Below are 68,385 nucleotides of genomic sequence, written 5' to 3'. Positions count from 1 at the left end.
ATAAACACTAATTAAAACTGAGTGACCTGGAGGCGTGTTTGCTTGAGACTTGTAAGCTGAGAAGGACCTCGCCCTCAGCATACGTCTCTTTATGTGGTTTTTCCAGGAGGAAGAGGATTTGATAATCTCTGAGGTAACCTCGCTGTGTGAATTCTGTGAACTCACCTTGTGATTTCAGTGAATTCACACAGTGATTTCAGTGATCTTACCCCTCCATCTCTGATTTTCTCCTAGCCGCTGTGTGTTTTTGCAGTGGTTTCTGGGAAGGACTCTGTGTCTCTGTACCCAGAGGGCCTGGACTGCACGCGGTCTTTCCTTCCTCCAGCCCATACTCACTCCATCTCTCTTTCCTTTTTAACTTTCTTCTTCCATTTCCCTCTGCACTTGCCTCCCTTCCTTAAACTCTCAACTTTCCCCAAACGCAACTTTTTCCATGCGCAAAATTCCCCAAACATAACTTTCCCCGAATGTAACATTCCCCAAACGTGACTTTCCCCAAACGCAACTTTCTCCGAATGTAACATTCCCCAAACGCGACTTTCCCCAAACGTAAGATTCATCAAACGCAGCTTTCCCCAAACGCAACATTCATCAAACGCAGTTTTCCCCCAACGTGACTTTCCCCAAATGCGACATTCCCCAAACGAGACTCTCCCCCTAACGCGACTTTCCCTGAAATATGACTTTACCCGAACGTAACATTCCCCAAATGCAACTTTCCCCAAACGCAGCTTTCCTGAAACGCGACATTCCCCGAACACGACCTTCCCCAAACACAACCTGCCCCAAACACAACCTGCCCCAAATGCAGTTTTCCCCAATACAACATTCCCCAAACGCGACTTTCCCCAAATGCGACTTTCCCCCAAATGCGACTTTCCCCCAAAACGACGTTCCCCAAACGCAACTTCCCCAAATGCGACATTCCCCAAATATATGCTCCTCCTGCCCCTCCGCTTCGCCCGCTGCTTTTGACTCTGTTCTTCTTTCCAGGACGAAGAAGAACTGCGAGAGCTTGAGGTAGATAGATCCTCTTGTTTACTTTTCTGTCCTTCCTGCTTCTCTATCCCCCCTTCTTTTTCCTCCGTCTCCACAGCCCTTCTCTCTCTCTCTCTGTTTCTCTGCCCCCTCCTCCAGTCATTGCGTTTTTTTTTTTTACGGCGGGTCAGACATTACGGCTCAGTGTTACCTGGTGCAGGTGATGTGGGCGTGGCCCCACGTGAACCCGTTCGAGTCCCGCCCCACTGGCACGGGGTGTCCTCGTTTCACTGCACCGGCTCTCTGCCGAGCGTCTCGGGGCTACGCCCAAAAGGGTACGCCGCGCACTGGGTGGCCAACCAAAACGCCTGATCAGGAATCAGTCCTCCAGCCGCAGCGGTCAACCCACACATGCTGGCGTGATGTCATTGGGGGGCGGGGCACAGATCTGTCAGCCGAGATGCGGGTTCAAACCTCAGAGGAAGGCACTGTTTGTGCCTGAACCACACTGATTGTTGCCCCTACAGTTGGGTGTTATGAAAATGAACATGGATGTGCAGGTATTGGATGGATCTTACTGGAACTGTTGTGCTTTGCACTTTGTTTTGCTCTGCATTATTCCAACTCCCCCACCCCCATTTCACCACCTGGTCTCCATGGTGATCTGTGCTCATTCTCTCCCCTGTCCCAGGAGCCAGAGGAGCCGCAGAGTGAGGTAGCTTCCTGTTTTAGTGTGGCCGCCATTGGCGACGTCCTGTGTCCATTTCAGCCTAACGCCCCCTCTTTTCTGGACCGCATGACTCGTACCCCCCCACCCCATCCCACCCATGTAGTTTTCTAGTGGTCTAGTGCATGACCCTTCACAAAAGTGCAAACCCCTTAACCCGCCCCTCCATCTCGTGCTGCATCGTAACCTGGTAGGCGTGCAGTCTGAAACGAGCGTTGTGTTCCTGTCGTTCCTTTTTTCGGACCGTTCGTTTGAACAAAAACACTGATATCCTCCCAACTCCTGTAGGAAGAAGAGGAGGCCCCAGTAACTGAGGTATACTGGTCTTGTAGCTCCCCATCCTGCCAACCGTAGCATGGTGTGATCGGTTGAGTGTACCTGGTTCCCTGGCGGGAACATGTGGTTTTTACCAATCAAAACCACATGAGCGGCGTGGTGTGGATTTGTGAATCTGTTCTTATTTTTTATTTTTTTTTACTGCCATCTGTTTTAGCCCCCTAGTAACTCCTACCTGTGGGGTGTTGTGATGTGGTTGTTATAAAACGAGCATAACAGGGTTTTTTCTTGTGTGTTTATATGGTGAATGGCGCAATGTGCTAACTTGTGTGTGGCGTAACCGTAAGAGGTCATTGTAAACACGAGCACAGGAGCCTCCTGGTTATCCGCGTTTGCAGGAAGTAACAAACGATTTTTGGGCCGATGTCTGACACCCGAGTGACGTTTTTTTGGTTGCTGGGATGGCATGTGTTGGCATACTTCTTTTCCCCTTCTGTCTGCCGTGGGAGTGTGGGCCCGTTTTGGGTTTCTTATCGTTTGGTGTCCCAGAGTGTCCTTACTTCCTGTTGTGCCATTACCCAAAATCCCTCTGTGTCAAACAAGCTAAGCTGAGGAACCTGGCCTGTAAGTGCCCCATGGGGTGACACCGTTAGGGAGCTCCTCTCTGTAGGTTGGTACAGAGCCCATTTTAGTAGTTCTAGTGCAGAAGGGCCCATTTGAAACTAAATATGATCAATTGGTGGGGCTAGGAGAGGGACCAGGCCCAGTGTTCCCTAGTGGTCTGTCCCTGCCGCGTTTGGATCATAGTGGCCCCTGACACTGCTGGGGTCTGTCCCCCCCCCAAATGACATGGGGGCCTTGTGTGCCCCAGTACAGAAGTTAGTCTGTTTAATGGAGAGGGCAGAGCCTCCATTTGACACCTTCCACACTGACTGCACCCCCGCCCACCCTGGTCCCCGTCCCCCCCACCCCCATTTCTGCCTTCTGGTGCAGCAGCTCTTTCTGTTTCTACCCATTTTAATCCCTACTCTATTTCTGCCCATTTCATCCCAACTCCACACTTTCCCTCACACTGATGCCTACGACTCTGATGCCAAAATCGCTCTCTCTCTCTCTCTCAATCTTTCTCTCTCTTTCTCTCTCTCAAACTCCTCCTAGGAGGAAGAAGAGGAGGGAGCAGATGCAGAGGTAGCCGCCAAATCACACCCACCTGTTGTTAGCCTGTGTACCTGAAGGTTGAATGTTTGGAAAGCGGCAGTTGGTGGGCACGGGATCCAAGTGGCCTTTAGCCTGCCGAATATTCTCCTTATTGGCTGCTCCTGCCGAAAGTCCCCCCCCCCCCCCCGTTCCTCCTTAAATCCCCACGAGCATGCTCTGCCTATCCCAGTGATCTGAATGAAACACATTTTTTCTCCAGTCTTGAATTTGGCTTAGGTGTTGTCATATGCTTTTAGTAGGTATTATCGTTTTTTTCCTTCGTGTGAATTTTGTGTAACCTTTGTGGAACAAACATTTTCAAAAGGAGCATTGCAAATTGGGAATGAACTTCACTTTTCAGCAGAGATGTCTTGATATTTACGAGTACCAAAACATCATCTCATCATCATCCTAATATGTCTCTTCCTCCACCTGTTTGATGAGATTGATATGGTGATAACTGGTTCTTTCATTTCCACAGGATGAAGAAGATGAGTAGTCTACCTGGCAGGATTTTTGCCTCTTCACACACTTTCAAGGTAATGGTGTTTTTTAACACTATATTGCACAACCACAAGGTGGTGCTACAGGATTATACAGCTATAGAGTATCATAGTGGTACTGAATTCAGTTTAATTAATAAGGAAAATTTTGTGTGTGGGCGTAAATATTAAAACCAGCCATAATTTCATTTGAACAGTGAATCAGCTGGTTGCGATTCCATGCATGTTTATTATATTTTGTATTAAAATAGTGCATTATATTTTAATTTTAAACATGTTTATTATCCGTACGAAGGATCTCACAGTATTTTACTCTGCGAGATTCAGACCTGCTTGGTTTGCAGAGACCTAAACGACTGATTGATATGCTGCACGGTTTGCTTTCAGTCAAACAAAGGTTGACGGGTGCTTGATTAAAATCCCCCATATTCCTCATTTTCACATTATTTCTGTCAAGGTGACCCTGGGAGTTCTATTGTTTTTTGCAATATGCTGTTTAATAATATAATTAAGGTTAATACAAAATATTATGAGTAATATTTAGTAAGCATTTAATTTGAAATCTGATATAGGGTTGGTTTTGGTCTTATTGGTTGATACCACCACTGTTCATTTAGCCCATCAATAGCTGTAGATATAAATTAGGGTTGTCATTGGAAATGATCATTTAAACTGCCTCATATTTTGAGTTATGTATAGAATTTCCGAGTCTTCTCTTGCGCGTTCCCTCGGATAACTGAAAGGGGATAAGAGCTGATTCAGAGCTGTCACTTCCTGAGTTGTGTCTGGGCCCTGCGTGGCTGACTGTGGTGTCGAACAAGCCTGTGAGTTAAGGGTGGGAGAGGGAGGGGAGCCTCTGGTCCCGCTCGGGTCTGGATCAGCGGCCAATCGGATCAGATCAGGCTGTTCTCCGTGGAAACGCAGCGAGTGGGCACTGGCGGTGCAGCGAGACTCCGAAAACAGATCGCTGGGGGGCCATCTTGTGTTCCTTTCTCTACCTGTGACCTCAGCGCGGTGCCAGGCTCAGTCATTGTGCTGTCTTTTGTTTTCCAGCTAGGCGAACCCCCTCCGCCCCCTCCTGCCCCTCCAATGAAGTGCTTCCGGACCCTTCCCCAAGACCTCGCCCATGGGCACTGCCCACTAGTAACCATCCACCATCTGGCTGAACAGTGTGCCCCCTGCCAAACGCATCGTCTCTCTGCACCTCTGCCTCCCTGCCACCAGGGGGCTCCCCTCAATTCAGCAATTATCTGACTTTTATTTTTTACTCTGTAGAGGAGTAGAGGATGTGTGTTTTTTTTCGTAACTGTTAATATAGAATCATAGGGAAGTGTTAACCACTGCTTAAAGTGTCTTTTCTAGAATTTTTAAAAACAATTTAAGACCTGAAGTGAAAACAGTTGAACAGATACATGCTTGAATATACATACACTTTGATGTGCATTTAATATGTCTTTCACAATGTACCGCAAAGATTTTGTAGATACTAGCCATTGCTTTAGAGACACCCAGAGCTTGATTTAAAATGACAAATTTAATTAACACAAACTAAATTTGTTCACGTAACGCAACTCACTGGAAACACACTGTTGGAAAGACGCTTTAAGGAGCCCATAACAGTTCGAAAACATGTGAATGTCAATGTGCCAGGTTTTGTACTGCGGTTTGAATTAGATTTAAATTGTTTGGTACCTTGTCTCTGATCCAACCTCATCCAGCTAGCCTGTTCTTCCAGGCTGGCTGTGAAATATATTGTATTTTTTGTGTGTGCTACTGTTCGGTGCGCTTCTGTGATTGTTACCCTGCACTTTTTCAAAATGGAAACATACGACATCCAATGTATGGTCATCTAAACACGTCAAAGTATACTGCATATATAAAAAAAATGTCAATTATTGACAGTTTCACATATGCTGATATTCACACGTGAATAGATTGTAAAATTATATATATAAAGAAAATATTTATGCATTCAATTGCGTGTCTGAAAACGACAATAATGGATATGTTTTGCCATATATCATATAATTTTGACATTTAAGAAAAAACCATACATTCTGAAATATCACATACTATCCTGTAATAATCCAAGAACTCTGATGACTGAAAAAAGAAAAAATGTGAAATGCCTAAAAAAGGATTTTTTTAATGGGACCTCTCAGGACTGCCTCCAAAAAAAAAAAAAAAAACTTCATTCTCATAAAACTGTGCTCTGGCCTATGTTCAACTCAACTTTGTGCTCTTCTGTAAAGGTTAACTTCCATTCTAACCGTGCACTTCTAGCACTGTAAAATGGGTCAGAATGAGTCTAAATAACTGCTCGTTTGCAAAAAAAAAAAAGAAAAAGAAGTAAAATCACTAATAAAGATTTGAGTGACATAGGAGGAGGCCTGTGTGTGGGGTGTCATGTGTCATGATCGATTTTCGAAGGATTTTGTGTTTATTTAAAGAACGAGGCCGTTGAATATCAGAAGGATGTGGCTATAATGGACACCGCTGTCCCAGGTCTTTGGGGATGGGGGGTGGGGGGAGGCGATCTGATACTTGATAAGTCAGAAGGCTCTTGTTTGGAAAACACTGATTGCCTAAGAAACGTTTCACCATCGATATCCGTCGAAACGAAAAAGACCGAAGGTACCCTCTGTGCTTTGGAAAACCCAACGCTGGTCTTTTCGCCCCTGGTCCAGGAATTTCAGGGGAGGATGAGGAAGGGTGGTTTCTGAGACTCCTGAAATAAGCGTGCAGAACCCGGTCGATCCGTTTCAGTGCGAACGCCCTGCGCGAACCCGGTCGATTCCGTTTCCGCGTGAACTCCCACTGGAGTGGAAATCTGCGGGGCCGGCCGAAAGGTCACAGGTCGCCGCTCCCTGGCCGGTCCGTCGCTCCCAGCGGCACCACACGGCTCCTGTGGCTGCCAGTCGCTGATGGCCCCGCCCCCCCCAAAGGCTTGTGACATCATATGGAAACCCATGCAAAGCAGGTGTGAAGTGCACCAGGGAAATCGCCCTCACTGATACTGCTCTCCGCTTGCGCATTGGGAAGTCAATTTGTTAACCTCGGCACAAGGAAGTGGACTTCAGCCGCGGTGTGAGCCGTAGCGGTCGGTGGAGAGAAGTTGGCCTGCTTGAGGTTGCCAGGACAGGAGCATCTCTGATGAACCTGCTGGTCCTGGACCCTGGGTGATTTTGATCCATCACGTCGTTGCTGAACGGCTGGCCGCCTCCACCTGGGAACAAGCTGTGGTTTTCGGAGACCAAATTCAGCAGCCATTTTGAGTAAGTGAGAGAAATGTATTACTCATTGCAGGATGGAGGGGAAATCCCGACCTTGTGTCTGGGCTGTTTCCCTGTTCCCCGTCCTCAGGATTACTGCTTGTCTGGTTTAAAATTGGCCATATATTAAAAAAAGATTATTGTTTGATCTCCAAGAAATTATTTGTGTAATTGTGTAACTGTTTTATCGCAGTTTTTTGGCAGGGTAAAAAAAGTGAGCTGTCTCAAAAGCTGTTCTATTACTTGGTGCTGAACAACGCACTTAATATTGCTGAATAACGGTTTGATTTTCTAATTTCTTTAAGTGGCTTAAATGAATAGGAAAATTTACAGGAACAAGTTGTAATGGACTAAGAATAAGAAGTGGTGCACTCTCTTAGCGCTCTCGTATAGAGAGCAGTGATTCACCCCGCGACAGGGTTACTGAAATCCAGCCCGAGGTTTTCTTTCTAGCTAATAGTTGATTGGTTGTCTTTGTCTCTGTTTTGCCAGAGATTGCCTATCAACTGGTAGAATTTGGGGGGGGGGGAGGCTGGAACCTATCCTAGCATACAGTGGGAAAGAGGCAGGAATACACCCTGGATGAGCTGCCAGTCCTATGCTGGGCGATGTAAATGCATTTTGACTTGATTTTGATTTGAACAAGGAAATCCAGCAGTAATACTAGTCTGAAGGGCCACCGTTCACTAGCACTGCCCGGGGAGTGGCCGGGATTGCATACGGAGCGAATCAGCACGGGCTGTGGCTGTGCGTCACATGACGCAATGCCTAACAGGCTACAGCGTGCCCCGGGGTGGGCAGGGCACAGCTTTCGGGATGATCCCTGCTCCAGCACACGTCCCATCAGAGGCCCATTCTGCTCAATCACATGGGCTCTCTGCCCAGCCCTCTGCTGCAGCAGCTGCAAGGCTGGCTGGGACCTCCAGTGATAAAACAGCAGCAGGGGGATGCATCCGCTAGTGTGTGCCATGCACAAGTGACATTAGGGATACTACAATACTAGCAGTTGCAAATGGGCATTCCAAATCTGGAGAAGAAGTGGAGAAAATAAATAGACTCAAGGTCACAGTGAGAAAAAATCCACTTTTGGCCCACATAACCAAATCCCCAAATCAGAGTCCTAGCCAGGCCATCCCAGTGCACTGCAGCTTGCTGTAGAACGGTCTCTGGATCATCTCAGGTAAAGGTCATGTGCAGTAAAACCTGCTCAGTGTGAGGGTTGCCCAAGCGTGGTCCTCTGACGTTCTGCCTCTCAGGCTATCAGACATCAGACTCACAGAAAGAGCGCATTTTATACATTGTTGTCAGCAACTGACCCAATCCTACCTACCTAGTCTGACCCAGTCCTACAATCTAATCCTATCTGAGCCAATCATACAATATCTAATCCTATCTGAGCCAATCCTACAATCTAATCCTATCTGAGCCAACCCTACAATCTAATTCTATCTGAGCCAATCATACAATATCTAATCTTATCTGAGCCAGTCTTACAATATCTAATTGTATCTGACCCAGTCCTACAATCTAATCCTATCTGAGCCAATCATACAATATCTAATCCTATCTGAGCCAATCCTACAATCTAATTTTATCTGACCCAATCCTACAATCTAATACTGTCTGACCCAATCCTACAATATCTAATCTTATCTGGGCTAATCCCACAGTATCTAATTTTATCTAAGCAATCCTACAATCTAATATTATCTGACCCAATCCTATAATCTAATTTTATCTGACTTGATCCTCTGATCCAATCCTACAATATCTAATCTTATTTGACCTAATCCTACAATCCTAATCCTATTTGACCCAATCCTACAATCTAATTTTTTCTGACCCAATCCTACAATCTAATCTCTCCTGAGCCAATCCTACAATCTAATCCTATTTGACCCAATCCTACAATCTAATTTTTTCTGACCCAATCCCACAATCTAATCTCTCCTGAGCCAATCCTACAATCTAATTTTATCTGACCCAATCCTACAATCTATTTTCTTCTGACCCAATCCCACAATCTAATTTTACCTGAGCCAATCCTACAATCTAATTTTACCTGAGCCAATCCTACAATCTAATTTTATCTGACCCAATCCTACAGTCTCACTTTATCTGACCCAATTCTACAATCTATTATGGCTTAATTTTTCCAAATGGTTTTTTACATGAATGCTGACTCACTGTTATGTTGGACTGCAATAGAACAGTTTCACCAAGTATACATGTGTCATCTGCAGCTGTAGCTCTCCACTTTATTAAAAATGTCTGATCAGATTAATGTCAGGTTGATGTGCCGGGCAGAAGCTGTGGGCTGTTTGCGAGGTAGGCGGGGCCCTGTGCACGCCTTTATCACAATGCACTATGTACACACAGGACACACACAACACACAACACACAGGGCACACACAACACACACAACACACATAACACACAGGGCACACACAACACGCAGGACACAAATAACACACAGGGCACACACCACACACACAACACGCAGGACACAAATAACACACAGGGCACACACCACACACACAACACGCAGGACACAAATAACACACAGGGCACACACCACACACACAACATGCAGGACACACATAACACACAGGGCACACACCACACACAACACGCAGGACACACATAACACACAGGACACACGCAAGACACACAGGCGACATGCATAATGCATCGGTTCCAAAACTTTCTGAGCCGAGTCAGCGAATAAACAAATACATTTTCTGACCCACCATGTATTAAACTGCAGCTGTAACATATGTTCAAATATGTCCTGAAATTATCTGCAATAGATCAATTTTAATATTTTAAAACTGCATGCACACGCTAACTAAGCACAGAGTGTGTAACAAGTGTAGTGTTCAGATTGACTGGTGTGAATGTCAGCACAAAGCATACTGTATAGTGTTCTTTTTACAAGTGCAATCTTACCTCCTATCTCAACCCTTCATACAACTCTCCAGTAGGCCCCTACCCTTAGATGAGCCATCGCACAACCCAAACCTGTACTAGCTTTGATTGTACTTCTCATACCTGCTCAAATCTTTTATCTTGGCATGAGGACGTCTGGCCCAACATGGTAATCTTCATCCTCAACTTCCTGGCTGTTTTACTGCTCGCATCCAGAGGTGAGTGTGCAACTGAGACAGGAGCCTTACTGTATTTTACATGGAAATGCACCCATATGTACATTTAACCACCGTGTGTATCATACTGTTTCTGTGTACTAGACCTGGGTCAAACACTATATGTGAAAAACTGTCAAATCCTGAAAATTTAAAAAGAAACCCCAATTTTCACATGGGTAGTTTGGCCTTAATGGATTCCAGCTGCACACGCATTGGTTCTCTTGCTGGGTCGGTCTCTAAAAGATCTGCAGTCACCTGTAACTTGCCCTGCAGTCTCCTATACCTTGCCCTGCAGTCACCTGTACCTTGCCCCGCAGTCGCCTGTAACTTGCCCTGCAGTCACCTGTAACTTACCCTGCAGTCACCTGTAACTTGCCCTGCAGTCTCCTGTACCTTGCCCTGCAGTCACCTGTAACTTGCCCTGTAGTCTCCTGTACCTTGCCTTGCAGTCGCCTGTAACTTGCCCTGCAGTCTCCTGTACCTTGCCCTGTAGTCTCCTGTACCTTGCCCTGCAGTCACCTGTACCTTGCCCTGCAGTCACCTGTAACTTGCCCTGGGTGCGAGTGTCTATCGCTCACCCTCTGGCTCCCCTCAGTCGCTGGTGGCCTTCTTCCAGAAGGATTCTGCCCATCCAATCGCTACTAGAGGTCACAGGTTTTTAAAAGATCTTGTACTTTTGTGTCATGCATTGTTTCCGAACTGCAATATTTACTACCCCCAGTGTGATATGTATTGATGGTATTGTGCAGTAATCTTTACTACTGCATATGTTATATTTCCTGGGTTGTGCAATAATTCTCGCTATACACATGTAAGGAAATTGTCTGCTAGCTTAACTTTAATTATCTCCAGTGTTATATTTATTTATTGGATAGCGCAATAACTGTATTCTTTAATGTAATATTGACTAACTGGGATTGTGGAATAACCTTAATGTATTGCCTATTTGTGGGATTGTGCAACAATTTTCACCACTTCAAGTGTTATGCATATTTATTGGGTCATACAATAATTGGTGTTATACTCAATTATGGAATGGTGTAATAGCTCACCTTTAACTTCATTAGGAAAGTTTTTTTTGTTGTTGAAAAATCTTGAGGATTTCACCCAGGTCTGGTGTATACTGTAATTCTTTAGTGAAATCTAAGGGAAATTTCCATTGTATGTGGACAAAGAAGTTAACCCGACTTATTCTATTGCTATGTCAACATAACTGCTTCAGCTAAAAAATCCCCCCAGCTCAGTCACTCTTTAAATAATAGATCTTTAATATGCCTACATTTCCCAGACTTGATCACTGTTCCCGTGGTCAGTTTTTCTGATAAATGAAATATGCTCTTTCTAATGAAATGCTCAAGATGGACAATTTTTCTCTCCAAGCTATAAAAATGTTTGGGCACATGAATAAAATGTAGTCTTCAAATAATAGTGTGGGTAATATTACATATTATTTTCTCCGCACAGAGAAGGTAACAGTATCTTTCCCCTGGGCCAAGCTCCCATCTACTCCTCCCTCGACCGTAAAATGGAACCCATTGATATTCCTCCCGCCACATTGGTGTGATTATGAAAATTAATTAGAGAGTTGGAATTAAAGAGAGAGGCGCAGAGGAAGGGTGGGGGGAGATTAAAACGTAACACATGCTGGTCCGCCTATTTATCACCTCCCCAGTTACTGATGCTCCAGTGTTACGCTTCCATCTTTTCTTAATCACAGCCTCTCTCCTTTGAAAGTAATTAAGGGCATAATGTGCAGCCTCGGCCTAGGCAGGGTTTTTAATTTATTAATTTTTTTTTTTTATCATCACAGCAGCAGTAGACAGTGCTTATTGCAGCAGCTCCCAAATTTGAACAGCTGCGTTTGTCTTCGCAATAAACCTTGATGTCCCTTTGAATTACGTTCTGTCCCCCGGGCCCCTCTGCTGCACAAATCTAGATGGCACTTGTACAACCTGTGTTTGTGTACTCTTCTAATCGCCTTGGTGTTTATGTAAATGGTGTAAATCTGCGGTGGGCGTTGAACTACAGCCCTGGCGCTGTTGACAACTAGAGATGGGTATAGTGCACTGAGATAAAGGTCAAGGTCCCCGGCCATGGGATTGGGGTTGCCAGATGCCCGTTCATTGGCCGGAATATCCAGTTTTCACATTTGGATGGCAGGTATGGGTAGCATTGCTTTGGAATAGAGCTTGTTTAAGCCATGTGTTAGCTAACATAGCCAATATTGTTTGTTGTAACTTGGCCTTGACCAGGCCAAGATTTAGCCAGTTTTAATTAATGACTTTGAGACAGTGCTTTGTATGCATCAGTAACTTGACATTTGTTGAGATTATTTTTACATGGTCTGGTTTGTGGACAGTATAATGGTATAACAGTTTGAGTAATTGATTGAATAATTATACTGTTAGTTTATAATCACCTCGCATCTGAACCACCCCAGCTCTGTGATCTGTGAGCAACCACCCTGCACGCCCCCCTCCCTCTGAGGTCCACAAAAGGCCCCCCCCCCTCCTTCACCCCCCCCTGCCGGTCCACCACCTCATTCACAGTTAACCTTATTTGCATTTAAATATGACTGTGATTGGATCCCACGGCTGCGGGTCTTTCTTTAGCTCAGCGCGCTATATCTCTGGTGCTGTATCTCTTGTTGCTGGCAGGGCAATCCAGTTCAATGCCCATTGCAGAATTACACCAGTACCAAGCCGCAGGGAATGACATCACCGCCTGTCCTGGATATTCACATGCTCACTGACACCTCTACACTCTAGAACATTACAGTGAGGTCACTAGATATCCACATGCTCACTGACACCTCTACACTCTAGAACATTACAGTGAGGTCACTAGATATCCACATGCTCACTGACACCTCTACACTCTAGAACATTACAGTGAGGTCACTAGATATTCACATGCTCACTGACACCTCTACACTCTAGAACATTACAGTGAGGTCACTACATATTCACATGCTCACTGACACCTCTGCACTCTAGAACATTACAGTGAGGTCACTAGATATCCACATGCTCACTGACACCTCTGCACTCCAGAATATTACAGTGAGGTCACTAGACATCCACATGCTCACTGACACTCAGCACTCTAGAACATTACAGTGAAGTTGCTGTTGTGAAGAGGCCTTGGTTTCTGGCCCCAGTCCAGCAAACAAAGTTTCCCAGAATTCCCTGGTTGGAAAACGGCAACGCTTTCTAGCCTCAGCCACATGCGGTGCTCCAAGAGGTCACTGTCTGTTTTTTACTGTGAGATAAATGCAAATTATTTGGCCAAAGATCATCAAAACATCAGAACCTGTCATATTACTTTGTATGTGTGTGTGTGTGTTTGTTTGTGTGTGTGTGTGTGTGTGTGTATGTGTATGTGTGTGTGCACGTGTACATTGTGTGACTGTGTATATGTGTTTGGGGAGTGTGTGTGTTTTTGTGTGTGTGTACATGCATGCTTGTGTGCGTATGTGTGTTTGTGTGTCGATGATTGGCAGTTGTTGGCAGTCCTTAAGGCCCTTGTTCTCTCTGGTGTCCAGCAGGGTTGGGCCAGGTCCAGCTCAGTCCTCCAAGCTTGGCCGTACTGCACGGCGCCCAAGCGAGGTTCAACTGCAGCACGGCCGCGCCCTGGGTGGTCATGAGCTGGTTCCTCAACGACAGGGTGGTGATAACCGTTTCGGCAAAACACGGCACCCTCTCCAACAGCGTCAGCTTTACCGTCACAAACCGCACGACCGCCCGCTCCACGGCGTGGGAGCTCGTGATCTGGAACGTGACGCGCAACCACACCGGTGACGTCACCTGTGACTTCCAGAACGTTGGGAGACGAACAGCAACTCTGTCTGTTCAAGGTTTGTGCACATTTCCTTTTTGCAGTCCTTCAATGTGTTTTTTGGATATATTTATGACTTAACGTGCAACATCATATAGTTACACCTGCCAGAGCAAAACAAATATTTCATAATTTGCAGGTGATGACCCTAACAAAACACAACAATGTCTAAAAATATGCTGTATATTTCACCCATTTTACCAAAATATGATAATAAAAAATGTCACACAATATATCCATTACATTTAGAGCTACAATATGGTACTGTATAAATTTATAAATGGTGAAGCTTATCATCCACCAATAATCCTGCCATGAAAATAGAAGTTGCACATTGCACGTTTAGACCCATATTGCCAACAATAAGCACTTCAAGACTTTGATGTTACTGGGGACTTTTTCCTCAACACATACAGTGCAGTGTGTAAGTATTTTGATAGTGACACAGTTTATGTGGTTTTGTTTGTACTCCTGCACACGGGATTTGAAATGAAACCATGAATGTGAATTTAAATGCAGATGGCTTCAGATCTAATCCAGACCGTGCTAGTGCTGACTGTAGCCACTGGCTATATAGGGTGATGTGCAATTGGCGATTGCATCACCGAGGACATCGGAGGAGTATGTCAGTTAAGCCTCCACGTTTCATTGACGTCCAGTGACTCTCGCTTGTTGATGGGGTGCCAGTGGACTGCATGCTAAAACTACATATGAAAGGTCTCCCTCCGACTCCACCCTGTGAGAGCGTTGCCATTGTCTGTGGTGTTATAAAAGAAGCAGCCAGTGACACCACGTGTTTCAGAGAACCGCTGATGTCTACAGTGGTGTTTGGTAGTAGTGTCTGCACATGTACATGGCTGTGGTTGCACATAATTGAATACTGCAAATTAGGGTGGGAATTAGACATGTGCAGCCCCAAGCTGGGCACCAAGTTTAAGTTCCGTCAAGACCGGGAGGTTAGGCGTTCAAATCTCAAGCTTGGTTTAGATTCATCCTTGAGCAATGTAAGTTACATAAACAGCCCCAGTATACGTCAACGAATAAAATGAATGTTGAAGCATGTAATTTGTCATTAAAATGAAAGGTCGAACAGAAGGCTGAAGTTGTGGGACCCCAGCTGGGGCTGTTTCTTTTAGTGCGCTGATACGCCCTGTGGTGTTTATCGAATCCTGGGTCTGACGGTGCAGATTATATCAGAGTCTCTCGGGTGCTGCGCATAATTAACTCATTTTTGCCAATTGGGTGCTTGCAGTCTGCCTGCACAGGCACTGCGGTAATTTGGCATGACTCAGGGGGTTGACTGTAGGCAGGAGAGGGGGCTGACTGTAGAGAGGAGAGGGGGATGACTGCAGAGAGTAGAGGGGGATGACTGTAGAGAGGAGAGGGGGATGACTGCAGAGAGTAGAGGGGGATGACTGTAGAGAGGAGAAGGGACTGACTGTAGAGAGGAGAGGGGGCTGACTGTAGAGAGGAGAGGGGGATGACTGTAGAGAGGAGAGGAGGCTGACTGTAGAGAGGAGAGGGGGATGACTGTAGAGAGGAGAGGGGGATGACTGCAGAGCGGAGAGGGGGATGACTTTAGAGAGGAGAGTGGGATGACTGTAGAGAGGAGAGGGGGATGACTGTAGAGAGGAGAGATAGCAGGACTGCCCCCCTCTCATTGTGCATGTGTGAAGTCCAATCGATCAGGTGGCTGCAGCCTACCTTATACGGCATGTGAAATATACGCCCAGCTCTGGGGGGACCACAGAGGGAAAAGAATCAATGCGCTTGCCTGCACTCTCCTGAACTGGATGCTGCAGTGATGAGGTGAGATTGTGAATGAGGAAGCGGGACTCTACTATCCAAATAAGGAAAGAAATGGGCATCAGGGTAGAATTTACAAAAACACACAAAACACCAAATGAGTTCATGTGTCTGAAGGGTAGTTGAGTAAGGCTGAACACGCATAGGTTTGTGATGTCCATGACGCCTTTGATCTGAACATTAAAATGCCGGCTTTCTTTAGTTCTTTCCTCCTTTATTTTATTATGCATCGCCCGGAGTAGCCTTATCTGAGAAATCCACGTGGAGATTTTGTGGATTCTGAGGTTCTGTGGCTCTGGGGAAAGATTGGGCAAAAGCTTACTAAGCAGAGGGAGATACCCATCTGAGCTTTCAGCAATATTTACTGTCCTACTGTTGCAAACGGTCTCTTTTTAAACAAATGAATCCTCTCAAATAGTTTTTGATGGACTAGAATCCAGTCCAGTTTTTAAAATATTTAAGCACATCAAATTACACTCGGAACATAATATTTTAAAATCAGTTTTCAACTTGTGGTTTTTCTCTTTTCCTTCAAATCTGGAATTCCCATTCATAACTGTAGACCTGCCTCACCGCTGCTGTGTCCTCCATGGCCTTAGAAGAGCACACACAGGCATGTGCTCTCCTGTGAAGAGTGTCCTGTCAGCCACCAGTCTCTTGCTCTCTGCAGTCACCAGCTAAGATGTGTAATTGGAGGACAATTCATGCGCAGCTGGAGCAGACAGACCAGCTAATCATCCAGAAGAGGACAGACTACAGGCAGCCAATGATCCAGAAGAGGACAGACTACAGGCAGCCAATGATCCAGAAGAGGACAGACTACAGGCAGCCAATGATCCAGAAGAGGACAGACCACAGGCAGCCAATCATCCAGAAGAGGTCATTTCTCCAGGGCCAATTATGTGGACCCCCCATGGAGCTGCTCACAGTCAGTAAGCAAAGCAAAAAACTGGCCACCACTAATTGGCCCAAATGAAAAAGGTTCAGTCAAAATATGTGGTAAAGTGGTGAGCCTTCAGCTTTAACAAGGATCTTAAAAAATAAACCCAATCATCCTTAACCATCTCTACTCTCATCTCCTAAAACTCAATTTAAAAACCTTCAGCTGTAACAAGAACCAACCTTAAGAAGAAACCAAATCATCCTGAACCATCTCTACTCTCATCTCCTAAAACTCAATACAAATAAATGTTTTGTCAACATTCTTTTAAAGTGACTTAATATTTCATAATAAATATATTCAAATGCATCTGTCCACTCGGACTGTACAGGCCTGTGTGGATTAGTTACGGTGTGATACTACCGAAAGAAGGAAAAAAGAAATTGAGAGAGATGAACAGAGGGGTCGTGGAAGAGGGGGAGACAGACTGAGGGAGAGAAGGGGAGAGGGGAGAAGAGAAAGAGGTCTTTTGCATCATTATACCTTTGTTTTGAATTTTTTGTGTCAGGATTTCTTAAATTTTTTTTCCTGCATTTGTTTTTATGACCTAAGCACCTGAATTATACTACTCAGGACTATGTGAAGAGCGCAAACTACTCTTAGAACTTTGCGATTCTACTGAAAGACATAATAAATGCGCTTATGACCATACGGCGTATGACCACACGCGAAGTCTTTCGACCTCCCGCCCCCCCGCCAAAAGTAGTTTTGCTTTATGCTTACTGGGCTAATTCCCCTCTGGCCTCTTCAAAAAATGACAGCTCAGCTGAAACCATGCGGAAGAGGGAGCGAAGCCATTGACCCATTGGCTTTAATGTATTTTACGGAGAGGGGGCCTTTTTATCGACGGTGCTACAAATTCCCCCTGACACGCATGCAGCGCCATTAGCAGAAGCGTGCGGCGGATAAAGCGCTCGGCCGTAGATGCAGAGGACCTCTCCGGGCTGACAGCCCCCCCCTTTAATTAACCGCGAAGCCCTGGCGCGTGCCGCTGACCGTCAGCATCTCTGACCATGATCTGTGGCACCTGGGTTCAAATTTATGGGGGCGGGGGGGAGGGGAGGGGAGGCGATGGCCACAAATTGCCGCGAAATGCCAACAGTCCAGTCTCACGCTTCCGTTTAATTATCAGATGTCGATCCGCAGAGACGGTGCCGTGCATGCAAATGTGTGCAAATGCATGCGCACCCATTGGTCTACGCTGCACGCACGATTACAAACCCCTCAGCATACTCCCACTGCAAGCGTGCGCCACTGAAAGACTTGCTTATATCAGTCTTGTGCCTTTTTCACCGCGACCTTAGTTTTCTGTGAAAGGGACGTCGACGAGAAGCCTGTCCACGCGTTTGAACCGTCAGCGATGGTGTTTGGCTACACCATCCCAGACGCTATGGTCCTACAGAGAGGAAAAGTTGCCTCCTGTACTGTACGTCCCTCTGGAAAAGAACAGCTGCTGAATAAATGCAAGGCAATGGATGAATTGCATTTAAAAAAGCGTTTCCCGCCACAACTACATTTGTTGGGGTATGGCGAGTTGGCAATAGAGAAGGTGCCAAAAAGCAGAGCTAGCACTGGTTTTGTTCTGCTGAGAGAACCCGCCCACCTATGGGTATTGGTTGCACAGCTTTGATGGATAGCAAGGCAAAAGACCGATGGTTCTAGCTGTGATCCTCTCTAACATGCCACCACAGAGCCTCCACAGAAAACCATTGTTTATGATGTGCTGCCCCACGTGCAAAAATTTAATCTTTTAGGGCCCCTTAAATTGTGTCTGCAGAGCACCAATTTTCCTGCCAAAGGTCCCAGTGAAAAAAAATAAAAATGACAGCAGTTATTAAGGTGAGATTCACTCCCTCAGAAAAGCCCTCTTGCAGCAGATCTAGACAATGCTGCAAAGATACAAAAAAGCCATCATTATTCTTATAACATAAATGGCAGTTAAACCTTATTATTGGGGATAATTGAGACTGGAGGATTGGGAGAACCATTGCTGGGGAGAAAGGGGTCACATCTTTCAAAATTAGACTGTCAGCTGTTCGCATATTTTTAGGTCAATTAATTCTTTGGCATAGTTCATCTACTGAACAGTCTTAGGTACTCAAGCAGCATTTTCAAGCTAATGAACTTAGTCCGTTTATGTAAAAATTATACAAGCATTACTCTGCAAGTCAACACCAATTGCATATTGGAAAATCCCACGCTGTTTTTAAAAACTGAATTCAAATGGTCATGCTGGCATGTGGTATCTGATATTTAGCTTTGGTTATTGCCTTTGAGAGACAGGCAATATAATTTGATCTGGCAAACTTGCTCATAGACAGCATTGTAATTGCGTAGCTTGCTCTGTTTGACCGTAGGAATGCTCTCTCTCTCTCTCTAGCCCTGTTTTGCCCTACTCAAACATCAAAGGAAACATCTTTGGGGCAATTAGAGTCACATTGAGGGTCTTGCCAGTGTGTATAAACCAGAGATACCCTGCAGTTTTCTCTCCCAAGAAAGTTTTATAACTGTATTACCTTCTGGAGGAAACACAGAACACCCAAACAATTGGGGAGCAGAGGCCCAGCATGGCTACAGAATGCCACAAAGATCAAGCTCTTTTTGATTTTAAGTTTGAATGCAATCTGTGACATTTATTGGAAATCATTGATTGAAAATCTTGATGTCTATATAGATAATGATTGTTGAAGCCTTACAGTTGAAATCTACATTCTTAGAAGCAGTTCCAATTTCAAGCAGAAATCAACACGATGCAATGTGGTTTTGTTGTATGGAAAATATTTTACCTTAAGGTGGAGATTATCAAGGAATTATTTGACTACAAATATCACCTCCATTGTTAGGAGCAGAAGTAAGGTACTCAATAGCAGAGCTGGATTAACGCCTACCATATTCATGTTTGGCCCGTGTTATAAAGAGACTAAAACCATGAATCTTTTAACAATGATATCATACTGTAAAGCACTACCTTGCCAACGAAATGGTGAAAAACCCAACGTCATACGTGGCCTAACCACCTTTATTTCCCTGCAGTGGCCGGGACCGTGGTCATCGATGGCGGAAACGTCACCGGGCGGAAGGGCGGGCGCGTGCGCTTTCGGTGCCAGGCCTCCGGCTGGTACCCCGCGCCGACGGTAACCTGGGCGTTAGCGGTGAACCAGGAAGTGAACAACTACACCACCAGCCATGCCGCCGCGCCCGACGGCCTGTTCCTGTCCACCAGCACCCTGGACGTCCTCGCCGTGGTGGACACGTGGGTGCAGTGCCAGGCCTCCGTGCCCGCCCTCCCCGCGCCCAAAACCCACCGCGTCTTCCTCACCGTCGGTGAGAGCGAGCCCGCCTCCGCTCCTCTTGCCAATCCACACGCCCCAGCGCACCCACTTCAGGAGGGTAGATTATGCAGGAAATCATTTCTGATACACATTTGTGCTGCCCACATGTCCTTAGAGAGCCAAGGCAGGTTCAGAAATGTAAAATTCCTCCCCAGTATTTTTGTTCCAATCACCTAGACTAATTAGTGCAATTCCTCAACCGGGAGGTTGTTAGTGAAATTGCTGTGTAAAATGTTGTGCGAGTCGCTCTGGATAAGAGCGTCGGCTAAAATGCCTGCACTGCAATGAAATCAGCGGCCTGAGTGCATGGGTGGAAGAAACGCACGGCAGGACTTCTGCTTTCTGACCCCCGGACTCTCCTCCTCTGCCCACAAGTGCGTGACGGCTGAAATGATTTAACAACCCCAGTTTGTTCGCTCGCAGGTCCTGGGGGAGACGACCAGACGGTGCTGATAGCGGTTGTGGTGTCCGTGCTGACCATCCCGCTGCTCGTGCTACTCATCATCGCCCTCATCTGCTGCTGCGTAAATGAAAGAAGTAAGCAGTTTTTTTTAAAAAAAACTTTAAAACACAAGGCCCTCTGCTATAGTTTACATGGGTAGGAAGAGAAGAATAAAGGTTTAACGGAGAATGTTTTGAGCTGTGGCGCGCAGCACGGAAAGCATCGAGGGCGAACATTAGCATATGTGGAACTTTAATCCCGTCAGCAGAAAAAAAAAAACATTTTCAAAAAGTGCTGGCGTTCGGTTTACAACGCCTCCCGCCAGTCTGGAAAGAGCAACGCGCTGTTGAGAGACAGTGGAATGATCAGTGTTAATTCAACTCTAACAGAGTCCATATGAGTCCAATACGGGCCGTGTACTCTGTAAGAGTTGATTCAACACTGGACATTTTACTGCGCAGGTCAGGGGACAGCTTCCTTCAGCTTCACTGGCAGAGTAAGCAGTGAATGACTGGACAGGCAGCAAACCACATGAATGATATTAATTATGATTAGGACAGTAATATACAGTGCCGAGGTTGGGTATTTTTTGATTACAGTTGCACAAACACCAAAAAAAAAACTAAACATGAATTTTTAAAAAAAGAGGAAATACTGCCATAAACATTAAACTATGTACCGTAGCACCTGGGACTGTGATTAGTTCCCTAAATAAATTTAGATGTGTTATCTAAATGTTTTGAAATGGGTAACGCATTCTCACGGCGAAAGTGAAAAACTCCATAATTAAAAAAGAGAAAAACCGGTGACTCCATCTTTCTTTGGCCTGGACTGAATGAATATTTAACCTCAGATAAGGTTGGCAGCTAAATTAAAATGTCAATTTTTGATTTTCAGTTTGGTAGATAGAGGGGAGGCTAGTTAAGCTAAGAACGACAGCGGTTCTGTCAGTAGAGGCAGAAAGGAAAGACCTTGTGAGGACCGAGGCGAACAGAAGACTGTCGGCTTGCCGCTCAACCGGCTGGAGCTTTACGGACCCCTTTCTCTGTCTGCAAGCCACCGACTCAGAGAGCACATGCCTGGCCGCCCTCCTAGCAGAGATGTTCTCTCTCTCGTTCTGAAGAGGGCTCTTGAAATGATTTTCCTGAGCCACAAAGCGGCCTGCTGGTGTGTGATAACAGAAGTACCCCTGAGTCATGTTTTTGGGTTCCCTAATCCCTGTGACTGGTGGAAATGGGGGGAGGGGGGGGGATTTTGAGTATTATTGTAATGCAGTTATTGTATTAATATGTACCCTAAGCAAAAAATAAGATAGGTGCTGATTGCTGTGATTTTTGATACCCTGACACGTAGGGGACAGGGTGTGTTTGAAACACAACAAACATAACATCCTGTCTCAGCGAGAGGATGTTTGCTGTCCTCCCACGGCTTTGCACCATCTGTACGATCGCTGTGTAAGGGTTTTCACCCCCCCCCTTCCCCTTCCCCCCCCCCCCCCCCCCCCCCCCCCCCCCCCCCCCCCCCCGCCCCAAAGAAAAATCGTGCAGTAAGGAAAGCAATGATGCTGCGCGATAAGATTCATTAACGCTCAGCACTGTCTCCCGTTCTGAGATTTAAAAGCCTCCTCCGGCTACAGTTACACTTCCCCGAACAAACAATCACCAATATGTGTGCTGTCGCTGCAGACAGTTTCAGAGATCCCACGGGCAAACGAACGGGGAGAGGCGGAGAGAACAGCTCTAAAGCTCCTGGGGTAGAGCGTGCTGCTCATTCTGTCTGTCCCACTGCTCATTAGAACGGGAACCTGTTTAGAATATTTTAAAAATTCACACAGAAAGAGAGTGGTCTCTGACTCTAAACTCCTGTTTATTAAATAGTTTTTGATTTGATTTTGATGTTATGATGTCACAGTATCATAATTCTATTGCCCTGGTAACACAAGAAACAGAATGCCACTGTCATAAAAGATTCTATCAACAGCACACATATTCAGGGTTTCTTCTAGGCAAACGTTCTGGACATAGGACATTCACTATACTCTTGTGCTTAGCTGTGGTTTGAGCAATCTCTGCTACTGTAGAGAAGAATCACATAGCCCGGCATTTCTGCAGAAAACTTCACCGTTTTGCCATTTTGGAATTTTGCTTGTGTGTACCATGAGCTTAAACTCATTTTTAATAGTGTGCAAGAATGTTAATGAAGCTATTTGTTCCTTCTTTAATTGTGAAGGCTTTTCTTTGACATTTGTATGCAGACGATTAAGAGGTAAAACTCAAATCATTAAGTTTATTGTATGAAACCCAATATTGTTCTGGTTGTGCTGTGATTGACACGCAGTGTTTGATTGATTCATTGTTACGTCACAGCCTAGAATACCAGGGTGAACCCCATTGTGATGTCATCAATGTGAGACCTGCCCTCATTTCATTCAGCCTTCATATGGATTTTCAGTGTGTGCTCTCTACTTGAGTACTCTTGCATGTTTTTTTAAAACGGAGTGAAGTACTACATAGCATATGTTTGCAATACAGCAAAATGCTTGGACTGTAGCAGTTGGTATTTTACTTTGACAGACAGAGGCGGAGCCACTAGTGTGCACAGTCTGCTCGGAATGTGTAATATGGAACTATTTCCTCTATAATGTTTATTTTCTTGGATCACAGCTGCTGTGGTTCGGTGCTCTCTGCTTTGGTCTTCTACGGTTGCAGAACAGATTTCTTACAGGCAGACGCTGGTGAGGCTGTAGGTTTCCGTAGCTGATGAAGTGTTAACCTGTTTGATTTGGGGTTAATTACTGTAACGCATGGGATATTCCTGGCCATGTGACTTGTGGCTTTACGGTGGCTTTAAGTTTTTATTCTGTCTTTTTTAGTGATGTCTAATTGTACTTGTAAACTCATTCCTTCTTAAATATCAGTTTAGGAGGGTGTGAACTACTTCATTCGTCCTCGAAGGCACCTGCGACTACATAATCATGGCATGCATTTTTGTTCTAATCTAATGAACATGTTGCTCATATCTGTAAAAATCCGATTGAAAATAGAGCACAGTCACTTCTATCAATGTCCGGGTGAATTGCAACCCTAAATGCTGTTAGCCAGGTTTCCCTGGTTTGTGGAACTCCTTCATTCTTGCCAGCTGTTACTGTCTACAGAATTCTACTATTGACCATCTCCGCAGTGGATTACAATTGTGACTTTAAAAAAAAAATCAAGATGCGTGTACCCTGGCAGATGACGTGATGCAGGCAGAGTCAAAGGACAACTTCCAAAAATGTGCAGTCATTGGCAATCAGTGCTGTGTTGTCTTTTTGAGCAAGTGCTGAAAATGTGTAAAATGCCTTGCATAAGTCTGGGACAGTTAGGATATGGCATTAAAATTGCAACCCACGCTTAAGAATGAATGTTCCACTGACGAAAAAAGAAATAATGCATTGAAAGGAACTTTATTAAATAAAAGAGCACATTCACAGACATTTACCATATTGTATAATTTAGCAATTTGTATTATTATTATTAGCAGTAGTTGTAGCAGTAGTAATCTTTATGTAATCTTTTTTTGCTTTGAGAATTTGACCATCCAATTTGAAGTGTTTATAAGTGTTTAAGAGTTTTTAATTTATGCTACTACTAACCCTACTAACACTACTACCACTACTGCTACTACTACTGCGACTGCTGCTACTACTACAGTAGTATTAGTTGTATTAGTAGCAGTAGGAGTAGTAGCAGCAGCTGTAGTAATAGTAGTAGCAGTAGTAGGAGTAGCAGTAGTAGCAGCAGTAGTAGCAGTAGCAGTAGTAGCAGTAGCTGAAGTAATAGTAGTAGCAGTAGTAGCAGCAGTAGTAGGAGTAGCAGTAGTAGCAGCAGTGGTAGTAGTAGCAGTAGTAGGAGTAGCAGCAGTAGTAGGAGTAGCAGTGGTAGCAGCAGTAGTAGGAGTAGCAGCAGTAGTAGGAGTAGCAGTGGTAGCAGCAGTAGTAGTAGTAGCAGTAGTAGGAGTAGCAGTAGTAGCAGCAGTGGCAGTAGTAGTAGCAGTAGTGGTAGTAGTGTTAGTAGGGTTAGTAGTAGCATAAATTAAAAACTCTTAAACACTTATAAACACTTCAAATTGGATGGTCAAATTCTCAAAGCAAAAAAAGATTACATAAACAGTATAGTTGTGTGGAAACATGGTAATGGCTGTTTTGCTTCTCTATGGCAGAGCTCTTGGGGGGTGGGGGAGGAGCCCTGTCACTGTGGCGTCACCACATTGTGCTTGAGCCAGCCGAACCAGCTCTTGAGGCAGCCGCGTGTTTTGGCGGGGCCATCTGGAGTCAGAGGTGCCACTCTATTATTTTTCCTCCAGAAGCTCAGCTTCCTCTTCCTCTTTGGGCTGTGGTCTGCTGGAGCCGGTAGGGGGTTACATATAGGATCATTACTGCTTTTCTGTAAAATGTGCGTTTCCTATAAACCAGTCCCTATATTTCCTCTCATTCTAAAAAAGTAAGCATCTGCATACTTCTACAGTTACAATTGGGCTAAAGAAAAATGTGTGTACCTTATTTGACAATTATGTGTAACATTGGAGAGGCTGAGGGGGAGGGACACTTACCTTGGTCACTGTCCTTCTTGCTCTCTGTCTTCTTCATTGTCTTCATCTACATTTTGAGCACAAACACGCACGTGAACACATTTGAACCACAGGTGTTCCAGTCATGACTCTTTCCAGTCTTGATTGTGAATTGTACAGTCTTCTGGTCAGATCCATGGTATATCTTTCCCTGTTTCATTGTATATTCAACTGAGTTGTGTTCAGCCTTCTCATCCCTGATCTCTTAGTATAAGTTATTATAGCCAGCTGTGTTCTCACCTCTGGGATGAAGTCTCCAAATGGCTGGACAGGGTTTCCCATGGTGCCCTTCTCCCCCTGATCCAGCTCTGCAGTCTTAGCCTCTTCCCGCTCAGCCTCCTCCTGCTGTCTCCTTTCCCTGTCATTTCAAATATTAAATCATTTTGAATCACACAACACAAGTAATTTCATAGTGGGTCCATGGATCGGCCCATCTATGCACACGTATATGTCTACGTAGCCTTGTCGGAGGGGGTACAGCTCTTACCTCTCCTCTCGAACCTTGCGCACCCTCTCTGCCCGCTCTCTCCTGAACTTCTCCTCCTGTACCCTCTGCTTGGCCGTGTCCTTCTGCACGCGCCCATTGATGTTGTCATAGGCTGTGCCCACAGACTCCAGGAGCCACTCCAGTCCATCCTCAATGGCCTTCTTGCCAACGGTCATCACAGCAGAATACGGCACCTGAAATGTTGATTTTGCCTCGTGAAGCTTTGATGCTGTCTCCTCCAGCCACATGATGCACACATTGTGCCCAATACTACAGCGCTGTCAAACACTGCATCAGAACAGCACTGCAAGGTTGTCATCTCCTTTCCATCAGACTCCTAACAATACTCACTACTTTACAGCGGCATTTGTTCTGCTTCACAAGTGTCTCCAGGGACAGGTGATCTACAATATCTGCCTCCCGCAGGGCTTCTTCTCTGTCCTGTTTGTTTGCCAGGCTAACACAAAAGGGACATTTTGTATATTTTCAAAATGTCGCCCATAAACATAATCCATTAGAATAAATTATCCATAGCAATATTCTCATCCTAAATTGAGATGATCTTTTCATGATTAAATATGATTTAATTGATTTTTGGGCTATGACTGAACAGCCCTGGAATTTGTGTCTTCATGTTCTTCATTCTCTGGTTGACTCACTAATTGGCTCAGAGGCGCTTGCAATAATTATATTTTACACTTATTTCACACTATTTAACTTGTTTGCGCTCTCTGTACAGTACCACCCTTTCCCTCTTTAGGACAGGTGGTGTCATATTCGGCGCAGCTAATTGTACTCACAGGAGAAGCGGCTTCCCCTTGATGAGGGGGTGGCTCAGAACCTTGGCCAGCGTGTCCTCGGTTTCCTTCATGCGCTGGCCGTCGCTGGAGTCCACCACAAACATCAAGCCGTGACACTCGGCGAAGTAGTGCTTCCACATGTCACGCATGTGCTCCCCCCCGCCCAGGTCAAAGATGGACACGTCATACTGCCCCTGTTTCAGGCTCACGGGGCAAAATCCCACGGTAGGCCATACGTCTTCTGGGTTTTCTAAAGGAAGATCAAAATAGAACAACAAATCAATCCTATCTTAATGTTTCAAGCGGGGGGAAAAATCCATTCATTGTGAAGGTTTTTCTGTGTATCACAATAATTCTGCTCTGGTACAAAAAATAATTTAATTAAGTCATTTAAATTTCCAATCCAGCATAATATTTTCACTAAAACTTACATATTTTGAACAACACTTTAAATAAAGAACAGCATAGGCTACATCTATGTACTTGAATCCACTAGGACTGTGGCAATATTACAGTCTAGTTTAGAGTACAAATGAGGTTTAGAATATTACATGCCTTGAATATTTCAAAATACTTTGAGTCTGCTGAGAATCAAAGCAGTATTCAGTGTTTCACAGCATAAGCATTATATTAAAACTTGTGGTTGGGTCCCTAAACTAATAGATGTTTTATATTTTAAGCATGTTAATATAAACAAGCAAGTAATGTGGCATACTTAAATAAAACCTTACCTCCTTGAATGCTTCTGATTGTTGAAGTTTTCCCCGCATTATCAAGCCCCAAAATGGCCAAAGTGACTTTCCTAGAAGTTGAAAAGATAACAAGTTATAGTGCTATTTATGAATTGCAACTTATGTGGTGAGGTACCCAACAAAGTTTCTTTCATAGAAATACTCATTCTGGTGGTTAGTTTGGCCAAGTTCAATATGTTATCTTTATTTATTATGTATTGATTTCTTCATCAGGGACAATGCACAGCTTGTCCCATAGCTATAATAATAAATCATACATACAGGAGTATCCAATCTTGTCACACAATTAGCCACCACTCTTGTTGATATGCTATATTGCACACATTAGCTATCTTTCAGTTATTCCCCTTACTTTGGCCCTCCTTTATTTGATTGTTTTTACATGTCATCTGAGTAGATTCCTGTGAAATGATAGCTGGACTGGTAGTTATGACTTAACCATCTTGTTTCTGAAGCCTGCTTCTGGGACAATAATGATCTAATTGCAAAATAGTAAAAAAAAATTAATCTCACCTTTCAGGCCTTCTACGTTTCCTTAAAAATTTCCAACAGTTCTCCATCAGGATGAAAAAAAAAATCAATTACACAATTGAAATGACACAATTAAAAGCAGAAAATAGAATAGCTCAATACAGATGATCTCCAGCACAAACACTGGTGGATAATGGGACATCCCACACTTAAATAGTTTTTGATTTGATTTTGATGTTATGATGTCACAGTATCATAATTCTATTGCCCTGGTAACATAAGAAACAGAATGCCACTGTCATAAAAGATTCTATCAACAGCACACATATTCAGGGTTTCTTCTAGGCAAACGTTCTGGACATAGGACATTCACTATACTCTTGTGCTTAGCTGTGGTTTGAGCAATCTCTGCTACTGTAGAGAAGAATCACACAGCCCGGCATTTCTGCAGAAAGCTTCACCGTTTTGTCATTTTGGAATTTTGCTTGTGTGTACCATGAGCTTAAACTCATTTTTAAGAGTGTGCAAGAATGTTAATGAAGCTATTTGTTCCTTCTTTAATTGTGAAGGCTTTTCTTTGACGTTTGTATGCAGTCGATTAAGAGGTAAAACTCAAATCATTATGTTTATTGTATGAAACCCAATATTGTTCTGGTTGTGCTGTGATTGACACGCAGTGTTTGATTGATTCATTGTTACGTCACAGCCTAGAATACCAGGGTGAACCCCATTGTGATGTCATCAATGTGAGACCTGCCCTCATTTCATTCAGCCTTCATATGTATTTTCAGTGTGTGCTCTCTACTTGAGTACTCTTGCATGTTTTTTTTTAAAACGGAGTGAAGTACTACATAGCATATGTTTGCAATACAGCAAAATGCTTGGACTGTAGCAGTTGGTATTTTACTTTGACAGACAGAGGCGGAGCCACTAGTGTGCACAGTCTGCTCAGAATGTGTAATATGGAACTATTTCCTCTATAATGTTTATTTTCTTGGATCACAGCAGCTGTGGTTCGGTGCTCTCTGCTTTGGTCTTCTACGGTTGCAGAACAGATTTCTTACAGGCAGACGCTGGTGAGGCTGCAGGTTTCCGTGGCTGTTATCCTGTTTGATTTGGGGCTAATTACTGTAACACATGGGATATTCCTGGCCATGTGACTTGTGGCTTTACGGTGGCTTTAAGTTTTTATTCTGTCTTTTTTAGTGATGTCTAATTGTACTTGTAAACTCATTCCTTCTTAAATATCAGTTTAGGAGGGTGTGAACTACTTCATTCGTCCTCGAAGGCACCTGCGACTACATAATCATGGCATGCATTTTTGTTCTAATCTAATGAACATGTTGCTCATATCTGTAAAAATCCGATTGAAAATAGAGCACAGTCACTTCTATCAATGTCCGGGTGAATTGCAACCCTAAATGCTGTTAGCCAGGTTTCCCTGGTTTGTAGAACTCCTTCATTCTTGCCAGCTGTTACTGTCTACAGAATTCTACTATTGACCATCTCCGCAGTGGATTACAATTGTGACTTTTAAAAAAAAATCAAGATGCGTGTACCCTGGCAGATGACGTGATGCAGGCAGAGTCAAAGGACAACTTCCAAAAACGTGCAGTCATTGGCAATCAGTGCTGTGTTGTCTTTTTGAGCAAGTGCTGAAAATGTGTAAAATGCCTTGCATAAGTCTGGGACAGTTAGGATATGGCATTAAAATTGCAACCCACGCTTAAGAATGAATGTTCCACTGACGAAAAAAGAAATAATGCATTGAAAGGAACTTTATTAAATAAAAGAGCACATTCACAGACATTTACCATATTGTATAATTTAGCAATTTGTATTATTATTATTAGCAGTAGTTGTAGCAGTAGTAATCTTTATGTAATCTTTTTTTGCTTTGAGAATTTGACCATCCAATTTGAAGTGTTTATAAGTGTTTAAGAGTTTTTAATTTATGCTACTACTAACCCTACTAACACTACTACCACTACTGCTACTACTACTGCCACTGCTGCTACTACTACAGTAGTATTAGTTGTATTAGTAGCAGTAGGAGTAGTAGCAGCAGCTGTAGTAATAGTAGTAGCAGTAGTAGGAGTAGCAGTAGTAGCAGCAGTAGTAGCAGTAGCAGTAGTAGCAGTAGCTGAAGTAGTAGGAGTAGCAGTAGTAGCAGCAGTGGTAGTAGTAGCAGTAGTAGGAGTAGCAGCAGTAGTAGGAGTAGCAGTGGTAGCAGCAGTAGTAGTAGTAGCAGTAGTAGGAGTAGCAGCAGTAGTAGGAGTAGCAGTGGTAGCAGCAGTAGTAGTAGTAGCAGTAGTAGGAGTAGCAGTAGTAGCAGCAGTGGCAGTAGTAGTAGCAGTAGTGGTAGTAGTGTTAGTAGGGTTAGTAGTAGCATAAATTAAAAACTCTTAAACACTTATAAACACTTCAAATTGGATGGTCAAATTCTCAAAGCAAAAAAAGATTACATAAACAGTATAGTTGTGTGGAAACATGGTAATGGCTGTTTTGCTTCTCTATGGCAGAGCTCTTGGGGGGTGGGGGAGGAGCCCTGTCACTGTGGCGTCACCACATTGTGCTTGAGCCAGCCGAACCAGCTCTTGAGGCAGCCGCGTGTTTTGGCGGGGCCATCTGGAGTCAGAGGTGCCACTCTATTATTTTTCCTCCAGAAGCTCAGCTTCCTCTTCCTCTTTGGGCTGTGGTCTGCTGGAGCCGGTAGGGGGTTACATATAGGATCATTACTGCTTTTCTGTAAAATGTGCGTTTCCTATAAACCAGTCCCTATATTTCCTCTCATTCTAAAAAAGTAAGCATCTGCATACTTCTACAGTTACAATTGGGCTAAAGAAAAATGTGTGTACCTTATTTGACAATTATGTGTAACATTGGAGAGGCTGAGGGGGAGGGACACTTACCTTGGTCACTGTCCTTCTTGCTCTCTGTCTTCTTCATTGTCTTCATCTACATTTTGAGCACAAACACGCACGTGAACACATTTGAACCACAGGTGTTCCAGTCATGACTCTTTCCAGTCTTGATTGTGAATTGTACAGTCTTCTGGTCAGATCCATGGTATATCTTTCCCTGTTTCATTGTATATTCAACTGAGTTGTGTTCAGCCTTCTCATCCCTGATCTCTTAGTATAAGTTATTATAGCCAGCTGTGTTCTCACCTCTGGGATGAAGTCTCCAAATGGCTGGACAGGGTTTCCCATGGTGCCCTTCTCCCCCTGATCCAGCTCTGCAGTCTTAGCCTCTTCCCGCTCAGCCTCCTCCTGCTGTCTCCTTTCCCTGTCATTTCAAATATTAAATCATTTTGAATCACACAACACAAGTAATTTCATAGTGGGTCCATGGATCGGCCCATCTATGCACACGTATATGTCTACGTAGCCTTGTCGGAGGGGGTACAGCTCTTACCTCTCCTCTCGAACCTTGCGCACCCTCTCTGCCCGCTCTCTCCTGAACTTCTCCTCCTGTACCCTCTGCTTGGCCGTGTCCTTCTGCACGCGCCCATTGATGTTGTCATAGGCTGTGCCCACAGACTCCAGGAGCCACTCCAGTCCATCCTCAATGGCCTTCTTGCCAACGGTCATCACAGCAGAATACGGCACCTGAAATGTTGATTTTGCCTCGTGAAGCTTTGATGCTGTCTCCTCCAGCCACATGATGCACACATTGTGCCCAATACTACAGCGCTGTCAAACACTGCATCAGAACAGCACTGCAAGGTTGTCATCTCCTTTCCATCAGACTCCTAACAATACTCACTACTTTACAGCGGCATTTGTTCTGCTTCACAAGTGTCTCCAGGGACAGGTGATCTACAATATCTGCCTCCCGCAGGGCTTCTTCTCTGTCCTGTTTGTTTGCCAGGCTAACACAAAAGGGACATTTTGTATATTTTCAAAATGTCGCCCATAAACATAATCCATTAGAATAAATTATCCATAGCAATATTCTCATCCTAAATTGAGATGATCTTTTCATGATTAAATATGATTTAATTGATTTTTGGGCTATGACTGAACAGCCCTGGAATTTGTGTCTTCATGTTCTTCATTCTCTGGTTGACTCACTAATTGGCTCAGAGGCGCTTGCAATAATTATATTTTACACTTATTTCACACTATTTAACTTGTTTGCGCTCTCTGTACAGTACCACCCTTTCCCTCTTTAGGACAGGTGGTGTCATATTCGGCGCAGCTAATTGTACTCACAGGAGAAGCGGCTTCCCCTTGATGAGGGGGTGGCTCAGAACCTTGGCCAGCGTGTCCTCGGTTTCCTTCATGCGCTGGCCGTCGCTGGAGTCCACCACAAACATCAAGCCGTGACACTCGGCGAAGTAGTGCTTCCACATGTCACGCATGTGCTCCCCCCCGCCCAGGTCAAAGATGGACACGTCATACTGCCCCTGTTTCAGGCTCACGGGGCAAAATCCCACGGTAGGCCATACGTCTTCTGGGTTTTCTAAAGGAAGATCAAAATAGAACAACAAATCAATCCTATCTTAATGTTTCAAGCGGGGGGAAAAATCCATTCATTGTGAAGGTTTTTCTGTGTATCACAATAATTCTGCTCTGGTACAAAAAATAATTTAATTAAGTCATTTAAATTTCCAATCCAGCATAATATTTTCACTAAAACTTACATATTTTGAACAACACTTTAAATAAAGAACAGCATAGGCTACATCTATGTACTTGAATCCACTAGGACTGTGGCAATATTACAGTCTAGTTTAGAGTACAAATGAGGTTTAGAATATTACATGCCTTGAATATTTCAAAATACTTTGAGTCTGCTGAGAATCAAAGCAGTATTCAGTGTTTCACAGCATAAGCATTATATTAAAACTTGTGGTTGGGTCCCTAAACTAATAGATGTTTTATATTTTAAGCATGTTAATATAAACAAGCAAGTAATGTGGCATACTTAAATAAAACCTTACCTCCTTGAATGCTTCTGATTGTTGAAGTTTTCCCCGCATTATCAAGCCCCAAAATGGCCAAAGTGACTTTCCTAGAAGTTGAAAAGATAACAAGTTATAGTGCTATTTATGAATTGCAACTTATGTGGTGAGGTACCCAACAAAGTTTCTTTCATAGAAATACTCATTCTGGTGGTTAGTTTGGCCAAGTTCAATATGTTATCTTTATTTATTATGTATTGATTTCTTCATCAGGGACAATGCACAGCTTGTCCCATAGCTATAATAATAAATCATACATACAGGAGTATCCAATCTTGTCACACAATTAGCCACCACTCTTGTTGATATGCTATATTGCACACATTAGCTATCTTTCAGTTATTCCCCTTACTTTGGCCCTCCTTTATTTGATTGTTTTTACATGTCATCTGAGTAGATTCCTGTGAAATGATAGCTGGACTGGTAGTTATGACTTAACCATCTTGTTTCTGAAGCCTGCTTCTGGGACAATAATGATCTAATTGCAAAATAGTAAAAAAAAATTAATCTCACCTTTCAGGCCTTCTACGTTTCCTTAAAAATTTCCAACAGTTCTCCATCAGGATGAAAAAAAAAATCAATTACACAATTGAAATGACACAATTAAAAGCAGAAAATAGAATAGCTCAATACAGATGATCTCCAGCACAAACACTGGTGGATAATGGGACATCCCACACTTAAATAGTTTTTGATTTGATTTTGATGTTATGATGTCACAGTATCATAATTCTATTGCCCTGGTAACATAAGAAACAGAATGCCACTGTCATAAAAGATTCTATCAACAGCACACATATTCAGGGTTTCTTCTAGGCAAACGTTCTGGACATAGGACATTCACTATACTCTTGTGCTTAGCTGTGGTTTGAGCAATCTCTGCTACTGTAGAGAAGAATCACACAGCCCGGCATTTCTGCAGAAAGCTTCACCGTTTTGCCATTTTGGAATTTTGCTTGTGTGTACCATGAGCTTAAACTCATTTTTAAGAGTGTGCAAGAATGTTAATGAAGCTATTTGTTCCTTCTTTAATTGTGAAGGCTTTTCTTTGACGTTTGTATGCAGTCGATTAAGAGGTAAAACTCAAATCATTATGTTTATTGTATGAAACCCAATATTGTTCTGGTTGTGCTGTGATTGACACGCAGTGTTTGATTGATTCATTGTTACGTCACAGCCTAGAATACCAGGGTGAACCCCATTGTGATGTCATCAATGTGAGACCTGCCCTCATTTCATTCAGCCTTCATATGTATTTTCAGTGTGTGCTCTCTACTTGAGTACTCTTGCATGTTTTTTTTAAAACGGAGTGAAGTACTACATAGCATATGTTTGCAATACAGCAAAATGCTTGGACTGTAGCAGTTGGTATTTTACTTTGACAGACAGAGGCGGAGCCACTAGTGTGCACAGTCTGCTCAGAATGTGTAATATGGAACTATTTCCTCTATAATGTTTATTTTCTTGGATCACAGCAGCTGTGGTTTGGTGCTCTCTGCTTTGGTCTTCTACGGTTGCAGAACAGATTTCTTACAGGCAGACGCTGGTGAGGCTGCAGGTTTCCGTGGCTGTTATCCTGTTTGATTTGGGGCTAATTACTGTAACACATGGGATATTCCTGGCCATGTGACTTGTGGCTTTACGGTGGCTTTAAGTTTTTATTCTGTCTTTTTTAGTGATGTCTAATTGTACTTGTAAACTCATTCCTTCTTAAATATCAGTTTAGGAGGGTGTGAACTACTTCATTCGTCCTCGAAGGCACCTGCGACTACATAATCATGGCATGCATTTTTGTTCTAATCTAATGAACATGTTGCTCATATCTGTAAAAATCCGATTGAAAATAGAGCACAGTCACTTCTATCAATGTCCGGGTGAATTGCAACCCTAAATGCTGTTAGCCAGGTTTCCCTGGTTTGTAGAACTCCTTCATTCTTGCCAGCTGTTACTGTCTACAGAATTCTACTATTGACCATCTCCGCAGTGGATTACAATTGTGACTTTTAAAAAAAAATCAAGATGCGTGTACCCTGGCAGATGACGTGATGCAGGCAGAGTCAAAGGACAACTTCCAAAAACGTGCAGTCATTGGCAATCAGTGCTGTGTTGTCTTTTTGAGCAAGTGCTGAAAATGTGTAAAATGCCTTGCATAAGTCTGGGACAGTTAGGATATGGCATTAAAATTGCAACCCACGCTTAAGAATGAATGTTCCACTGACGAAAAAAGAAATAATGCATTGAAAGGAACTTTATTAAATAAAAGAGCACATTCACAGACATTTACCATATTGTATAATTTAGCAATTTGTATTATTATTATTAGCAGTAGTTGTAGCAGTAGTAATCTTTATGTAATCTTTTTTTGCTTTGAGAATTTGACCATCCAATTTGAAGTGTTTATAAGTGTTTAAGAGTTTTTAATTTATGCTACTACTAACCCTACTAACACTACTACCACTACTGCTACTACTACTGCCACTGCTGCTACTACTACAGTAGTATTAGTTGTATTAGTAGCAGTAGGAGTAGTAGCAGCAGCTGTAGTAATAGTAGTAGCAGTAGTAGGAGTAGCAGTAGTAGCAGCAGTAGTAGCAGTAGCAGTAGTAGCAGTAGCTGAAGTAGTAGGAGTAGCAGTAGTAGCAGCAGTGGTAGTAGTAGCAGTAGTAGGAGTAGCAGCAGTAGTAGGAGTAGCAGTGGTAGCAGCAGTAGTAGTAGTAGCAGTAGTAGGAGTAGCAGCAGTAGTAGGAGTAGCAGTGGTAGCAGCAGTAGTAGTAGTAGCAGTAGTAGGAGTAGCAGTAGTAGCAGCAGTGGCAGTAGTAGTAGCAGTAGTGGTAGTAGTGTTAGTAGGGTTAGTAGTAGCATAAATTAAAAACTCTTAAACACTTATAAACACTTCAAATTGGATGGTCAAATTCTCAAAGCAAAAAAAGATTACATAAACAGTATAGTTGTGTGGAAACATGGTAATGGCTGTTTTGCTTCTCTATGGCAGAGCTCTTGGGGGGTGGGGGAGGAGCCCTGTCACTGTGGCGTCACCACATTGTGCTTGAGCCAGCCGAACCAGCTCTTGAGGCAGCCGCGTGTTTTGGCGGGGCCATCTGGAGTCAGAGGTGCCACTCTATTATTTTTCCTCCAGAAGCTCAGCTTCCTCTTCCTCTTTGGGCTGTGGTCTGCTGGAGCCGGTAGGGGGTTACATATAGGATCATTACTGCTTTTCTGTAAAATGTGCGTTTCCTATAAACCAGTCCCTATATTTCCTCTCATTCTAAAAAAGTAAGCATCTGCATACTTCTACAGTTACAATTGGGCTAAAGAAAAATGTGTGTACCTTATTTGACAATTATGTGTAACATTGGAGAGGCTGAGGGGGAGGGACACTTACCTTGGTCACTGTCCTTCTTGCTCTCTGTCTTCTTCATTGTCTTCATCTACATTTTGAGCACAAACACGCACGTGAACACATTTGAACCACAGGTGTTCCAGTCATGACTCTTTCCAGTCTTGATTGTGAATTGTACAGTCTTCTGGTCAGATCCATGGTATATCTTTCCCTGTTTCATTGTATATTCAACTGAGTTGTGTTCAGCCTTCTCATCCCTGATCTCTTAGTATAAGTTATTATAGCCAGCTGTGTTCTCACCTCTGGGATGAAGTCTCCAAATGGCTGGACAGGGTTTCCCATGGTGCCCTTCTCCCCCTGATCCAGCTCTGCAGTCTTAGCCTCTTCCCGCTCAGCCTCCTCCTGCTGTCTCCTTTCCCTGTCATTTCAAATATTAAATCATTTTGAATCACACAACACAAGTAATTTCATAGTGGGTCCATGGATCGGCCCATCTATGCACACGTATATGTCTACGTAGCCTTGTCGGAGGGGGTACAGCTCTTACCTCTCCTCTCGAACCTTGCGCACCCTCTCTGCCCGCTCTCTCCTGAACTTCTCCTCCTGTACCCTCTGCTTGGCCGTGTCCTTCTGCACGCGCCCATTGATGTTGTCATAGGCTGTGCCCACAGACTCCAGGAGCCACTCCAGTCCATCCTCAATGGCCTTCTTGCCAACGGTCATCACAGCAGAATACGGCACCTGAAATGTTGATTTTGCCTCGTGAAGCTTTGATGCTGTCTCCTCCAGCCACATGATGCACACATTGTGCCCAATACTACAGCGCTGTCAAACACTGCATCAGAACAGCACTGCAAGGTTGTCATCTCCTTTCCATCAGACTCCTAACAATACTCACTACTTTACAGCGGCATTTGTTCTGCTTCACAAGTGTCTCCAGGGACAGGTGATCTACAATATCTGCCTCCCGCAGGGCTTCTTCTCTGTCCTGTTTGTTTGCCAGGCTAACACAAAAGGGACATTTTGTATATTTTCAAAATGTCGCCCATAAACATAATCCATTAGAATAAATTATCCATAGCAATATTCTCATCCTAAATTGAGATGATCTTTTCATGATTAAATATGATTTAATTGATTTTTGGGCTATGACTGAACAGCCCTGGAATTTGTGTCTTCATGTTCTTCATTCTCTGGTTGACTCACTAATTGGCTCAGAGGCGCTTGCAATAATTATATTTTACACTTATTTCACACTATTTAACTTGTTTGCGCTCTCTGTACAGTACCACCCTTTCCCTCTTTAGGACAGGTGGTGTCATATTCGGCGCAGCTAATTGTACTCACAGGAGAAGCGGCTTCCCCTTGATGAGGGGGTGGCTCAGAACCTTGGCCAGCGTGTCCTCGGTTTCCTTCATGCGCTGGCCGTCGCTGGAGTCCACCACAAACATCAAGCCGTGACACTCGGCGAAGTAGTGCTTCCACATGTCACGCATGTGCTCCCCCCCGCCCAGGTCAAAGATGGACACGTCATACTGCCCCTGTTTCAGGCTCACGGGGCAAAATCCCACGGTAGGCCATACGTCTTCTGGGTTTTCTAAAGGAAGATCAAAATAGAACAACAAATCAATCCTATCTTAATGTTTCAAGCGGGGGGAAAAATCCATTCTTTGTTAAGGTTTTTCTGTGTATCACAATAATTCTGCTCTGGTACAAAAAATAATTTAATTAAGTCATTTAAATTTCCAATCCAGCATAATATTTTCACTAAAACTTACATATTTTGAACAACACTTTAAATAAAGAACAGCATAGGCTACATCTATGTACTTGAATCCACTAGGACTGTGGCAATATTACAGTCTAGTTTAGAGTACAAATGAGGTTTAGAATATTACATGCCTTGAATATTTCAAAATACTTTGAGTCTGCTGAGAATCAAAGCAGTATTCAGTGTTTCACAGCATAAGCATTATATTAAAACTTGTGGTTGGGTCCCTAAACTAATAGATGTTTTATATTTTAAGCATGTTAATATAAACAAGCAAGTAATGTGGCATACTTAAATAAAACCTTACCTCCTTGAATGCTTCTGATTGTTGAAGTTTTCCCCGCATTATCAAGCCCCAAAATGGCCAAAGTGACTTTCCTAGAAGTTGAAAAGATAACAAGTTATAGTGCTATTTATGAATTGCAACTTATGTGGTGAGGTACCCAACAAAGTTTCTTTCATAGAAATACTCATTCTGGTGGTTAGTTTGGCCAAGTTCAATATGTTATCTTTATTTATTATGTATTGATTTCTTCATCAGGGACAATGCACAGCTTGTCCCATAGCTATAATAATAAATCATACATACAGGAGTATCCAATCTTGTCACACAATTAGCCACCACTCTTGTTGATATGCTATATTGCACACATTAGCTATCTTTCAGTTATTCCCCTTACTTTGGCCCTCCTTTATTTGATTGTTTTTACATGTCATCTGAGTAGATTCCTGTGAAATGATAGCTGGACTGGTAGTTATGACTTAACCATCTTGTTTCTGAAGCCTGCTTCTGGGACAATAATGATCTAATTGCAAAATAGTAAAAAAAAATTAATCTCACCTTTCAGGCCTTCTACGTTTCCTTAAAAATTTCCAACAGTTCTCCATCAGGATGAAAAAAAAAATCAATTACACAATTGAAATGACACAATTAAAAGCAGAAAATAGAATAGCTCAATACAGATGATCTCCAGCACAAACACTGGTGGATAATGGGACATCCCACACTTAAATAGTTTTTGATTTGATTTTGATGTTATGATGTCACAGTATCATAATTCTATTGCCCTGGTAACATAAGAAACAGAATGCCACTGTCATAAAAGATTCTATCAACAGCACACATATTCAGGGTTTCTTCTAGGCAAACGTTCTGGACATAGGACATTCACTATACTCTTGTGCTTAGCTGTGGTTTGAGCAATCTCTGCTACTGTAGAGAAGAATCACACAGCCCGGCATTTCTGCAGAAAGCTTCACCGTTTTGCCATTTTGGAATTTTGCTTGTGTGTACCATGAGCTTAAACTCATTTTTAAGAGTGTGCAAGAATGTTAATGAAGCTATTTGTTCCTTCTTTAATTGTGAAGGCTTTTCTTTGACGTTTGTATGCAGTCGATTAAGAGGTAAAACTCAAATCATTATGTTTATTGTATGAAACCCAATATTGTTCTGGTTGTGCTGTGATTGACACGCAGTGTTTGATTGATTCATTGTTACGTCACAGCCTAGAATACCAGGGTGAACCCCATTGTGATGTCATCAATGTGAGACCTGCCCTCATTTCATTCAGCCTTCATATGTATTTTCAGTGTGTGCTCTCTACTTGAGTACTCTTGCATGTTTTTTTTAAAACGGAGTGAAGTACTACATAGCATATGTTTGCAATACAGCAAAATGCTTGGACTGTAGCAGTTGGTATTTTACTTTGACAGACAGAGGCGGAGCCACTAGTGTGCACAGTCTGCTCAGAATGTGTAATATGGAACTATTTCCTCTATAATGTTTATTTTCTTGGATCACAGCAGCTGTGGTTCGGTGCTCTCTGCTTTGGTCTTCTACGGTTGCAGAACAGATTTCTTACAGGCAGACGCTGGTGAGGCTGCAGGTTTCCGTGGCTGTTATCCTGTTTGATTTGGGGCTAATTACTGTAACACATGGGATATTCCTGGCCATGTGACTTGTGGCTTTACGGTGGCTTTAAGTTTTTATTCTGTCTTTTTTAGTGATGTCTAATTGTACTTGTAAACTCATTCCTTCTTAAATATCAGTTTAGGAGGGTGTGAACTACTTCATTCGTCCTCGAAGGCACCTGCGACTACATAATCATGGCATGCATTTTTGTTCTAATCTAATGAACATGTTGCTCATATCTGTAAAAATCCGATTGAAAATAGAGCACAGTCACTTCTATCAATGTCCGGGTGAATTGCAACCCTAAATGCTGTTAGCCAGGTTTCCCTGGTTTGTAGAACTCCTTCATTCTTGCCAGCTGTTACTGTCTACAGAATTCTACTATTGACCATCTCCGCAGTGGATTACAATTGTGACTTTTAAAAAAAAATCAAGATGCGTGTACCCTGGCAGATGACGTGATGCAGGCAGAGTCAAAGGACAACTTCCAAAAACGTGCAGTCATTGGCAATCAGTGCTGTGTTGTCTTTTTGAGCAAGTGCTGAAAATGTGTAAAATGCCTTGCATAAGTCTGGGACAGTTAGGATATGGCATTAAAATTGCAACCCACGCTTAAGAATGAATGTTCCACTGACGAAAAAAGAAATAATGCATTGAAAGGAACTTTATTAAATAAAAGAGCACATTCACAGACATTTACCATATTGTATAATTTAGCAATTTGTATTATTATTATTAGCAGTAGTTGTAGCAGTAGTAATCTTTATGTAATCTTTTTTTGCTTTGAGAATTTGACCATCCAATTTGAAGTGTTTATAAGTGTTTAAGAGTTTTTAATTTATGCTACTACTAACCCTACTAACACTACTACCACTACTGCTACTACTACTGCCACTGCTGCTACTACTACAGTAGTATTAGTTGTATTAGTAGCAGTAGGAGTAGTAGCAGCAGCTGTAGTAATAGTAGTAGCAGTAGTAGGAGTAGCAGTAGTAGCAGCAGTAGTAGCAGTAGCAGTAGTAGCAGTAGCTGAAGTAGTAGGAGTAGCAGTAGTAGCAGCAGTGGTAGTAGTAGCAGTAGTAGGAGTAGCAGCAGTAGTAGGAGTAGCAGTGGTAGCAGCAGTAGTAGTAGTAGCAGTAGTAGGAGTAGCAGCAGTAGTAGGAGTAGCAGTGGTAGCAGCAGTAGTAGTAGTAGCAGTAGTAGGAGTAGCAGTAGTAGCAGCAGTGGCAGTAGTAGTAGCAGTAGTGGTAGTAGTGTTAGTAGGGTTAGTAGTAGCATAAATTAAAAACTCTTAAACACTTATAAACACTTCAAATTGGATGGTCAAATTCTCAAAGCAAAAAAAGATTACATAAACAGTATAGTTGTGTGGAAACATGGTAATGGCTGTTTTGCTTCTCTATGGCAGAGCTCTTGGGGGGTGGGGGAGGAGCCCTGTCACTGTGGCGTCACCACATTGTGCTTGAGCCAGCCAAACCAGCTATTGAGGCAGCCACGTGTTTTGGCGGGGCCATCTGGAGTCAGAGGTGCCACTCTATTATTTTTCCTCCAGAAGCTCAGCTTCCTCTTCCTCTTTGGGCTGTGGTCTGCTGGAGCCGGTAGGGGGTTACATATAGGATCATTACTGCTTTTCTGTAAAATGTGCGTTTCCTATAAACCAGTCCCTATATTTCCTCTCATTCTAAAAAAGTAAGCATCTGCATACTTCTACAGTTACAATTGGGCTAAAGAAAAATGTGTGTACCTTATTTGACAATTATGTGTAACATTGGAGAGGCTGAGGGGGAGGGACACTTACCTTGGTCACTGTCCTTCTTGCTCTCTGTCTTCTTCATTGTCTTCATCTACATTTTGAGCACAAACACGCACGTGAACACATTTGAACCACAGGTGTTCCAGTCATGACTCTTTCCAGTCTTGATTGTGAATTGTACAGTCTTCTGGTCAGATCCATGGTATATCTTTCCCTGTTTCATTGTATATTCAACTGAGTTGTGTTCAGCCTTCTCATCCCTGATCTCTTAGTATAAGTTATTATAGCCAGCTGTGTTCTCACCTCTGGGATGAAGTCTCCAAATGGCTGGACAGGGTTTCCCATGGTGCCCTTCTCCCCCTGATCCAGCTCTGCAGTCTTAGCCTCTTCCCGCTCAGCCTCCTCCTGCTGTCTCCTTTCCCTGTCATTTCAAATATTAAATCATTTTGAATCACACAACACAAGTAATTTCATAGTGGGTCCATGGATCGGCCCATCTATGCACACGTATATGTCTACGTAGCCTTGTCGGAGGGGGTACAGCTCTTACCTCTCCTCTCGAACCTTGCGCACCCTCTCTGCCCGCTCTCTCCTGAACTTCTCCTCCTGTACCCTCTGCTTGGCCGTGTCCTTCTGCACGCGCCCATTGATGTTGTCATAGGCTGTGCCCACAGACTCCAGGAGCCACTCCAGTCCATCCTCAATGGCCTTCTTGCCAACGGTCATCACAGCAGAATACGGCACCTGAAATGTTGATTTTGCCTCGTGAAGCTTTGATGCTGTCTCCTCCAGCCACATGATGCACACATTGTGCCCAATACTACAGCGCTGTCAAACACTGCATCAGAACAGCACTGCAAGGTTGTCATCTCCTTTCCATCAGACTCCTAACAATACTCACTACTTTACAGCGGCATTTGTTCTGCTTCACAAGTGTCTCCAGGGACAGGTGATCTACAATATCTGCCTCCCGCAGGGCTTCTTCTCTGTCCTGTTTGTTTGCCAGGCTAACACAAAAGGGACATTTTGTATATTTTCAAAATGTCGCCCATAAACATAATCCATTAGAATAAATTATCCATAGCAATATTCTCATCCTAAATTGAGATGATCTTTTCATGATTAAATATGATTTAATTGATTTTTGGGCTATGACTGAACAGCCCTGGAATTTGTGTCTTCATGTTCTTCATTCTCTGGTTGACTCACTAATTGGCTCAGAGGCGCTTGCAATAATTATATTTTACACTTATTTCACACTATTTAACTTGTTTGCGCTCTCTGTACAGTACCACCCTTTCCCTCTTTAGGACAGGTGGTGTCATATTCGGCGCAGCTAATTGTACTCACAGGAGAAGCGGCTTCCCCTTGATGAGGGGGTGGCTCAGAACCTTGGCCAGCGTGTCCTCGGTTTCCTTCATGCGCTGGCCGTCGCTGGAGTCCACCACAAACATCAAGCCGTGACACTCGGCGAAGTAGTGCTTCCACATGTCACGCATGTGCTCCCCCCCGCCCAGGTCAAAGATGGACACGTCATACTGCCCCTGTTTCAGGCTCACGGGGCAAAATCCCACGGTAGGCCATACGTCTTCTGGGTTTTCTAAAGGAAGATCAAAATAGAACAACAAATCAATCCTATCTTAATGTTTCAAGCGGGGGGAAAAATCCATTCATTGTGAAGGTTTTTCTGTGTATCACAATAATTCTGCTCTGGTACAAAAAATAATTTAATTAAGTCATTTAAATTTCCAATCCAGCATAATATTTTCACTAAAACTTACATATTTTGAACAACACTTTAAATAAAGAACAGCATAGGCTACATCTATGTACTTGAATCCACTAGGACTGTGGCAATATTACAGTCTAGTTTAGAGTACAAATGAGGTTTAGAATATTACATGCCTTGAATATTTCAAAATACTTTGAGTCTGCTGAGAATCAAAGCAGTATTCAGTGTTTCACAGCATAAGCATTATATTAAAACTTGTGGTTGGGTCCCTAAACTAATAGATGTTTTATATTTTAAGCATGTTAATATAAACAAGCAAGTAATGTGGCATACTTAAATAAAACCTTACCTCCTTGAATGCTTCTGATTGTTGAAGTTTTCCCCGCATTATCAAGCCCCAAAATGGCCAAAGTGACTTTCCTAGAAGTTGAAAAGATAACAAGTTATAGTGCTATTTATGAATTGCAACTTATGTGGTGAGGTACCCAACAAAGTTTCTTTCATAGAAATACTCATTCTGGTGGTTAGTTTGGCCAAGTTCAATATGTTATCTTTATTTATTATGTATTGATTTCTTCATCAGGGACAATGCACAGCTTGTCCCATAGCTATAATAATAAATCATACATACAGGAGTATCCAATCTTGTCACACAATTAGCCACCACTCTTGTTGATATGCTATATTGCACACATTAGCTATCTTTCAGTTATTCCCCTTACTTTGGCCCTCCTTTATTTGATTGTTTTTACATGTCATCTGAGTAGATTCCTGTGAAATGATAGCTGGACTGGTAGTTATGACTTAACCATCTTGTTTCTGAAGCCTGCTTCTGGGACAATAATGATCTAATTGCAAAATAGTAAAAAAAAATTAATCTCACCTTTCAGGCCTTCTACGTTTCCTTAAAAATTTCCAACAGTTCTCCATCAGGATGAAAAAAAAAATCAATTACACAATTGAAATGACACAATTAAAAGCAGAAAATAGAATAGCTCAATACAGATGATCTCCAGCACAAACACTGGTGGATAATGGGACATCCCACACTTAAATAGTTTTTGATTTGATTTTGATGTTATGATGTCACAGTATCATAATTCTATTGCCCTGGTAACATAAGAAACAGAATGCCACTGTCATAAAAGATTCTATCAACAGCACACATATTCAGGGTTTCTTCTAGGCAAACGTTCTGGACATAGGACATTCACTATACTCTTGTGCTTAGCTGTGGTTTGAGCAATCTCTGCTACTGTAGAGAAGAATCACACAGCCCGGCATTTCTGCAGAAAGCTTCACCGTTTTGCCATTTTGGAATTTTGCTTGTGTGTACCATGAGCTTAAACTCATTTTTAAGAGTGTGCAAGAATGTTAATGAAGCTATTTGTTCCTTCTTTAATTGTGAAGGCTTTTCTTTGACGTTTGTATGCAGTCGATTAAGAGGTAAAACTCAAATCATTATGTTTATTGTATGAAACCCAATATTGTTCTGGTTGTGCTGTGATTGACACGCAGTGTTTGATTGATTCATTGTTACGTCACAGCCTAGAATACCAGGGTGAACCCCATTGTGATGTCATCAATGTGAGACCTGCCCTCATTTCATTCAGCCTTCATATGTATTTTCAGTGTGTGCTCTCTACTTGAGTACTCTTGCATGTTTTTTTTAAAACGGAGTGAAGTACTACATAGCATATGTTTGCAATACAGCAAAATGCTTGGACTGTAGCAGTTGGTATTTTACTTTGACAGACAGAGGCGGAGCCACTAGTGTGCACAGTCTGCTCAGAATGTGTAATATGGAACTATTTCCTCTATAATGTTTATTTTCTTGGATCACAGCAGCTGTGGTTCGGTGCTCTCTGCTTTGGTCTTCTACGGTTGCAGAACAGATTTCTTACAGGCAGACTCTGGTGAGGCTGCAGGTTTCCGTGGCTGTTATCCTGTTTGATTTGGGGCTAATTACTGTAACACATGGGATATTCCTGGCCATGTGACTTGTGGCTTTACGGTGGCTTTAAGTTTTTATTCTGTCTTTTTTAGTGATGTCTAATTGTACTTGTAAACTCATTCCTTCTTAAATATCAGTTTAGGAGGGTGTGAACTACTTCATTCGTCCTCGAAGGCACCTGCGACTACATAATCATGGCATGCATTTTTGTTCTAATCTAATGAACATGTTGCTCATATCTGTAAAAATCCGATTGAAAATAGAGCACAGTCACTTCTATCAATGTCCGGGTGAATTGCAACCCTAAATGCTGTTAGCCAGGTTTCCCTGGTTTGTAGAACTCCTTCATTCTTGCCAGCTGTTACTGTCTACAGAATTCTACTATTGACCATCTCCGCAGTGGATTACAATTGTGACTTTTAAAAAAAAATCAAGATGCGTGTACCCTGGCAGATGACGTGATGCAGGCAGAGTCAAAGGACAACTTCCAAAAACGTGCAGTCATTGGCAATCAGTGCTGTGTTGTCTTTTTGAGCAAGTGCTGAAAATGTGTAAAATGCCTTGCATAAGTCTGGGACAGTTAGGATATGGCATTAAAATTGCAACCCACGCTTAAGAATGAATGTTCCACTGACGAAAAAAGAAATAATGCATTGAAAGGAACTTTATTAAATAAAAGAGCACATTCACAGACATTTACCATATTGTATAATTTAGCAATTTGTATTATTATTATTAGCAATAGTTGTAGCAGTAGTAATCTTTATGTAATCTTTTTTTGCTTTGAGAATTTGACCATCCAATTTGAAGTGTTTATAAGTGTTTAAGAGTTTTTAATTTATGCTACTACTAACCCTACTAACACTACTACCACTACTGCTACTACTACTGCCACTGCTGCTACTACTACAGTAGTATTAGTTGTATTAGTAGCAGTAGGAGTAGTAGCAGCAGCTGTAGTAATAGTAGTAGCAGTAGTAGGAGTAGCAGTAGTAGCAGCAGTAGTAGCAGTAGCAGTAGTAGCAGTAGCTGAAGTAATAGTAGTAGCAGTAGTAGCAGCAGTAGTAGGAGTAGCAGTAGTAGCAGCAGTGGTAGTAGTAGCAGTAGTAGGAGTAGCAGCAGTAGTAGGAGTAGCAGTGGTAGCAGCAGTAGTAGTAGTAGCAGTAGTAGGAGTAGCAGCAGTAGTAGGAGTAGCAGTGGTAGCAGCAGTAGTAGTAGTAGCAGTAGTAGGAGTAGCAGTAGTAGCAGCAGTGGCAGTAGTAGTAGCAGTAGTGGTAGTAGTGTTAGTAGGGTTAGTAGTAGCATAAATTAAAAACTCTTAAACACTTATAAACACTTCAAATTGGATGGTCAAATTCTCAAAGCAAAAAAAGATTACATAAACAGTATAGTTGTGTGGAAACATGGTAATGGCTGTTTTGCTTCTCTATGGCAGAGCTCTTGGGGGGTGGGGGAGGAGCCCTGTCACTGTGGCGTCACCACATTGTGCTTGAGCCAGCCAAACCAGCTCTTGAGGCAGCCGCGTGTTTTGGCGGGGCCATCTGGAGTCAGAGGTGCCACTCTATTATTTTTCCTCCAGAAGCTCAGCTTCCTCTTCCTCTTTGGGCTGTGGTCTGCTGGAGCCGGTAGGGGGTTACATATAGGATCATTACTGCTTTTCTGTAAAATGTGCGTTTCCTATAAACCAGTCCCTATATTTCCTCTCATTCTAAAAAAGTAAGCATCTGCATACTTCTACAGTTACAATTGGGCTAAAGAAAAATGTGTGTACCTTATTTGACAATTATGTGTAACATTGGAGAGGCTGAGGGGGAGGGACACTTACCTTGGTCACTGTCCTTCTTGCTCTCTGTCTTCTTCATTGTCTTCATCTACATTTTGAGCACAAACACGCACGTGAACACATTTGAACCACAGGTGTTCCAGTCATGACTCTTTCCAGTCTTGATTGTGAATTGTACAGTCTTCTGGTCAGATCCATGGTATATCTTTCCCTGTTTCATTGTATATTCAACTGAGTTGTGTTCAGCCTTCTCATCCCTGATCTCTTAGTATAAGTTATTATAGCCAGCTGTGTTCTCACCTCTGGGATGAAGTCTCCAAATGGCTGGACAGGGTTTCCCATGGTGCCCTTCTCCCCCTGATCCAGCTCTGCAGTCTTAGCCTCTTCCCGCTCAGCCTCCTCCTGCTGTCTCCTTTCCCTGTCATTTCAAATATTAAATCATTTTGAATCACACAACACAAGTAATTTCATAGTGGGTCCATGGATCGGCCCATCTATGCACACGTATATGTCTACGTAGCCTTGTCGGAGGGGGTACAGCTCTTACCTCTCCTCTCGAACCTTGCGCACCCTCTCTGCCCGCTCTCTCCTGAACTTCTCCTCCTGCACCCTCTGCTTGGCCGTGTCCTTCTGCACGCGCCCATTGATGTTGTCATAGGCTGTGCCCACAGACTCCAGAAGCCACTCCAGTCCATCCTCAATGGCCTTCTTGCCAACGGTCATCACAGCAGAATACGGCACCTGAAATGTTGATTTTGCCTCGTGAAGCTTTGATGCAGTCTCCTCCAGCCACATGATGCACACATTGTGCCCAATACTACAGCGCTGTCAAACACTGCATCAGAACAGCACTGCAAGGTTGTCATCTCCTTTCCATCAGACTCCTAACAATACTCACTACTTTACAGCGGCATTTGTTCTGCTTCACGAGTGTCTCCAGGGACAGGTGATCTACAATATCTGCCTCCCGCAGGGCTTCTTCTCTGTCCTGTTTGTTTGCCAGGCTAACACAAAAGGGACATTTTGTATATTTTCAAAATGTCGCCCATAAACATAATCCATTAGAATAAATTATCCATAGCAATATTCTCATCCTAAATTGAGATGATCTTTTCATGATTAAATATGATTTAATTGATTTTTGGGCTATGACTGAACAGCCCTGGAATTTGTGTCTTCATGTTCTTCATTCTCTGGTTGACTCACTAATTGGCTCAGAGGCGCTTGCAATAATTATATTTTACACTTATTTCACACTATTTAACTTGTTTGCGCTCTCTGTACAGTACCACCCTTTCCCTCTTTAGGACAGGTGGTGTCATATTCGGCGCAGCTAATTGTACTCACAGGAGAAGCGGCTTCCCCTTGATGAGGGGGTGGCTCAGAACCTTGGCCAGCGTGTCCTCGGTTTCCTTCATGCGCTGGCCGTCGCTGGAGTCCACCACAAACATCAAGCCGTGACACTCGGCGAAGTAGTGCTTCCACATGTCACGCATGTGCTCCCCCCCGCCCAGGTCAAAGATGGACACGTCATACTGCCCCTGTTTCAGGCTCACGGGGCAAAATCCCACGGTAGGCCATACGTCTTCTGGGTTTTCTAAAGGAAGATCAAAATAGAACAACAAATCAATCCTATCTTAATGTTTCAAGCGGGGGGAAAAATCCATTCATTGTGAAGGTTTTTCTGTGTATCACAATAATTCTGCTCTGGTACAAAAAATAATTTAATTAAGTCATTTAAATTTCCAATCCAGCATAATATTTTCACTAAAACTTACATATTTTGAACAACACTTTAAATAAAGAACAGCATAGGCTACATCTATGTACTTGAATCCACTAGGACTGTGGCAATATTACAGTCTAGTTTAGAGTACAAATGAGGTTTAGAATATTACATGCCTTGAATATTTCAAAATACTTTGAGTCTGCTGAGAATCAAAGCAGTATTCAGTGTTTCACAGCATAAGCATTATATTAAAACTTGTGGTTGGGTCCCTAAACTAATAGATGTTTTATATTTTAAGCATGTTAATATAAACAAGCAAGTAATGTGGCATACTTAAATAAAACCTTACCTCCTTGAATGCTTCTGATTGTTGAAGTTTTCCCCGCATTATCAAGCCCCAAAATGGCCAAAGTGACTTTCCTAGAAGTTGAAAAGATAACAAGTTATAGTGCTATTTATGAATTGCAACTTATGTGGTGAGGTACCCAACAAAGTTTCTTTCATAGAAATACTCATTCTGGTGGTTAGTTTGGCCAAGTTCAATATGTTATCTTTATTTATTATGTATTGATTTCTTCATCAGGGACAATGCACAGCTTGTCCCATAGCTATAATAATAAATCATACATACAGGAGTATCCAATCTTGTCACACAATTAGCCACCTTGTTGATATGCTATATTGCACACATTAGCTATCTTTCAGTTATTCCCCTTACTTTGGCCCTCCTTTATTTGATTGTTTTTACATGTCATCTGAGTAGATTCCTGTGAAATGATAGCTGGACTGGTAGTTATGACTTAACCATCTTGTTTCTGAAGCCTGCTTCTGGGACAATAATGATCTAATTGCAAAATAGTAAAAAAAAATTAATCTCACCTTTCAGGCCTTCTACGTTTCCTTAAAAATTTCCAACAGTTCTCCATCAGGATGAAAAAAAAAATCAATTACACAATTGAAATGACACAATTAAAAGCAGAAAATAGAATAGCTCAATACAGATGATCTCCAGCACAAACACTGGTGGATAATGGGACATCCCACACTTAAATAGTTTTTGATTTGATTTTGATGTTATGATGTCACAGTATCATAATTCTATTGCCCTGGTAACATAAGAAACAGAATGCCACTGTCATAAAAGATTCTATCAACAGCACACATATTCAGGGTTTCTTCTAGGCAAACGTTCTGGACATAGGACATTCACTATACTCTTGTGCTTAGCTGTGGTTTGAGCAATCTCTGCTACTGTAGAGAAGAATCACACAGCCCGGCATTTCTGCAGAAAGCTTCACCGTTTTGCCATTTTGGAATTTTGCTTGTGTGTACCATGAGCTTAAACTCATTTTTAAGAGTGTGCAAGAATGTTAATGAAGCTATTTGTTCCTTCTTTAATTGTGAAGGCTTTTCTTTGACGTTTGTATGCAGTCGATTAAGAGGTAAAACTCAAATCATTATGTTTATTGTATGAAACCCAATATTGTTCTGGTTGTGCTGTGATTGACACGCAGTGTTTGATTGATTCATTGTTACGTCACAGCCTAGAATACCAGGGTGAACCCCATTGTGATGTCATCAATGTGAGACCTGCCCTCATTTCATTCAGCCTTCATATGTATTTTCAGTGTGTGCTCTCTACTTGAGTACTCTTGCATGTTTTTTTTAAAACGGAGTGAAGTACTACATAGCATATGTTTGCAATACAGCAAAATGCTTGGACTGTAGCAGTTGGTATTTTACTTTGACAGACAGAGGCGGAGCCACTAGTGTGCACAGTCTGCTCAGAATGTGTAATATGGAACTATTTCCTCTATAATGTTTATTTTCTTGGATCACAGCTGCTGTGGTTCGGTGCTCTCTGCTTTGGTCTTCTACGGTTGCAGAACAGATTTCTTACAGGCAGACGCTGGTGAGGCTGCAGGTTTCCGTGGCTGTTATCCTGTTTGATTTGGGGCTAATTACTGTAACGCATGGGATATTCCTGGCCATGTGACTTGTGGCTTTACGGTGGCTTTAAGTTTTTATTCTGTCTTTTTTAGTGATGTCTAATTGTACTTGTAAACTCATTCCTTCTTAAATATCAGTTTAGGAGGGTGTGAACTACTTCATTCGTCCTCGAAGGCACCTGCGACTACATAATCATGGCATGCATTTTTGTTCTAATCTAATGAACATGTTGCTCATATCTGTAAAAATCCGATTGAAAATAGAGCACAGTCACTTCTATCAATGTCCGGGTGAATTGCAACCCTAAATGCTGTTAGCCAGGTTTCCCTGGTTTGTAGAACTCCTTCATTCTTGCCAGCTGTTACTGTCTACAGAATTCTACTATTGACCATCTCCGCAGTGGATTACAATTGTGACTTTTAAAAAAAAATCAAGATGCGTGTACCCTGGCAGATGACGTGATGCAGGCAGAGTCAAAGGACAACTTCCAAAAACGTGCAGTCATTGGCAATCAGTGCTGTGTTGTCTTTTTGAGCAAGTGCTGAAAATGTGTAAAATGCCTTGCATAAGTCTGGGACAGTTAGGATATGGCATTAAAATTGCAACCCACGCTTAAGAATGAATGTTCCACTGACGAAAAAAGAAATAATGCATTGAAAGGAACTTTATTAAATAAAAGAGCACATTCACAGACATTTACCATATTGTATAATTTAGCAATTTGTATTATTATTATTAGCAGTAGTTGTAGCAGTAGTAATCTTTATGTAATCTTTTTTTGCTTTGAGAATTTGACCATCCAATTTGAAGTGTTTATAAGTGTTTAAGAGTTTTTAATTTATGCTACTACTAACCCTACTAACACTACTACCACTACTGCTACTACTACTGCCACTGCTGCTACTACTACAGTAGTATTAGTTGTATTAGTAGCAGTAGGAGTAGTAGCAGCAGCTGTAGTAATAGTAGTAGCAGTAGTAGGAGTAGCAGTAGTAGCAGCAGTAGTAGCAGTAGCAGTAGTAGCAGTAGCTGAAGTAATAGTAGTAGCAGTAGTAGCAGCAGTAGTAGGAGTAGCAGTAGTAGCAGCAGTGGTAGTAGTAGCAGTAGTAGGAGTAGCAGCAGTAGTAGGAATAGCAGTGGTAGCAGCAGTAGTAGTAGTAGCAGTAGTAGGAGTAGCAGCAGTAGTAGGAGTAGCAGTGGTAGCAGCAGTAGTAGTAGTAGCAGTAGTAGGAGTAGCAGTAGTAGCAGCAGTGGCAGTAGTAGTAGCAGTAGTGGTAGTAGTGTTAGTAGGGTTAGTAGTAGCATAAATTAAAAACTCTTAAACACTTATAAACACTTCAAATTGGATGGTCAAATTCTCAAAGCAAAAAAAGATTACATAAACAGTATAGTTGTGTGGAAACATGGTAATGGCTGTTTTGCTTCTCTATGGCAGAGCTCTTGGGGGGTGGGGGAGGAGCCCTGTCACTGTGGCGTCACCACATTGTGCTTGAGCCAGCCAAACCAGCTCTTGAGGCAGCCGCGTGTTTTGGCGGGGCCATCTGGAGTCAGAGGTGCCACTCTATTATTTTTCCTCCAGAAGCTCAGCTTCCTCTTCCTCTTTGGGCTGTGGTCTGCTGGAGCCGGTAGGGGGTTACATATAGGATCATTACTGCTTTTCTGTAAAATGTGCGTTTCCTATAAACCAGTCCCTATATTTCCTCTCATTCTAAAAAAGTAAGCATCTGCATACTTCTACAGTTACAATTGGGCTAAAGAAAAATGTGTGTACCTTATTTGACAATTATGTGTAACATTGGAGAGGCTGAGGGGGAGGGACACTTACCTTGGTCACTGTCCTTCTTGCTCTCTGTCTTCTTCATTGTCTTCATCTACATTTTGAGCACAAACACGCACGTGAACACATTTGAACCACAGGTGTTCCAGTCATGACTCTTTCCAGTCTTGATTGTGAATTGTACAGTCTTCTGGTCAGATCCATGGTATATCTTTCCCTGTTTCATTGTATATTCAACTGAGTTGTGTTCAGCCTTCTCATCCCTGATCTCTTAGTATAAGTTATTATAGCCAGCTGTGTTCTCACCTCTGGGATGAAGTCTCCAAATGGCTGGACAGGGTTTCCCATGGTGCCCTTCTCCCCCTGATCCAGCTCTGCAGTCTTAGCCTCTTCCCGCTCAGCCTCCTCCTGCTGTCTCCTTTCCCTGTCATTTCAAATATTAAATCATTTTGAATCACACAACACAAGTAATTTCATAGTGGGTCCATGGATCGGCCCATCTATGCACACGTATATGTCTACGTAGCCTTGTCGGAGGGGGTACAGCTCTTACCTCTCCTCTCGAACCTTGCGCACCCTCTCTGCCCGCTCTCTCCTGAACTTCTCCTCCTGCACCCTCTGCTTGGCCGTGTCCTTCTGCACGCGCCCATTGATGTTGTCATAGGCTGTGCCCACAGACTCCAGAAGCCACTCCAGTCCATGCTCAATGGCCTTCTTGCCAACGGTCATCACAGCAGAATACGGCACCTGAAATGTTGATTTTGCCTCGTGAAGCTTTGATGCAGTCTCCTCCAGCCACATGATGCACACATTGTGCCCAATACTACAGCGCTGTCAAACACTGCATCAGAACAGCACTGCAAGGTTGTCATCTCCTTTCCATCAGACTCCTAACAATACTCACTACTTTACAGCGGCATTTGTTCTGCTTCACAAGTGTCTCCAGGGACAGGTGATCTACAATATCTGCCTCCCGCAGGGCTTCTTCTCTGTCCTGTTTGTTTGCCAGGCTAACACAAAAGGGACATTTTGTATATTTTCAAAATGTCGCCCATAAACATAATCCATTAGAATAAATTATCCATAGCAATATTCTCATCCTAAATTGAGATGATCTTTTCATGATTAAATATGATTTAATTGATTTTTGGGCTATGACTGAACAGCCCTGGAATTTGTGTCTTCATGTTCTTCATTCTCTGGTTGACTCACTAATTGGCTCAGAGGCGCTTGCAATAATTATATTTTACACTTATTTCACACTATTTAACTTGTTTGCGCTCTCTGTACAGTACCACCCTTTCCCTCTTTAGGACAGGTGGTGTCATATTCGGCGCAGCTAATTGTACTCACAGGAGAAGCGGCTTCCCCTTGATGAGGGGGTGGCTCAGAACCTTGGCCAGCGTGTCCTCGGTTTCCTTCATGCGCTGGCCGTCGCTGGAGTCCACCACAAACATCAAGCCGTGACACTCGGCGAAGTAGTGCTTCCACATGTCACGCATGTGCTCCCCCCCGCCCAGGTCAAAGATGGACACGTCATACTGCCCCTGTTTCAGGCTCACGGGGCAAAATCCCACGGTAGGCCATACGTCTTCTGGGTTTTCTAAAGGAAGATCAAAATAGAACAACAAATCAATCCTATCTTAATGTTTCAAGCGGGGGGAAAAATCCATTCATTGTGAAGGTTTTTCTGTGTATCACAATAATTCTGCTCTGGTACAAAAAATAATTTAATTAAGTCATTTAAATTTCCAATCCAGCATAATATTTTCACTAAAACTTACATATTTTGAACAACACTTTAAATAAAGAACAGCATAGGCTACATCTATGTACTTGAATCCACTAGGACTGTGGCAATATTACAGTCTAGTTTAGAGTACAAATGAGGTTTAGAATATTACATGCCTTGAATATTTCAAAATACTTTGAGTCTGCTGAGAATCAAAGCAGTATTCAGTGTTTCACAGCATAAGCATTATATTAAAACTTGTGGTTGGGTCCCTAAACTAATAGATGTTTTATATTTTAAGCATGTTAATATAAACAAGCAAGTAATGTGGCATACTTAAATAAAACCTTACCTCCTTGAATGCTTCTGATTGTTGAAGTTTTCCCCGCATTATCAAGCCCCAAAATGGCCAAAGTGACTTTCCTAGAAGTTGAAAAGATAACAAGTTATAGTGCTATTTATGAATTGCAACTTATGTGGTGAGGTACCCAACAAAGTTTCTTTCATAGAAATACTCATTCTGGTGGTTAGTTTGGCCAAGTTCAATATGTTATCTTTATTTATTATGTATTGATTTCTTCATCAGGGACAATGCACAGCTTGTCCCATAGCTATAATAATAAATCATACATACAGGAGTATCCAATCTTGTCACACAATTAGCCACCTTGTTGATATGCTATATTGCACACATTAGCTATCTTTCAGTTATTCCCCTTACTTTGGCCCTCCTTTATTTGATTGTTTTTACATGTCATCTGAGTAGATTCCTGTGAAATGATAGCTGGACTGGTAGTTATGACTTAACCATCTTGTTTCTGAAGCCTGCTTCTGGGACAATAATGATCTAATTGCAAAATAGTAAAAAAAAATTAATCTCACCTTTCAGGCCTTCTACGTTTCCTTAAAAATTTCCAACAGTTCTCCATCAGGATGAAAAAAAAAATCAATTACACAATTGAAATGACACAATTAAAAGCAGAAAATAGAATAGCTCAATACAGATGATCTCCAGCACAAACACTGGTGGATAATGGGACATCCCACACTTAAATAGTTTTTGATTTGATTTTGATGTTATGATGTCACAGTATCATAATTCTATTGCCCTGGTAACATAAGAAACAGAATGCCACTGTCATAAAAGATTCTATCAACAGCACACATATTCAGGGTTTCTTCTAGGCAAACGTTCTGGACATAGGACATTCACTATACTCTTGTGCTTAGCTGTGGTTTGAGCAATCTCTGCTACTGTAGAGAAGAATCACATAGCCCGGCATTTCTGCAGAAAACTTTACCGTTTTGCCATTTTGGAATTTTGCTTGTGTATACCATGAGCTTAATCTCATTTTTAATAGTGTGCAAGAATGTTAATGAAGCTATTTGTTCCTAATTTAATTGTTTTTTTTGTTCCCTTTCAGAGTCCAGACGCACTGAAGACACGAGGTAAGAGCAGCAGAAGACACCTTTAGTGCCTTAACGCCATCGTGCTGCTTTTGAAGGCTGAATGGTTAACACTGCTCTCTGGTATAGATTGGAGTGGGATGCGGCAGGTTACTGCTGTCAAAGATGGCGGTCTGTGAATAAATCTCGATGCTGCCGCTGCCAGCTGTGTCCAGATAGGTCTTGGGGGGGCTGAGCGCACTTTCCTGCAGAGGTAGGGCTCACGTGGTGAGAGTGTCTCACCTGTCCCCCTCCTGCAGCCTGCCTGTGATCAGCAGGAAGTCCTCTGCCCTGCGGCTGCAGCCTGCCTGTGGTACACAGGAAGTCCTCTGTCCCCCTGCTGCAGCCTGCCTGTGACACACAGGAAGTCCTCTGACCTGCAGCTGCAGCCTGCCGAGTCAATTTCCAAATACAAATACGAGACAGGGTCACGTGCTATTGCCGAAATTCGCCGCCCAGGGTACGGGACGGTTCAGTCATGTCGGGGTCCGCGTTCATAGCTCAGTAGTGACCCCTGCTGAGGCCACTCTGTGTGAGCTTAGCGAGAGTCTGTGGTGTGAAAAGAAGCAGCTGGCACCGCGTGTTTCGTTGGAGAGCCATGGTTCTCTACACTCTCTCGAATCATCAGTGGGGTTCGCAGCATGAACGCAACTGTGGAATGAATTCCCTTGTTAAAAGCACATTATATTATATTAATTATTTTATAGGAGGGATAGATGTATACAGGCACACGTTTACAATGTACTACTTTTTAGAATCAGTGCCTTTTTCAGAGGTACTATTATGAATATAGCGTCCCAGCCTGAATTCGAACCTGCAGCAGTCTGTTGCCTTTAACCACCTGCCTGCGCTGTCGGGTGAAATTAATCACAGTCAGTTAGCCGCGGCGTGCCGCGAACCAGCGCAGTAGCTCGAACAAATTGAAGTTACGTTTGGCCTGACCTTTTTTGCCCCGTTTTCTTCTGTTTGTGCTTTTTTGGCGAGAAATATGGCGAGCGCTTGTGCTGATGCAGTGAATGTTTCAGAGGCATTTTTAGTTTGTCCCTTCTTCGACCTCTTTTCTTTTGATAATCTGTCAAAGCAGGCTCAAACAGCATCAGCCAGAAAAGCAGCCCGTGGCAATAACTAACAGAACTTACCTCAGCAAACCTTTTTTTAAAAAAGAAATCAGCCTCAGACTTTAAAAACACATTTGGGACCACAAAGTGGAGAATCTACTCTGACAGAGCAACAGCGTGCATTTACTTATCTGAACAATGAGACCGGATGCTTCACGGGTGTTTTTAAACTAAGTCCATTATGTACAAGCAGAGGGCCTGTGCTGCTGGAATGCTGGACCCTGTTCCTGGTGAGCTAGTGCATATGCAGATTCATGTTTACACTTATTACCCTGGTTCAATCAGCCAATTGGCCGATTACGCAATGGCAGGAGGACAACAACAGTATTCAGTGTTATTAACAAGGCCCTCCAGGAATGGGGTTCTCCAGCTCTGAGGCAGAGGGAGAATTCGAGATCCTCGTTAATGGGTGGAGAAGTCATGTGCTTCAGCTCAACTAATTGCAATATTTCTGGCATTCATAAATATTTCACAGTATTTCTCATGCCAGTCAGTGCCTGGCAGGATGTCAGGTGCACCTGCGCTATTGGAGTTCTGTAAAAAGGAAAGAGGTACATCTCTGGAAGGCAGGTGTAGTTAAGGGACCTCAGGTATAATGTTCCGAGCTTTCAGACACAATTTCTATCCTCTGTGGTCTATCAGGCACCAGGATGCTGTGATAAAATGGTGTAATCAATAATTTGTCTAACATAATGCATTTGGCCAAAGAGTGAGACTTAGCCAAGGGATGTGATCTGTGAACTTGGGGGAAAACAAACAAATGGAAGCAGCTCACCTGTCTCTCGAAAACGTGCAATGGCCCAAGTGCTGTGGAAAACATCCACAATTAATTGATTAACCCGAAATGTTCATCATTTTCTCTGTCTCTTTATATTCTCCTTATTTCACCCTTTTGCTGGAAGCGGTTTATTAAGAGCTGGCTGATTTGATTTATAACCGCAATTAATTGATTAATAACATTTGTTCTTGCCTTGAGTGAAGACATCACTTAAGCTTTAATAAAAAAAACAAACCAGGAAGCGGCTACAGTGTGAGGCAGGAAAATATCGTAGCACACAATTTAATTTTTGACAAAAACAAAATCCATGGCCAACACAGGCCTCCTGGCAGATTAACAATGCCCGCTGTGTAACATCCATTCCTCAATACCCATTCTGTGAAGCCTGTGTTTAAGTTTAATTATATCAGTTCAGGATATGGACTTTTATTTTATGTTACATATCTATGGCTTTGTCTCTCTTCTTATGGCTTGTTACGGATACGTTCTGCATGTACAGTAAAGTTCAGCACCCTCCGTGGGAGGCAGATCCGTAGAAGGTCAGAAAAAAATTTAAATAACCAGGGCAGCCAATATTGTACCTCACTCTGGATAACAGCGTCTGAAAATAGCAAATGTAATGTTGTCAGTGATGGATGAAAGTTTGGCTTCAGGAACCCTGAAATGAGAGGGAGTGTTTCACTGATTTGAACAAATCACATGGTTTTTCTCTAAACGGGCAAGAGTTTTAATTTCTTCACATATGAGGTAGTGACTGAAAGCACATGGAGGTTCTGCTGATTATAATGTTTCCTGAAGCAGCACTCTCCCATCCTTCTTTAAATAGGGTCTGTTTACAATCCAACCTGCCTGGATAATTTAGCGACTAACTAGCACTCTGTGTGAAATCAAAAACTCAGGTCACAGTTACCAGGGGCCTCATTTATAAAATGGTCATATGGTCAAACTGTATCTTAAATAGTGGCTTATGCAGAAAACCATGAGTAGCATTTATAGAATCCCGCTTTGACGTGTATATTTATGTAAAGTTTATAGTAGGTTTAAGTGAATTACCTGCTGGTTGTTTGGAGGCACTGCACGTGTGAGGGCTAAGTGTAAATCCCTGAAGTGCGCTGTGTTTGTGCATCTAATTTATAACCTCAGAGCACCACAATGTAGAACAATGTTTGGTCAGTCATCTTTTGCTGGACAAGATACAAAATTATGTAATGCTCTACTAACTGAAATGAAAACACAAACAGAGCCCAAAGTTTTTAATGACACAAAAAACACAGGCGTATATGGAATCTGACCTGCAATTACTGACACTGTATACTTTCTACACCTCTAGCACGTATAGGTTGTAAATATAACTTAATTGTTGTATTTTCTTCTTCGTGTTTATCACTGAATGTAATTTTAATCTTATTATTTGCAATGAAATAATGTTGATATTAAAACTCAAAAGCCTAATCAGGAACAAGAGTTGCAAATTAGCTTTGGCTAGAAACCCACGTACAATGCTTCTGTTTCATGTTTTAAACTTTAACACTGTCAATACGTATTGTCCCTGAGAAATAAGCAAATAAATAAAAAAACAAATAAATAATAAATTTAGGCAGGAAGAGTGCAGGAAGCATTGAAATACAACCTTATTTAGAGGAAAATGGCTGTTATTGGCTTCTTTAACAAAATGGTGTAAATATAAAGCACCTTAACTGTCAAACTGAAATTAATTTGTGATTAAAATATCACAGGTGTGTAAAACACAGATACGCCACTTCAAACCAACACAAGTACCTTGTTTGGTCATGTTTGTTCATGTTTGGTTCATACTTCTTCATGTTTTGGTTCTTGGTTAGTGTGATTAACTTGCGCCAGTTATTTTTTATAAATCAAGCGTAAGTACAACTTGGGAAATGATCTTAAGATTACGCTTAAGTTCAAATCGAAGAGCATTACATTACATTACATTTATTTAGCAGACGCTTTTATCCAAAGCGATGTACAAAAGTGCATATCATGGACAATTACAAAACACAGGTTCAATAAGGTGCAATACTCATTTTGTACAGCTATTTATAGCCAAGAACACAGTTCAGTTCATGCAGAACATTTTATAAACAAGGCCCCTGTTGTCACCATACCAGAACGTCATATCCAGTCCTCGTATAGTGGACTTCAGCTTACCTTTTTGGTGATTGAAAGGAAGATTCCAGTGTACCTGGGTCTGGACCGGCATTTCTTCACAGCTTACACCTATGGGTAGCTGCAGCTGTCTGTAAAACAAATACGCTGTTGTTTAAACAGTAGTTAAAAGGTATATATTGACACTGATATTTGCAAGTATCTTTTTACACAATTGTTAATGTGTGGAATAGCTTGCCAGGAAAAGCAGTTGAAGAAGACACTCTTGGGGGTTTCAGGACCAAGAAAAAAGGAAAAATTGTAATCCTAGATAGGCTGAATGTTTTATTCTTGTCATCAAGCATTCTTGTATTGTATTACGCCTGTTTCAACATTCTTAAAAGTCACTGCCAGGGCAATTATAATGCCATAAATTTATCTTTATGGAATCACTTTAAATGTCTACGCTTATTAATGGTGGTATAATAAAACAACCACGCTTAATCAAATCACTTCAAGTGCCCATGGATATTATTGTATAATAATAATAACAATAATAAAAATGCCGCCATTTCAATTTGCCTCGCTCGTAATGCATTGGTTGCATTTCTCCACCTGGGTCTTTTGTTGCCTCAGCTCTTCTTCTTATTTAATCAAGCGTAATAAAAGCTGTTCTACTCAATATTTCCTTTATAGGTTGCAAGCTATCGGAAAAAAAGTTGAACAAAACCTTTTAACTAGCATCTTTCCTGTTAGCGCAAGCACCTTTACCAACCGCACATTAATTTCAAGATGGCTGATAGCTGACACACGTCCAGTAATGTCAGACCCAGAGCAGTGTCCAGTTACTTCAGTCACGCGTGATAAAATGAAAGCTCAGCCAGAGGAAGCCGTTTCTTCCACAGGGCGCCCCCTGTGCCAGGGTTGGGTAACAGCATCGTCAGATCTGGCTGATGGGTGGCTGTACCTTGCGGTCTAGCCCGCGTCAGTGTACCACTCTGTAGGTTCTCTGTGGACTAGCAGACCCAGACCAGGCTGTTTTTGGTTTTTGTCAGGGGTAACGGACGGCGTGGTGAGGTGGCCACGGACCGGGCGGGGCAGGGACAGAACAACCTGGGATATTCCTGGAATGAGAACACAGGTGAGAGGTCTCCCCCTGACACCCCCCAAAAAAATCCATCACCCTGGATAAATACAGCATCAGTTTATCTACAGAGGCAAATTAGGAGTACGCCATTGAAAGCCGTTTTAATTACGAAAAGCATATCATCAATCAAACCATGAATCAATCTAGTTCCATACAGAGACATGTTTATTGCCATTTAAACCACTCTTTAATACATTCTGCACAAACACAGAATTGGTATTTGTTAGGTAACTCATCTATATTAAATCTGACAAGCTACCATTTCAGAATGGATTGCCATGATTGACATTCTTTTTCTTGATAACATTGTATCTCAATCACTGTATCTCAATCAACTGGTACTATCATGTAGCATCTTGTATAGAATGTTTCAAGGATGAAATGATTTACCGTCAAGAATGATTACTTTGCTATTCAGCATGGATTTTAACGAGGGCTACAGTATCCACTTTAATGGGAATTTTATTGAACAGCAGAATTGTTGTGTTCTGCATTATTAAATATAGCACCCTTAATAAGGAAAGTCTTGGTGCACACCCTATATAAATGATGGGAGTTATAGCAGATAGAACATGAAAGGGGCTCCCATGAAACTTAGAATCGATTACTGTTAGCTAACTTGCTATATTACACTAGACAAGCTACCAGACCTGGGTCGAATATGTATTTGTTTTGGATCAAATACTTTTCTGTGCTCTGTTGATCTTGCCTGGTGTAATTGAGCCTGCCAATATGACCAGAAGGTGGGGTTTGCACTTTTTGTGAGTATTTCATTGGTTCCAATACACCAGACAAGATCAGTAAAGCGTAGAAAAGTATTTGAATCCAAAACAAATATGTATTTGACCCAGGTCTGCAAGCTACCATTTCACAAAATGGATGAAGTGTCATAGTAAACATTAGCATTGTTCAGTAAAAGGTACATTAATCAGTCAAGTGGATAAATCGTTTGGCATTTGCTTACTAGTTGGCTCAAGGAGACTTGCAGTGAAAGAATTACACACGTTAAATGGCACGCACCATTGGCATTGTTTGGAGAAGGACAACCCTCACCTGTCATTGTTACATATGTATATTGATATTAGAAAAACTGTAAAAGAAAATGTTAATTATGGAATTTATATATTTTATTGTATATTAGATATTTCAAATTGCTTTGGACACCATGCTTATATTTTATTGGATTCAAAAAAATTTTTTCACATAATTGCCAAACTTTTTGACGTGTAATTATGTGACGTACACAGCTTACATTTTAGATATAATCCATAATCTGGACATTTACTGAAGTGGTTCCCTTGCTCAAGGGGACAAATGCCACTGCCCCACTGGGGCATCAAACCCGTGACCTTTGGGTTTAATGTGTGAAATGCCTTCACTGAAAGTTTGACTGGCGCTTGATCGCTGGCTGAGAACACTTCACCATATAGACAGTTTTATTCAGTTGATTTAAGAGGTCCTGCACAGGACAGCAGTATTTAGGCTATTATAAAACTTCTCTCTCACACTCACACACATCACCTGGTGTTGGTGGGGGAGATCCAGGCAAATTCTGGAAATAGGAAATTGCTGGTCTGTAATGGGTTTGCTCCAGCATGCTTGTCGAACCTTGGCACGGCACAATATTTTTTTCTGCGACATCTGTATGTAAACAAAATTCCAGTTATATAAATAAAATTTAAGAAATAGTGGTATATCTCTGTACAAATTCTGCGAAAGCAGTGCAAGTCCTAATGAATGCTTTATTATGACATAATTACATGCCCAATAAAAGCAGGTGTTTCATATTTAATAAACGGCCTTGTTGAAGAAACATGATGCTGAGTGTAAAGTGTCTGAGGACTGCTAATGCGGTGGTAAACCGATCGCGCGGCGCTGGCTTGAGAAAAATGGCCCGCGGGTGTTGGGAATGTGCCCATCTCTGTTTTGGCAGGCGTCGCCCCGAGTGAACTCCGCAGCGACCGAGGCCCGCCGATCTCCGTCGGCGCTCACCAGGTAACCGAAGAGGGCGACTTACTTCACCTGAATTATTCAGGGCTTTCTCTGGGGCCTCGCGGACAGCGCGAAGGGACGGGGAACAGACTCGGAGGGGACCTCTTCGGCTCCGCAAGCTACAGGCTGCCTGTGTGCGAGGTCTGGCCTCTTTATAAATGCCCGAGTACAGTGCAGTCTTACTCCAGCGTTACTCTTTATAAATGCCTGAGGACAGTGCAGTCTTACTCCAGGTTTACTCTTTATAAATGCCTGAGGACAGTGCAGTCTTACTCCAGCGTTACTCTTTATAAATGCCTGAGGACAGTGCAGTCTTACTCCAGCGTTACTCTTTATAAATGCCTGAGGACAGTGCAGTCTTACTCCAGGTTTACTCTTTATAAATGCCTGAGGACAGTGCAGTCTTACTCCAGGTTTACTCTTTATAAATGCCTGAGGACAGTGCAGTCTTACTCCAGCGTTACACTTTATAAATGCCTGAGGACAGTGCAGTCTTACTCCAGGTTTACTCTTTATAAATGCCTGAGGACAGTGCAGTCTTACTCCAGGGTTACTCTTTATAAATGCTGTAGGACAGTGCAGTCTTACTCCAGGTTTACTCTTTATAAATGCCTGAGGACAGTGCAGTCTTACTCCAGCGTTACTCTTTATAAATGCTGTAGGACAGTGCAGTCTTACTCCAGGGTTACTCTTGATAAATGCCAATAAATATCCAATTGGTTCTATGCAAAATCCTTTTTAAAAATTAAAATATACAGTCTCAGCTGTGAGACAATTTTGTTGATGAGCAGCACATTGATTCAAAGACCATCACTTGACATGGTAGGTTATACTTATTTATGCTTATTTTTTTAAAAGTTTTAAATCCAGAGCAAGTTGATTACATCACTAGCCCGCCACCCATCTGGAGCTAAAGACAATAAAACTGGCAGAAAAACCTGGAGGGTGTTAAAACGTGGCTAATGTAGCACTGACCTTGCTAAGAATCAGGGCTACACCATGAACAGCTACAACGGGTTAACGACCAGGACAAACAAATGGAGTAGCGGCGTGATTTCTGTTGTTAGGACTGAGCTTTCCTGCGTACTTTAGCACCATTAATGACGTCAGACTGAATCCTACAGAGGGGCTAGCAGGAAGAGCCGTTTCTGGGCTGTCCGGTTCCTAGGTGGAAGCAGAGCCTGGTAATGAGACTTCCTGTGCTCATTAGAAATTAGTGTTGGGTGTGTTGGGAGTGGGCTCTGGGTAGAGGGAGCTTAACGCATGATTGATTCCCAGGTGGGGTACTGCCATTGAATCCTTGAGCGAGGTACTTAACTTGAATTACTTCAGTAAAATATACCTCTGTTTAATGAAATGGATTGTATATTAAAAGAATATATATTCTGAATAAGAGCGATAAAGCGCGTAAGTGTAAATCTAAGGAAACGATGCTTAGACGAATGACAGGTGAACACAGCTGAAGATGTTCTTGAGACATTGTCTCCACTACTTCAGACATGAACGCATGAATACCTGCAGTTCTGCCACTATGTCAGACATGAACGCATGAATACCTGCAGTTCTGCCACTATGTCAGACATGAACACATGAATACCTGCAGTTCTGCCACTATGTCAGACATGAACGCATGAATACCTGCAGTTCTGCCACTATGTCAGACATGAACGCATGAATACCTGCAGTTCTGCCACTATTTCAGACATGAATGCATGAATACCCGTAGTTTTGCCACTATGTCTGACATGAACGAATGAACACCTGCAGTTCTGCCACTTGTGGGTAGATCGTGGGAGGAAGCAGCTGTTGGACCTGTACAACATTACTGCACCGTTGTTATTCTCCTATCAGAAATCTGTGGGTTGCATGTGAACCCATGGCCCTGACGCAGACCCCTGTCCACCTTCCCCCCTCGCTACAGGCCGCCACAGAGCCAAAAGCCTCACTGTCTCCATTTTGTTTCCTCTGTTTCCGCAGGCACCTGACAGCAGTGGGCAGGGTGTATACCCCGGCGATTTCAAGACAATCCGGCACGCCACGACCGTCTGACCCAGCCAAACGCCAAGTCCTGACAACAAACGTGTACGACAGTAAACTGCTGAAGAGGTCTCTTACCGGACGCCCACACTCGGCTGAGTTTAACCCAATTAGAAGACGATTTTCACCCCGAATCTGCTGTTTCCCCACTTTCCCTTTGACAGCAAAATTTGTAATGACTGAGGGAGGCTTTATCTTAAGCACACCAGAGCCCTTAACGCTCTATAAATGAGATTCTCGTTGACTTAAAAAAAAAACGTTCAGTCCAATTTTCACAATTTTTTTTAATCAGCAGAATTAGGAAGACAATCACTTGAACAGTACATTAGCTCTGTTCATCTATCCGCCTCCATAATGCATTCATAATAAAAGGTCTTGTTATTCCACCATTACATTTATATGACTCAAGCATTTTTATGGCGAATACAGCAATAGCTACAGTGTTTAATCACAAAAAATAAAAGCTATGATTATGTTAGTATATTGAAAAAACATTTGTTTTGGTTGACGGCTCCCTTGGGTTCCAAACAGATTATAAAGCCAGAATACACCAAATGCATTTCAGGCAGCAAGTCCTTCATCAGAACCGTATGCTTATGAAGCTTTAGGTTTGCTATAAATTCCATCAGGTTATGTACTAAACTAAAACTTTTACCAATTTATTAATGACAGAATATGCCATTACATCTTATAATACAAAATATATCTCCTCATAAGCAGGAATTTTATTTCATTTCATAAAAATGTTGTTTGTAGTCTTTGATCAATAGGTGAGTCTTGGTTTGAAAATAAGCCTTTAAATTCCCACAGTCTGAGTAGCACAGTCACTAAATTGTTCTCCTTCTCAGCTGCATTGCCTTTGGAAATGTGTGTGCCTGGAGGCCATAACGTTCCCTGGTTTACTGCAGAAAGGCATAGTCCCTCTGATTAAATGAGCTAATAGCTCCGAACTCAATACTGTCTTCATTACTCAGGTTCATGTTTTTACCCTAAAAATAAGGACTGTTTGCATGTTCTTTGTGTGTCTGTGGAGACAGAAAGCGACCGGCCCAAGCATGGATTGGTCTCAGCTGCACCGGCTGGTGGAGAGAGCACACGCACCTGGGTTGCGTCAACCAATCAGCCCGGGTGCTTAAAGGTGTGTTCCTCTCCGCAGTTCGGGGGCCGAGACAGGAAGCACACACCGAGAGGGCGAGTCTTTATTTAATTTTGTCTGTCCGAGCACAAAACAAAATAAACCACTGCTGAAAAGCTGGAGGAGCTGGTCAGCTGACAAAAACTGGCCAACCATGAGCGGCGAGCTGAAAAGCTGTTCTGCTTTTTTTGTCTTTGTTATTTTAGTTTGTTTTCACTCAGAACAACAGGGGGAGGGCTGAAGGTGTTTATTTATTTTGTGTTGGTGTGGTTGCGCTCTCTCTCTCTCTCTCTCTCTCTCTCTCTCCACGCGTCAACCGTCGGCACACTCCCGGAATAGCCGCGTCTCCCTCCCAAGGGGTGTCACACCGGCGTGCGACACGCACACCTGTTAGCAGGCCTGTCTTCTCTCAGGTGTCCCGGCAGGTAACCACAGGCTCCAGAGCAGGAACGGCTTCACCGCCGCGAGTCCCCCCCCCCCCCCACCGTTCAGTGCCACTGCGCTGGTGCGCGACCCAGCCGTGGCTGCAGTCCTCCTGTTCACAGCTGAGAGAACACGCAGTCTCACCGGCCGGTCCCTGGTTGTCCAAAGTGACCCATTTGGGAGGCATCCGATCTGATGCAGTTCTGATACTGATATATTCAATACCAAAGCCGCTTTGTGATCTAATTTCTGTAAAACAGGCTGTGTAGTATCTAATCTACATTACATTCATTCGTTTGGTAGATGTTTTTTTATTTTATTTCCCAACGCGATTACAAGGCCATTATGCCAATCTGCATCAAGTAGAAATAACTCGGGTGACTACAGGCAAGAGTGCAGGCTGAGTCAACAGGCTTATCCGCTACATAAGCGGGTGAAACGAGATATTAAGTGCACAAATGCTTGATAGGATGTCCCGACGGAGTATAAATTAAGCAAATAAATAAATAAATGTAGCATAAAAAGCGCTATTGATTTAGATTTATCAAATTCGTTTCCAAGTCCATGATGAAAAAAACAGTCCAAAATAAAGACTTTGCATGATTATCATGTCCGTCCTTCCGTTTTAATGAGGGGTTTTAGAAAACGTGCTCAGACCTTTTTCGCGGAGCACTTAGGGGCTTGTGTGGGAAACATTATTCGGGAGCCCTCTTGATTACGGCACTCGTCGTAAACAAAATAATTGCCCTGATTGCTTGAATGTTGTTGCAGATGTCAACTGGAATGGGATAATTGTTCAGCTAATGATAATTGATACGCAGTATGTAATTGCTTAATTGTTGCCTGGTGATGGCTTTTCATCATTGCATCATGCAGCTGGGTAGGAAATACGTTCCTCTTCCTTCATGCAGACAGGAGGGGGTTTTGTTTCATTACAGGTCCTGTGATGTAACATTTAATACGACGGTCGGTTTGACATCTGTAACTGCTTTTATTTTTTTTTACTTTGCTCAGCAGGGAAAGCCCTTTATTGCCTTACCATAAATACAACGAACAAGTTAATAAAACAATACAATAAATAATGAAAAAGGGCCTTTCTTGCCTACTGTGGAATATCCTTGGGAACAACCGCGAGTAATTGGAAACCATGTGTTACCCGGGACACCTTGAATTTCAGCTGTCTCGCATCACGCCCTGCACATTCTAGCAAGGTTAGCTCTGTCAGAATGAGCCTCGGCCAAAATGAATGAAATGGAAATAATTAATATTCCACAGCAAGACAAGAACCAGATTACCTTACGGAAATTGGCAGAAGCCAGTGATTGTACATGGCAGTAACCAATAATATCCAGATGGTGGGGTTGGCGGGGTGAGTGGCGGGGAAGGGGGGGGGCTCGGGTGTAGCCTGAATGCCACACTAATATGAGATAGTGCCCTCATTTTCCAAGATACTGCATACTAAGGATAATACAGTTGTTCAGGAAAACAGTTTTATTGTAAAGTGCATCAGTTGTCAAACTTAATATGGCATGGTGCACTGTGTACACGCATACTGTGAGATGCTTAAAACATCAACAAAACACTAAAGGCTTAAAACCTTACAGCAAACCACTGAGAGTACACTTTACCGGCAAAAAAAAGCAGACTTGAGTGGCAGAGTTCGGAAGCTCCTGCACTACAGCCTCACTATATTGCCTACATTTCAGACACTGAGAATATCTGAAACTTAACATGTAAAAACAGAGGTGGTAATCAGGAGCTTCCGGCTTAAGCTCGCACTCCTGGAGCAGGGAATCGAACCCCCGGCAGAGCCATTGCAGACCTGTGCTCAGAGACCAGCAAGACGATGCATAATTGAGTACAGTGCCGCTCAAGGTCGGATGGGGTTGACTGGCAGGGATTTTCCTGCCACCTGTACTCAGCGACTGGGGTTCTGCAGGCTGCCTGCACCAGCTGTTTGAAAAAGCGCAGTGCCCCAGCGCAACGGCTGTGCAGACACTACATCAAATGGACATGCTTACAAAACATGTGGGTGTTTGAAATTCTGAGAAAAGAACAAAATATGGGTGGAAAAAGATAAATGAAAGAGCTGTGGTGTGGCATCACTGGGTCCAGGTTAGATGACATCTCTCTGATCTGAAAGTTTGATGAGAAAGATAAGGTCATCTTGTTATGACTCGTACCAAGGTGCCAGTGCAGCGATAAACAACATTAATGATTCAACATG

At 42.7% G+C, this 68,385-nt stretch overlaps 8 protein-coding genes across 32 annotated transcripts in view; 2 read left to right on the top strand and 6 right to left on the bottom strand.

Moving 5' to 3' along the window:
• Positions 1-4,866, top strand: part of sh3bgr (SH3 domain binding glutamate-rich protein) — a 16,588-nt gene extending 11,722 nt beyond the window's left edge. For 4 of the 25 annotated variants that reach the window (XM_035386054.1, XM_035386053.1, XM_035386079.1 and 1 more), the window contains 7 exons: positions 107-133; positions 994-1,020; positions 1,670-1,693; positions 1,994-2,020; positions 3,140-3,169; positions 3,660-3,717; positions 4,735-4,866. In XM_035386054.1, coding sequence (XP_035241945.1) covers positions 107-133; positions 994-1,020; positions 1,670-1,693; positions 1,994-2,020; positions 3,140-3,169; positions 3,660-3,677 — 153 coding nt within the window. In that variant the 3' untranslated portion in view covers positions 3,678-3,717; positions 4,735-4,866. The remainder of the gene's footprint in view (positions 1-106; positions 134-993; positions 1,021-1,669; positions 1,694-1,993; positions 2,021-3,139; positions 3,170-3,659; positions 3,718-4,734) is intronic. The other 21 variants (XM_035386058.1, XM_035386064.1, XM_035386067.1 and 18 more) reach the window with 10 other exon arrangements.
• A 5,181-nt stretch (positions 4,867-10,047) lies between these two features.
• igsf5b (immunoglobulin superfamily, member 5b) lies at positions 10,048-64,986 on the top strand. Its single transcript, XM_035385659.1, has 9 exons — positions 10,048-10,099; positions 13,647-13,921; positions 16,413-16,674; positions 19,716-20,006; positions 20,438-20,551; positions 55,401-55,425; positions 60,480-60,565; positions 62,505-62,566; positions 64,541-64,986. Exons 1-9 carry the CDS (start codon positions 10,048-10,050, stop codon positions 64,610-64,612), a joined length of 1,239 nt encoding a protein of 412 aa, XP_035241550.1. The 3' UTR covers positions 64,613-64,986.
• On the bottom strand, positions 24,473-28,020 carry LOC118208946 (ADP-ribosylation factor-like protein 13B). The gene is made up of 8 exons (XM_035383959.1): positions 27,617-28,020; positions 27,083-27,153; positions 26,352-26,601; positions 25,903-26,008; positions 25,552-25,745; positions 25,305-25,422; positions 25,047-25,092; positions 24,473-24,837 (listed from the first exon to the last, which is right to left on the bottom strand). The coding sequence occupies exons 1-8, from the start codon at positions 27,661-27,663 to the stop codon at positions 24,686-24,688; spliced, it is 984 nt and encodes a 327-aa protein (XP_035239850.1). The 5' UTR covers positions 27,664-28,020; the 3' UTR covers positions 24,473-24,685.
• LOC118208945 (ADP-ribosylation factor-like protein 13B) lies at positions 29,913-33,652 on the bottom strand. Its single transcript, XM_035383958.1, has 8 exons — positions 33,057-33,652; positions 32,523-32,593; positions 31,792-32,041; positions 31,343-31,448; positions 30,992-31,185; positions 30,745-30,862; positions 30,487-30,532; positions 29,913-30,277 (listed from the first exon to the last, which is right to left on the bottom strand). The coding sequence occupies exons 1-8, from the start codon at positions 33,101-33,103 to the stop codon at positions 30,126-30,128; spliced, it is 984 nt and encodes a 327-aa protein (XP_035239849.1). The 5' UTR covers positions 33,104-33,652; the 3' UTR covers positions 29,913-30,125.
• LOC118208944 (ADP-ribosylation factor-like protein 13B) lies at positions 35,352-39,091 on the bottom strand. The gene is made up of 8 exons (XM_035383956.1): positions 38,496-39,091; positions 37,962-38,032; positions 37,231-37,480; positions 36,782-36,887; positions 36,431-36,624; positions 36,184-36,301; positions 35,926-35,971; positions 35,352-35,716 (listed from the first exon to the last, which is right to left on the bottom strand). Exons 1-8 carry the CDS (start codon positions 38,540-38,542, stop codon positions 35,565-35,567), a joined length of 984 nt encoding a protein of 327 aa, XP_035239847.1. The 5' UTR covers positions 38,543-39,091; the 3' UTR covers positions 35,352-35,564.
• Positions 41,218-44,530, bottom strand: LOC118208948 (ADP-ribosylation factor-like protein 13B). Its single transcript, XM_035383961.1, has 7 exons — positions 43,935-44,530; positions 43,401-43,471; positions 42,670-42,919; positions 42,221-42,326; positions 41,870-42,063; positions 41,623-41,740; positions 41,218-41,410 (listed from the first exon to the last, which is right to left on the bottom strand). Exons 1-7 carry the CDS (start codon positions 43,979-43,981, stop codon positions 41,312-41,314), a joined length of 885 nt encoding a protein of 294 aa, XP_035239852.1. The 5' UTR covers positions 43,982-44,530; the 3' UTR covers positions 41,218-41,311.
• LOC118208949 (ADP-ribosylation factor-like protein 13B) lies at positions 46,257-49,992 on the bottom strand. The gene is made up of 8 exons (XM_035383962.1): positions 49,397-49,992; positions 48,867-48,937; positions 48,136-48,385; positions 47,687-47,792; positions 47,336-47,529; positions 47,089-47,206; positions 46,831-46,876; positions 46,257-46,621 (listed from the first exon to the last, which is right to left on the bottom strand). Exons 1-8 carry the CDS (start codon positions 49,441-49,443, stop codon positions 46,470-46,472), a joined length of 984 nt encoding a protein of 327 aa, XP_035239853.1. The 5' UTR covers positions 49,444-49,992; the 3' UTR covers positions 46,257-46,469.
• On the bottom strand, positions 51,719-56,040 carry LOC118208947 (ADP-ribosylation factor-like protein 13B). The gene is made up of 8 exons (XM_035383960.1): positions 54,859-56,040; positions 54,329-54,399; positions 53,598-53,847; positions 53,149-53,254; positions 52,798-52,991; positions 52,551-52,668; positions 52,293-52,338; positions 51,719-52,083 (listed from the first exon to the last, which is right to left on the bottom strand). Exons 1-8 carry the CDS (start codon positions 54,903-54,905, stop codon positions 51,932-51,934), a joined length of 984 nt encoding a protein of 327 aa, XP_035239851.1. The 5' UTR covers positions 54,906-56,040; the 3' UTR covers positions 51,719-51,931.
• Positions 64,987-68,385: the final 3,399 nt, after the last annotated feature.

Source organism: Anguilla anguilla, chromosome 12, assembly GCF_013347855.1.
Source record: "Anguilla anguilla isolate fAngAng1 chromosome 12, fAngAng1.pri, whole genome shotgun sequence".
Classification (NCBI taxonomy): Eukaryota; Metazoa; Chordata; class Actinopteri; order Anguilliformes; family Anguillidae; genus Anguilla; species Anguilla anguilla.
Note: the sequence above shows the minus strand (reverse complement) of the source record. Positions and strands in the feature narration are given on the sequence as shown.

What these genes read in the sequence shown, in the direction of transcription:
- LOC118208946 (XM_035383959.1), bottom strand. Translation starts at nt 27,663, where the DNA reads ATGGAGAACTGTTGGAAATTTTTAAGGAAACGTAGAAGGCCTGAAAG. An exon ending in CGCAAGGTTCGAGAGGAGAG is followed by an intron (nt 25,423 to 25,551) that starts GTAAGAGCTGTA and finishes TTGAAATGACAG; the next exon opens with GGAAAGGAGACAGCAGGAGG. An exon ending in TTGGAGACTTCATCCCAGAG is followed by an intron (nt 25,093 to 25,304) that starts GTGAGAACACAG and finishes CTCAAAATGTAG; the next exon opens with ATGAAGACAATGAAGAAGAC.
- LOC118208944 (XM_035383956.1), bottom strand. Translation starts at nt 38,542, where the DNA reads ATGGAGAACTGTTGGAAATTTTTAAGGAAACGTAGAAGGCCTGAAAG. An exon ending in AAACGTAGAAGGCCTGAAAG is followed by an intron (nt 38,033 to 38,495) that starts GTGAGATTAATT and finishes TTCAACTTCTAG; the next exon opens with GAAAGTCACTTTGGCCATTT. An exon ending in AATCAGAAGCATTCAAGGAG is followed by an intron (nt 37,481 to 37,961) that starts GTAAGGTTTTAT and finishes ATCTTCCTTTAG; the next exon opens with AAAACCCAGAAGACGTATGG.
- LOC118208947 (XM_035383960.1), bottom strand. Translation starts at nt 54,905, where the DNA reads ATGGAGAACTGTTGGAAATTTTTAAGGAAACGTAGAAGGCCTGAAAG. An exon ending in CGCAAGGTTCGAGAGGAGAG is followed by an intron (nt 52,669 to 52,797) that starts GTAAGAGCTGTA and finishes TTGAAATGACAG; the next exon opens with GGAAAGGAGACAGCAGGAGG. An exon ending in CAAGAAGGACAGTGACCAAG is followed by an intron (nt 52,084 to 52,292) that starts GTAAGTGTCCCT and finishes TACCGGCTCCAG; the next exon opens with CAGACCACAGCCCAAAGAGG.
- LOC118208949 (XM_035383962.1), bottom strand. Translation starts at nt 49,443, where the DNA reads ATGGAGAACTGTTGGAAATTTTTAAGGAAACGTAGAAGGCCTGAAAG. An exon ending in CGCAAGGTTCGAGAGGAGAG is followed by an intron (nt 47,207 to 47,335) that starts GTAAGAGCTGTA and finishes TTGAAATGACAG; the next exon opens with GGAAAGGAGACAGCAGGAGG. An exon ending in CAAGAAGGACAGTGACCAAG is followed by an intron (nt 46,622 to 46,830) that starts GTAAGTGTCCCT and finishes TACCGGCTCCAG; the next exon opens with CAGACCACAGCCCAAAGAGG.
- LOC118208945 (XM_035383958.1), bottom strand. Translation starts at nt 33,103, where the DNA reads ATGGAGAACTGTTGGAAATTTTTAAGGAAACGTAGAAGGCCTGAAAG. An exon ending in AATCAGAAGCATTCAAGGAG is followed by an intron (nt 32,042 to 32,522) that starts GTAAGGTTTTAT and finishes ATCTTCCTTTAG; the next exon opens with AAAACCCAGAAGACGTATGG. An exon ending in ACAAATGCCGCTGTAAAGTA is followed by an intron (nt 31,186 to 31,342) that starts GTGAGTATTGTT and finishes TCAACATTTCAG; the next exon opens with GTGCCGTATTCTGCTGTGAT.
- LOC118208948 (XM_035383961.1), bottom strand. Translation starts at nt 43,981, where the DNA reads ATGGAGAACTGTTGGAAATTTTTAAGGAAACGTAGAAGGCCTGAAAG. An exon ending in AATCAGAAGCATTCAAGGAG is followed by an intron (nt 42,920 to 43,400) that starts GTAAGGTTTTAT and finishes ATCTTCCTTTAG; the next exon opens with AAAACCCAGAAGACGTATGG. An exon ending in ACAAATGCCGCTGTAAAGTA is followed by an intron (nt 42,064 to 42,220) that starts GTGAGTATTGTT and finishes TCAACATTTCAG; the next exon opens with GTGCCGTATTCTGCTGTGAT.
- igsf5b (XM_035385659.1), top strand. Translation starts at nt 10,048, where the DNA reads ATGGTAATCTTCATCCTCAACTTCCTGGCTGTTTTACTGCTCGCATCC. An exon ending in CATGGAGCTGCTCACAGTCA is followed by an intron (nt 16,675 to 19,715) that starts GTAAGCAAAGCA and finishes ATTTCCCTGCAG; the next exon opens with TGGCCGGGACCGTGGTCATC. An exon ending in TCTCCGTCGGCGCTCACCAG is followed by an intron (nt 62,567 to 64,540) that starts GTAACCGAAGAG and finishes CTGTTTCCGCAG; the next exon opens with GCACCTGACAGCAGTGGGCA.